The sequence below is a fragment of the Netta rufina genome, assembly GCF_964035555.1.
Source record: "Netta rufina genome assembly, chromosome: 16".
Lineage (NCBI taxonomy): Eukaryota > Metazoa > Chordata > Aves > Anseriformes > Anatidae > Netta > Netta rufina.
The window spans coordinates 11,554,354-11,625,062 of NC_140140.1; the positions used below are offsets into that span (position 1 = coordinate 11,554,354).

Here is a 70,709-nt window from a genome sequence, read left to right on the forward strand (position 1 = left end):
GTAAAGGCATTGTCATGTGTTCAGGCAAGCCGGAGGCTGTCCAACCTAGAGCCCACCATGGATAATCTCTATATGTGTCCATTAATAGGGTGGCCGTCAAGTCCCCAAGCTACCAGTGGTCTTGGCATTTTCTGGATGGACTCAAATCTCTCTACCAGCTTGTTCTCCTGAGTCATCATAACCTCAGACCTGCCTCCCTTTTCCAAGACACACACACAGGCACAAGTCCCCACAGGTTTGTTGTTTTAGGAGCAGATGACATTAAAGCAGTACTGAGTTGTGTAATGTAGCTTTAATAAGCATGTGCTTTCTATTTGTCACTGCTTAAACTGTACTTTTATACACACAGTCTAGGAGTCTTGCTGAAATCTGCAAAACATTAACTGCAGAAAAGATGAAGGGAGTTCAAACACTCCCCAGGCTGGGGAGAGCGTCTGGCAGGGGAGACTGGGCTAGGAAGAAGTCATTTTGATGGAATTAAAGGAAATAGTAATCAGGGTTGTAGTGAGAACTCTCTTCCTCCAGTTAATGTATTTTCCTAAACAAAGAACAGGAAGTCATAACAGAAAGCGCCTCTGTGTTCCTCTGGCACACAGTGACCACGTCCTTAAGCAACCAGCTTAGCACAAATCTTTGACGGGGGGGCAAATGAGAGATACCCCCCATAGGGCACACAGCCCCAGGCATGCTCCCTGCCATCCCTCCTTTTCCCACTCCAGGGATTTTTCCTCTTCCGTGTGCCTCCTTAAATGGATGTCCTGTTGGCGGAATAAGAAGAGAAATGGCAGTTTTTCCTCCTCCTCACCGATGCCTTCCTGGCAGCTCTCTGGCTGGCCGCAGTGGTTCTCAGGGTGCCTGCTCTGCAGCAGCAACCAGTCACTAACCAAGGTCACACACGCTGTCTAAGTGCCAGAAACCAGAAACTTTAAATAAAGTGCTGCTGAAGGAACTGTACAAACATCTTTCTCACAATAATCTGCTTGCTGTCTTTCACGTGGTTGCTAATGAGCTTTACCTCCTGTGGAAATTCAGCGGGCTCTGGCCGTACAATTTTCCAGCATTTGAAAAATATATCAGTTTTGCTGGAAAGGGAGCTGGTGTTTGTTTTTCTGTGGTGAATTTTGTTTTTATTGCTCTAACTGCAGCTTCAGAAAATGAAATAGCTGTCAAAACAAATCAGGAGGAGGAATGCTCCAAACTTACATTTTTGGCACCATTCCGCAACATCAAGCATCCATCGTCTCATTTTTTTAAATGCTGAACATGGCTGAGATGAACCTCAAGATCAAAAATTAGTAGATGTCCCATTAATTATATTTTAGTGTGTAGTAAACCTCCAAAGTGGAACTGTTGCCACACAGATTTTCCTGATGCCAAAGCCTGAGGGCTTCTTCACTTTGGTGTGGCTGCCCCAGCACCTCTGAACACATCCCATCCCCACAACTCAGTAATCACGGAGGAGACCGGAGGAATTTTTTTGCAGACAGGTGCCACTGATCATATTAATCATGTCACTAGTGCCAGTACTAGTCACATTTACCACTGGGAAGGATAACACTAGTTCCCATGGGGCGACACAGGCAAAACATAAAAGCATGAGAAATATATTTGCAGGGTCAGGTCCCAACGAAGGTAATTAAAGCAATTCAGTGCAGTGTACTGAAGGGCTGTGCATTACGTGCTGGTAATAAAAGCAGAGGTGCTAATACACAGTGCAGATTGTCTTTACAAATGAACCTATGTCAGCTTCTAACTAAGCACAAGCAGGTGTATGTGTGTAATTAGATGCTCTGGTACGTGTGTCCTAGGAAAAAGCCTTCTCAGCATAGCCCCATGATTTAGGTGGAAGACTGCACGTATGAAGGCTAGAGCCTGCATCAGACTTGCTGTCTGTGGTAATGCCAAATATTTTCAGCAAAGTAGCTAATTAGCAGAGAAATGTTCAAAATGGAGAGTTATAAACTGAATAGCATCATAGTGCTGTTTGGGTTGAGATAATAATAATGCTGAAAATTGGTCATATTTATGAAAATGCTTATGATGAAAGTAATTTCCAAGCAGGGTCTGCTAATAAAAGTAACAGCAATCAGCAATTAACTACTAGTTGTGCAGAGAGATGTATGCTTTGTCTTATGTGCCACCTGGCAGTGCATACAGATGGTAATGTGCAAATACAGAGTCCTGGGCTGAACAGGTGGCTTCAGAGAAATGTGGATATAAAGTTTTCTAAACAAAAAATAAATAATAGAAAGCCAGACAGGTTACCGCATTTAATATTTTCCATATGCAACTGCAGAATCACAAAATCCAGAGATTAATAAAGGGGAAATTATTCCATGTCAACACTAGTGAAAGTTTGAGAGGCCAAAATACTCTTGAGTCTGAGTTCAGCCATGAGAATATTCCCGCATGATTCTCTGGTAATAAAATAATGGGAAGAATAATGCATTGCTCTACACGGTACTGCATGGGAAGTGGCAAATAAGGACAGTGGCTGCATCTGTGCAGAAATAAACCCCAGGCTGGGCTCAAAGCCAGCTCTGCAGTTCACCTACACTTCTTTGCCGCTGTAGCAACCTGAATCAGCTCTGGGTTGAGCCATCTGGCTCTTCTCTAAGGGGAGAACTTCATGTGCTCTCTGCACTTTTCAGCAGTCCCACAGCATGCATGAGGCCCAGAGCTCCACATCTGTCCATGCTCTGTGCTTCCCCCTGCCCTGCCTGCCTGTGGGATGATGCCACGCAGTCAGCGTTGGTCAGGCAGGACTGCCTGAAATCTTTTCTAGAGGGCCACAACATCAGTGGCATACCAGGGCAGATGGGATTTCTGTGCATTCCAGGCTGAACCCAAACTGCATGCAAGAGCAATAATGATCACAGGGTTCTGGGAATTAGAAGACATCCCAGGCTTCAGGACTAGCCAAGGATGACCAGCTAAATGTTGTGGTAGCCACAGAGACCACCTCTATCCAGATCTATAGGGCAGATCGTGGACTCCAGGTCCTGTCATACAGCAGCACAAAGGAAAGGAGCAGTTGGCATAAGGGGCAGTACATCACAATTCTTGTACACCATGCAGGGAAAAGGCTCAGCTGGGACATGCTGAAGGAGAAGGGCACTGCTGGCCATGCCTCACTTCTGCCTGAGAGCCCACCACCCCCCAGTCACACTACAAGTCAAATAGCCATAATGAAAAAGCAAGGGTAGCTATTACTGCTTCCTCTCCTCTCCATGCTGTGCTGTGCGTATGTTTGGACTGCTAGAATATACACAATCTAAGGAGGAGAAGTATCTTTATTTAGTTTGTGGCATATTTTATCTTTCAAGTTACATTAATGAGGTGTTGTGTGCCTTTAGATAGTGCTTCATTTTAATTTTAAAATGTTAACATGCATGCTTTTGTATATCCTTATATATGCATGGATCTGATATGATTAATTCCTATCTTAACCCTGTGGATTTTAGTAATTGTAGCCATCATAAAATTAGATTTTAAAAAGCCATCATTAAATTTCTAGCATTTGAAATAGTCCTCAGAGAGTCACCCTGTGAATGTGACCAGCTTCAAACCCTTTTTCCCTTTATAAGGAGTGCTGTAAGATCTTTTGTTTTATTCATAAAATGTCACGTTGTCTAATATCACAGCACTACATCACATAACACATCCAGTTCTGTAGTAGTAAATCCCCTTATGTTTCTACATTGTACTCCAATTTGCGATATTAATGCTGTAAGTAACATATAGTGACAACTGAAACTTCCAAAAGAACATACAATTTCCATTCCAGACACCCGCTATCATTTCCAGTAATGGGTATCCAGTCTGAATGTATGTTTCTAGCAGACTATAACAGTATGACTGCTAAAGTACCAGTGGTTCTTGTGAAACCACAAACACGCAGGTAATCTTCTGTGAATAGTAAAACATTCCCAAGAACTTTGACTTTTCCACTTCAGATCTTAATTTCTTGCTATTCCCTAAAAAGGTGTAACAATAACAACAATAATAATCATAACGATACAAGAATAAGTCAACGGCAGAGTAACTGTGAAGTGTCTTCCAGCAATACATCACCACACAAGTACATTTCTGTATGCGGCAGACCTATTCATCCTGCCAATACTGCCTTCAAAGGCCCAAGGATTTGATGACTAAACCATGGATATCATCAGCAGACTACTCTGGTTTTAGTTCTCAAAGATCTCAGAGATTCTCACTTGTCTCTGTGCCACCAGGTCTACAGAAGCTTTGCCACACTTCTGCCATGGGACACTTCTACCACACACACAGAGGAAATCAAGTCCACGCCTTCAGGGTTTCCAATCAGCCTTATCAGAGCCTCCTGTTTACCTCCCCAGAAATAGCCCAGACATCTGCATACACGCTGTTCCTGCTCTGCCTGCAGCTGCATTAATGCCTGAAAACGTAAGAAAAGAAAAATGAGGGGTAGCTTTTGAAAACTTGATCTTTGAAATTTAGAAAAACATTTAGATGAAAACAGCCCCGTCCCCTCCTCCTCACACACCTCAACCACAAGTTTAGATTTGTTCAAGTTGTGACTCTTCCCGAGGCCTTGCTCTTTAGGAAGTTTTATCCTTTCTGTACTAATTGTTTATCCCAGAGGTAAATCCTCCCAGCTGCCCACGAGCAGAGGAGAGGTTCCCAGCGTGCTGCTGTCCCAGGGAGCACCGCAAGCCTCAGGGCAACACTGAAGAGGAAGTACCCACTGCATGTCAGGACCACTTTTCTTTCAGGCACCAATGACTCGAGTGTTTAATTATATTTTCAGATGTGTCAAGGCAGGTGACACCATTGCAGGCAAGGCTCACGGCTCACTGCTGGCACTGCAGCAATGGTACAACCGTGCTGCAGGCTTTGCTTCCATTTCCCTGAAGCTGAACAAAAGTTGGGCTGAAAGAGTTTCCAGCATGATTTAGGGCAGCCCTGGGGCTGCTGCAGCATAGCCCAGCTGCAGCCAGCTGCTGGCCCAGCACTGGGGCTGGCTACACAGGACGTGCTGGTGCCCATGTGTGACGGCAGGGATGGGGAACAGGCAGCAGAAAGCCATCCAGGGCAGCTCTGCTCTGCCCCACAGCTCCTGTGCTGGACAATCCCCAATTGCTCTGTCTTGGTTGCTTTCTGCTGCCTCAGCAGAGAAAGAAAACTACTACCTGGACCAAAGTCCAAGGATTTAGCCCATAAATCTCAGGGCTTTGATTAATTTCTTTCCCTTTTTCCTTTTTTTTTTTTTTTTTTTTTTTTTTCCTTAACAGATGTTAACATTTTCCAAGCAGTTATGTGCTACCTTGGTGAAGTGCAAAGAAAATAGAAACTGTGTCTGAAATTATGCAAAGGATAAAGTAGAATAGCATGCATTAGTTTAATACAGCAATCAAGATTAGATAAGGGGCAAATGCCCAGTGCTGGACCTGAGAAATGAGCAGGAATGCAAATGACATTTTTAGCATGTGTTTCTGATATAAAGTCTCTCACTTGAAGGGGAAATATGTTGTGTGCTAATACTGATATTTTCTTCCCTGATCCGTCAGGTGAAAATATATTGGAAGAGGCAGGATAATACCATTTCCCTTACAGTACAATTTTCTTCCTGCTAGAATTAGATTTATTGTGTCTTCTCAGTCAAAATGGATAGCATCCAGCTTATTCCCATTTACCTCTCTTTGCTTCTGTCATCTGACATCTTTGTATAAACAGACAACGATTTAAGTAAAGTATGCAGAAGAAATGAAAACATTCTGCCTGGTAGAGGATGGTAAGCTTTGAAGCCAGTCATTGTGTATAAAGATATATGAAAATACAGCAAACACCTGAAGCTTGCTTCCTTTCTTTTTTAAGGCAATAGTTCAGGAACACAGTTGCTTTCATCACCCATCATCATGATAATGGTGATGATGGGATGACATATTAGACATGCTTCAGTTATTTACTCAGAAAAGTAAGTTTTAATATGGAATTACTAAATACAGCTTGGGGACTCAGTAAATAAAGGTTTTTCCCATTACAGTTTGTTAGTTGAGATGTGGCAGTGTGTAAGTACAGAAAAATCTGGGGCCTAGTTGAGGCCTAGAATCCCAGCCCCGATTGCTTTCGAACAAGCCGCTTTCACTGGACGTTATGAGCTCGTCAATCAAACTAAGCACATCGGTAATATCCTGCGAACATGGCAGATGTGTGAAAAGGTTCATTTCCACTCCTGAAGGGCTATCCAGAAGTAGTGGAGAGCCTCACACAGACACTATGGATCCAGCAGTCGGGGACGGCTCTGTCCCTCTGACTCACCCTTGGGAGGAGTCTGGCAAGATGAGCTGTCTATTTTAGGGACTCGAGTTAAAGCTAAACAGGAGAGAATACTCCCACACATGCAGCAATTTCTTGTGCAAACAGTGGCGGAACAACTGGACAATTTCTGAAATTATTTCTGTATAGTTTCCAGTTACACCATATACAACCTCAGTTGTTTTGCAAATTCAAATGAGATGTGCAGATAAACACATACACACAGACATCTATCCCAGCTGTCTATGAACTCTGGCAACCCTCTGGCACTGATCTTAGCCCACTCCTCTCTTTAAATTCTCAATTTCACTTCTGTATTATTTTTTCTGCAACAAAAAGAAAAAAAAGAGAGACTGCCATGGCACACAAGGTTCTTTAACCTTGCCTATGTGATGCTCACCTGGTGCTGTTTTTGACACCAAAATCCCAGGACAGCAATATTTGGCCTCTTCTCCCTTCTCGCCAAAGGGAATCACAACACAGTTTTTATAAGGCTGAATGCTCCCACATAGTGAAAAAATCATCGTGCTGTTCTTGTGTGTGTAGGCCTTATGAAAGAAATTCTTTTGTCAGAGAAACACCACAAATTATAGCCTAAGGCATAAAAGAGATCTAGATCCCAACTCAGATTTAGATGTGAACACGCTGTGATCAAAGATCTTGGAACTAAAGATGATTATACCCTACTGCAATGATCACCGCTTCTTTAAATACAAATCAGGTTGGTTGGAAACTTTTCACTTAAAAATTTTCCAAAGCAAAAATGGAAGTTGGATCAAATACAACTTTAGGAAAGCATTTTTTAAAATTACTAAAAATAAATTAGAATTTTTCAGACACAGTTTGGATTTTTGTATTAATTATAGTTTCAGTTGAAACAGAAGTAACATTTTCTTAGCTTTAGATATCCCACCCCCACCTCCAAAAAAAAAAAAAAGTGAAAAAAAAGCAAGTAAGAATTTAAGTAGTTACAAAATTTTATGAGGAAAAAGAAATAGCAAAAAAAAAAAAAAAAAAGATAAAATGTGGAATTGGAGAAAACTAAGCTTCTAAATTCATGAAAATAGGATTCGCTCTTACTTATAAAAGCAAAAATTTCAAATAAATACCAGCCTAGCTTTTAAAAGTGTAGTCCCAAAATATTGTCACCAGTCTGACCGTACCTACAGTCATTGCTAACACTGCCTGGTGGCACACTGAGATGTTAATGTCTCAATACATGAGTTAAATAAATGATTGCTATCACAAACAGTGCACGTCTTAAAAATTAGGTGGATGAACATCAAAATCACTTTTTTTTTTTTTTTTTTTTTTTAAGCACAAAGCTACTGGGAAACTATTTTTGGATTTTCAATATTCCTGTGGTATTAATCCCCTCTCTGCTTCTTCCATTATTACCAAATTAAGTTAATAAGCCTACAGATAGAAAAAAAAAATGTCACAGAGTCAGCTGGTAGCTAATATAATTTCTTTCAATTCTGAGATTAATCAATATATGACCTAATTTTTCTAGCTGTATTTTCTTCCATGGCTAGAAAATATACAGAATTCCAATGTTCGTTTCAGAATCCTTTTAGAAATTGAACAGTAGAGATCACATTTTCCAAACTGCCTAGTCTGTCTCCTCTAATTAATGATGTGGTGCACTGAGATAGATTGCTGCCTACTTTGCGAAGTGTTGCTTGAAGTTTGACTTGTATGACTGCCATTGACTTCCACAGCTGTTGCCATGAAAACTCCAAACCATCATTAAAAAAATAGACGTCCGTACAATAGACTAAAGGCAGAAGTTGCAAATAACATGGTGAGAAATGAATATGCCTTAGTAAGCATGCCATCACTGCCATATACCAAAGATCACTCCTCCAACCTGAGCTCCGTCCAAGAGAAATGGCAGTTACGTGTTCTTGTGCCATTTAATCCTCAGCCCAGTGCTCAGCAGCAGAATTAGCAACGGCACCTTTTGAATCTATTTAGCAGAACTGAGGCCAATGAGTCATTCTGCAGGAGAATTCAAAACCCGATCAGCTGAGAAGAGCTGCTGATCACAATCCCTTCTGTGGACTTCCACTGGCCAAGATCCACCGGCTCGTCCAGGAGTGCCCCGTGGGGCAGCCGGTGGCCCACAGGAGCTGGCAGCGTCTACAAGAACAGCATGCGACTGCAGATTCTTTTGCTCACGGATCTATTTGTAAATGAGTTTTGTTTAAAAATGTCCAGCTGCAGAAACTTGGCAAGAGGGCTGCTCCCCAACACAAGCACTAACTCAGTTGTCACTCTGGATACGGAGCTTTTACACAATGTGACATTCCCACTGATGGATGATGTACCCAAACACGATGTCTATGTAATAAATGCATAGGAGTGAGTAAGCACATTTCATTCCCAAACAAAAATTGTGCCTAGGAGGACAAGAAATCAACAAACACATTAGGGAAGTGAAAGGTCCCCAGAGGGAACTTTTCTCATTAACCCCTTAGGCACTGATAAACTGAAAAGAACAGTCACTTAGTCAATGTATAGAGAGCTGAAGGTCTCCAGTGCCTTCTTTCTTCCCATCCATACCAGCATCTTACAACAGTGTAAGCAGGGATTTCTGATATTGCAAAATGTCATGTGTCTTTTTCCAAGAGTCTTCGAGATCATTACGTGCAGTGGTCAAGACCTGAAAGATTCTGGCCTGTTGGTTACATCTTCTGTTTCTGCCACTGAACCACAGCACACAGCAGGGGTATAGCAGTATTACACCTCCATTAGCACATGCACCGTTTTATTCAGCTGGTGTCTACTACTCTTGTGGAAAAGACCCACAAAAGTCAACTATATTCTCTGCTAGGCAAAACCTTGCCCTTCACACGCACTACACAATCTATGTGATTGTCTGTGTCTTCAGACCCAAACACCCTCAGGGCCTAGGTGTGGAGAATTATCTCTGTCTCTGCCATATTTACTTCATAGCTGTCTACCTTTATCATATCGTATCTCCCTGCAGATCATGAAAAGAAGCCCGCCTTTCCTAAATTTCCAGTAACTGCAGATTTCTTATCCGTTTCTTGCCCTAGTTTCTGCATGCATTTCAATGGCTTCTTAGGGAGGGAGAAGTTCTCTCCTCTCTCTCCACCTTTCTCTTCCTCATCCTGCTGGGAGAGGCAGGAGGGAGCAGTGGACCAACAGGGGAGTGAGCACAGAGCTATTCATGGCACAGAAGCAGCACTTTCTGTGGTGTGCAAAGCCCCAGAAAGCTCTCTCGAGCCATCGGGTGGTCCAAGATCCAAAATCTGAGACACACTGAAAGGGAGGAACAGGCTTTCTTTGTTCTAGTCCAACACCATTTGGTGTTTTCTCTTACAGGCTGTTCTCTCCACCTCACTGCACAGAGAAAACACCCCAGAGTATCCTGTTCAGAGCCACTTCCTTACCCTACATCCCAGTGGATGCAGCTTCTGAAAGGAAGCAGAGTCGGCAAGGATGGAGTGCTTTTGGGAATCATTCCCAGCATATGGAGACTGCATTCTGCAGCAAGCAAGGGCAGTTCCCTCAGCAAGTGGAAAATGGGCTTCACCTCCCTGTGGTCTCCCTGTGGTTTGCTTCCCTTGCGATATTATTTTTGAATAGCAGGCAGGAGCTCTGTGTTTCTTGTTCTGTTTAGTAAATCCAATAACCAAACCTGGTCCACTTCTGGGTGGTCCTCACGAAATACCAGAAAACCACGCCAAGGCCATGTGATATAATAATCATAAGAAATGCAGGGATTGCTTTGACAGATACCTCAAAATCAGTTTTTCAAGAAATGGGATGTTTCAACCCATGTGTCCATTCCATTTGTCATTTTTGCTGTTGTTCCCCTGTTCCTTTTTCTTGTTCAGTGTCTGTTCTTCATTTTGGTAAACCAGAATTAACAGCCAGGAAAATGAAGATCACTGATGCGCTGATGCTTGACTTGCTCTTAGGCTGGGAGACGTTACACCACGCAGAATGCCTTCAGGTTAAAGAACTCAGATCCGAATCGCTAAGCAGACTGGCTGGTTTCATGACCAAGAATAAGAAAGAGAGATGCAAAAAGCCAGCCATTAAAGCCCAAATGTAAGCATGGTTTCCTTTTATTTTCCTGAATACTTTGTGGGTACAGTTAGTACTCAAGGACTAATCCCAGGGCCTGCTCCTTGCCAGGTGGTGCCGCCCTGCCAGCAGACTTCCCCTGCACCGCAGCCACGGGGCCCCGTGCTCGCTGCTTGCCAGCGTGCTCCTGCCGTGGCTTCCAGTAGCCACGTTCCAGCCCCAGCCCTCCTCACCACAGCCAGCCAGCTCCAGCAGCTCCCCTGCCCTCCTGCCTTGCAAAGGTACCAGCCCTCAGGGCTGAGCTGGTGGGGTGAAGGGGACTAAGGGGAGGGAAATAAATAAAAGTCCTGTCTGAAATGAGCAGATGCTGCTCACAAATTAATTCACCCTGTTGATAGGTCCCTTGTGGAAGCAGGGGCATCAGCCAGTTCATCCCGGCACACTGAGGTTATCCCTAGGCATGCTGCAGCCAGAAGGAAAATAAACATTATATCTCACCACCAGCACAGCCCTTCCCAGCCATTAATGAGGTTATACTTAATAAACGCTTTTCCATTCACAACTTTTTACAATGGTATTGAATATACACACAGGCACTTCTGGAGAGGATGGGAACCCAGTCTCTTCAGAAGGAGAAGACAGGCTGGCCAGAGACACTGTAGTAAATTCCTGTTCTGATAGCAGTTAAATTAATAACCATTTAGAGCAGAAAAGCTCTTCTTTCTAAAGGGTCTGATCCAGACCTCTTTAGAGGTCAGATTTTTCTTTTCTCCAGTCGCCTGTGCCTAATTGGGAATTTCTGGTCTTATTTGTCACTACCCTGCTTTAATTAATTGCCATAGGATTAAAAATACTGGTTTAATTCATGCTGACATTAATATTAATCATTCTTGTCTCTTTTCATAAACACAGGCCCTAATTCAAATATCACAATTTTGCACAGCAAACACAGCCAATAGTATGATAAAGGAGAATTTCATGATCAGAAATTGGCTGATGCAGAAACATAACAAGGCGAGCCGACCAAAGCAGAACAGTGTGATTGATTTTCCTCTTCCTTTACTCCCAGCTGCTGTGATTCATGTGAAATCTGTCTTGAGACAATAGAATTCCATGAAAGGACCCTCCAGTGCCGGGAGGGAGTCAGCATCAAAGGGGATACACGTCCTCCCTTTCCTCCTGGCATGGACATACATCTGTTTATAGCACGCTCTGGATGCCGTGTCATTTCCTTACAACTCGCTGGCTAGGCTGCACTTGCGGAGATGCTCAGGATTTAACAAGCACACCCCGACCCTCCCAAAACCTCCATCCCAGTGTGACCTGGCACGTCACGATCCAGCTAGCTTCCCGTTGCCATGTCACTTTCTCACAGAGCTGTCTCTGCTCTCCCAGCACGTAAATAACATGAGAAAGACTGCTCTCTTTGTGTTCAATTAATGAGGGGAACTGGCTTTGTGGTTAACGGACCAGGTGGGGACTCGAGATCTGAGTTCAGTTCCCCACACTGCCACAGGCTTCCTGTGTGAACTTCACTTCCCACACAGCCTTTCAGCATTCACCCAGACAGAAAGGAGAAAAACGGAGCAAATGTGATTTCAAACAGCAACCCAAGGTGCCAGAAGCACCAGTCACCAAAGGACCTGGCTCCCAAGCTGCAGGGTGAGAACACCAGTGACACTGACACATTGCTGCCCTCACGTGTGACCCCCATTGGGGTCACAACCTGACCAGAGCATGGTATCATGCCATCCCTCCTTCCCTCCAACAGGAAAACTCCACCAAAATATTCCTGACTGCGATGATTTAGTGTCTGCTCCTTTGCTTTGCAGCGGACTGAGGCAGCTGGGGTGCAGGGAAGCTGAGGACAAGCTGTGATGGAGGGGGCATCAGCACGAAGACAGAGAGAAGCTTGTGTAACTGCAAAGGCAAAAGGTCAAATCTTTTATTAAAAAAGTCTGTAAACAATTAAAGTAGGCCACGAACACGGGAGGTATGAGTGCAGCCATTAATATTTAGGGGAGTGGAGGAAGGAAGACAGAGAGATGAAAGCTGAACACCTTTTTGAACCTCAGCCAAAGCTACATCAACCATATAACTAGGAGAACATATCCTGCTTGGTGAGACACGTATTCACCCTGTTTCATTACATTCTGTTCTGTCCTCAGTCATGATGGATCCTGCTGAGACTCGTGTTTAACAGCTCCTTCCTGGAGTGGCTCAAGCAACAACAAGAAAAAAAAAATATTGTGAAAGTCACACCCCATTGAAACTGCATCCTAAAGGGACCTGGTGAGTACAGTAATTACCAGAATGACTCTAAGCACGCTTGGCTCAGAGATGGCCATACAAGTTAAAATTAAAAAGGACTCTAAGCAGACTCAAGAAAAGTGGAAATTAGGTACTAAAGAGCAGGCACCAGAGCGATTCATCATTCCTGATAAGGAGCCATTAGGCTGGATTTTGAAGGGACCAGGACCCAGGGAAGCCTGCCTTTCTAAGCTTACAAATACTATGTAATCCCCAACTATTTCAGATAATGGAAAACTGCATTAACCTTGTAATATTTCCCCGGTGGCTCTATCACATTGACCCTCTTACAAGCCTCTCTGCTACTTCGTTTACACCCTCTGGGACTCCTGATCCTGATTTCCATCCTCTGGGGCCAACACAGAACGCCTTGGTACATGAGATCAGAATCCAGCCCCTTATTATTTCAGCCAGAACAAGATTTCTGCCTTGTTTTAGCCATTGGGATAGCCTTGACGTGCTTTGACTTGCCTGCACCAAAAATGTAAACAGCAGCACTAAGTACAACAATTAGCACTGTGTCTCTGCAGATGTTTGTTTCCCTTGAAGGGGCTTGGAATTTGAGTGGGGAAAAGCAGGGTAGGCAGCGAAGAGAGGCTAATGCAGTCCGGGGCAAACTTCCCAACTGCAGTTTTATAAACAGCTCAAGCTGCTCCCCTTTCTATCAGTGATGTCACTCCTAACCCTACAGCGGACTGCGGCAGTGCTATCCATCATCTGCCAGCTGCTATTCTTTCTCCTCTGTGTAGCAGGAGGCACATGGTCTGTGAAGGCGGCGGGAGTCTTGAAGCACTTGAGCCTCCTGTGAATGGAAGCCAATAAGCTTCAGATTCCCTGGATTTTTCATACAAATTATCTCACCCAAGTCTCCAGATAATGCTGCCCAACAGTTGTAGGTTATAATTTCCAAACAGCGAGATAACCTTCATCGTCAAGTAAAGGCAAAAATGCCATTAGCAGATAGAGAGGTGATTTAACTCATTCTAGCCATTTGCTCACAAGTCTGAATTTATGTCATCAGCCGTGATGAAATGAGTGTTTTCTTAGATAGATATGGACAACTAACACAGCACAGAGCTCGGCCATCTTCAAAGGATTCTGAGTTTTAAATTCTCTGGCTAAAGTCAAACATTTGTCTTTCTTATCACTTTCACTCAAAGGACGTGTTTTTGCAATATTACATCAGGTTCATTTGCCAATAGAAGAGGCCAAAAGGTGAGGTCCAAGAGATGAACGCTGCTTCACTTAGATGACAGTAACCCATCAGCTGCACTGGAATTACCCTGGGTTTCCAGTGAGAGACTTGACAGCAGGACCATAACACCCTGCTAGTACATTTCTTGTATCACCATTGCAGCACTCCGTAAATCTGGCACTTTCCAGCTGAGGCATTTCAGAGGAGAGCTCAAGGTTGAGGTAATCAAAGAGGTTACTGAACAATGAACTGCAGTAGGACACTACTTTGCTTCCTCTATCCAAAAATGTGTTAAGTTAGTGTCATTCTAAATACAGGGTTATTCTGTATCTATTTTGTCTGCAAATCATACACCTTTGGAGCAGGAGAGCTGTAGGTTTGGGGAATAGGACATATTCTTTAACAGGTCACCTGCCTTTTTTTCTTTCTCTTCTCAAATGACAACTCTTTGGGTGCCCTTGTATCTTCCTTTAAACTGTTTTGAGCCAGCCCTGCATGATTCCTTTCAGTGCTGCTCTCATTCCTCAACAGGCCATGAAAATCAAAGAAAATTTCATTTGCTTTGCAAGCAGATGCCTTTTGAAAAATCCTCTGTCTGTTTAGCAGCATGGCAGATTCATTCCTCTTGAAGTCAAAAGGTTTTAAGCTCAGTGAGGTCACACAGTCAGAAGTCGGCCAACTGAATACGCACTGAAGAACCTCTGCATAAGTCTGATGTAATTCTACAGGACAGAGAAGTACCTCCAGAGTCATGCAGAATATTAGGGCCTCTCATTATTCAAAGATAGCGATTTCACTGAGGTATGCTGCTAAGATTATACAGAGTGAACATTGCTAGATCAGTTTTGCTTTCCTGCAGCCTCCCCTGGGGCTCACACCAAAACCAAAGTGAGCAAAGAATGATCGTGAGCACCGAGCTGCTTCAGGTGTAGGAGGGGCTGAAGGTGACTGACTGTTTTATGCAGTACATGACTACAAATCCTGAGCTGGTCATTTGCCACTTTTCCACCAAGATAAACAAAACAGAACTCTGTGAATGTAATTTTCCACAATGCCGTGAACTCTGCAGGTGACAGCCTGGGCAAGGGAACAGAGCCAGCTCTGTGCACACACACCGATGTGATTTTAATACACAGTTGTGACAGATGAGGATATTTTTCAAAGCTATCTGTGTACTGAAGCATTTGAAACGTTTCTTGCCTGAGGCTACCTGCCGATACGATAACTACTGCTATTCTCTGCAGCTGCAAACACCTTCAGAATGAAGGCAAAGTTCCAGCTGAGTCTGATGTTCAAACTCCAACTCCACCTCTAAAGCATGCAATGAATTCAATCGACCTGCTCATGCATCTTGTTGAACAAAGATGAGCTGTTTGTTGTGTACACAGTTTCTGGACAGTTGAGTCAAGCTTTTTGTTACACCTAGCCAAAGACTCGCCTAAGCCCAGAGGTTTCACTAGGTTGCCAAGACTAGGTCGTGCCAGTGTGCGAACAGTCTGGATATTAAGGACTGCAACACACTTTGCATCACAAGTAGTCAGCTTTGCCTCAGCAGCTTGTGTGACTTGAGACCTGACTTAAGAGGTATGGGTCAGCTGAGAATACCCAAGCATGGATGTCCAGAAGGTTTAAGCCCAGAAGAAGCTGAAGAAAAGCACCTCTAGCACAGTGCATTTAGCCATCACTAGCACTTACCAAGGACATCATTTGAAACAGAAATAAGAGTAGCTGTAATTGCACTCTCTGCACACCCTGTCTTCAAAGAGCTTCCAAAGGCAGCTTGAATCCTTCACCCCTTTGTTAGCATGCTCTGAGTGACATCAGACGCCAGTTTTGGCACTGGCTGTTATCATCACGTCCCGGTAACTGCAGCCCACAGCTAGCCACATGTTGGAAGCAGCGGTGGAAGGCAGCTGTAACGCGATCTGACACACACCAGGGGAGTTTGCACAGCCCCAGTCGCAACTCCACTGCGCAGCGGATATCAGCCCTACACACTAACTATAGACTTGCTGAAACATTATCATACATGAAGGACTAATTAGGTGTGCTGGGCCATTAGCCATCTCTGAACATTGACTGATGAAAAACATAATTAATGGCAGCTTTCATAAACAGAATCCAGAATGTAGAATTAAATTAAAAGGAAAACAGCTGTTGCTAATGGAAGTAAGGACCATTTCTTGATTAAAATATCTGTCTGTCTTTTCGTGGGAGTTTTTCCAGAATAGTGGGATGGAAGAGTGTAAGGAGATCAGGGAGCAGAGAATCTACAAAGCTTCCTGCTGAAGAAAACACAGCTTTTCTGGCTAATGAGTCACAGTGTTTTCTTTTTGGAGATCTGAGTATGGAAAGGAGCTAGACAATTGCCCTGTTCATCTTACTGTCAGCTTGAATGGCACTATAAACCTTGGAGATCAACCTTGACATAAAAGAATCCAGTTCAGCTTGAACATAGGGTAATATTTCATATTATGTGAACCCCCAGATCTAGGAGGGTCTCAGTTTCAAAAGACACTCAGTAGGGTCCTAAGTACTAGTACAGAGCTCTGAACCCAGAACACAACACCTGCACAAATCTCACTTAAGCACATATATTGATTCAGACACCAAAGTGCAGTAATGGATGCACAGCTGAGAACATCTATCAGATGGAGACTTCCACCCAGAGAGAGCCACTACAGACTCAGTAAAAGTTTTCTGACATAAATGAAAGAGGATGAAGGATGTAAAATGTCAGAATCAAGATTTTTCCTGTCATGAGTCCTTTCCTTCGTGCTGTGATGACTCTGATCCTTCCTGACAAGCAGCACTACAGGAGGAACCAACAGTGCAGATGAGTTAATATCCAGATTTTCATAGCACTGAGCAACATCTAATTCCTACCCTTTCTTGGTTGATGGAAGCCACACACCTGTGGGGTGAAAGTCTCCTTTCAGAGTCTCTGAGGTCAGTTACTTTTATATTTACTTCACTTAGCATAAACAGTTTCAATGCGCTTCCAATGGCCATGGGGAGGGATGTGCCAGTAGATGTGGCCTCCTCCCAGTTCTACCCTGTATGTTTCAATGTGTTATCTCCAAGCCTCATACAATCCTTAGGGTGTCTTTGTATAAAGTCTTAAATCATGGGTTTGATTCCCTGGAGGGCCCTGAGCACTACATGTTACCAATTAATACCGATACTTAGCCATTGAGCAGCAGTTTAGATTTTCATTGCTGTTCTGTACCTGGGGCAGGAGAGCCCCTGCTCTGATGCATCCACACCATCGGTGTTGCATCTGCCTTGTTCAAGCTGATAGATCTTTTCCATCACTCTGATGCCGGAGAGCTAAGCTCTGGAAATCCTGTGCCCCATGTAGCCTGCTGACAAGGAAATACACGCTCCATCCCACCTGTGCCTTGAGGAATGAAGGCATATGAAAGGCCGTGTTCAGGCTGCATTATCAGATTCAAAGTGAAAACTAAAGCGAGAGGAAGGTCTGAAAGATGAGCCAGCCAGGAACGCCTGTTGCTTTCACCTTTGATCCACGTAGTGCTTTGATGTGGTATTTCAACCCTTCAGACAAGGTAACTTATCCCAGTCTGCAGCTCGTGGCACCACCAATGGAGTAAAATGAGGCAGCATGCTGTGCTCCTCGGCTCTCGCTGAGGCACTGCCAGTTAGCGGCATAATTTAGTCCCAGCTCCCTTCCCATCCCCATTTTCTCTGCCTGCAGAGTCAAGAAGGAAATTCCCTCAAATAAATACACAAGTACTTCATGTTCATTTAATAGCATTTCAGGGAAAGGAAGCATGAAACCACACAAGTTATTCATCTCCATAAAACGGTTTTATCGGGGGCCTAGAGCACAATTCCTTAGCCCAAGGAGGTCTGATCTTCGTTGTGAGATGTAAATGCATGAGATTATGTGCAGAATGGGTGCTGCTTAAGAACCCAGATAGATAGAGAGCAGGCATTTGGGAATCATCAGCATAAAATATTTCTTTTTAATGATGTGCACACTGTTGCTCCTTTGAGGGACAACAATACGTGCGCTGAATGCTGCAGCACATTCTTCAAGTGATCCAGAGGCCTTGATCTAGAGGTGAGGTGCAGACTTGAAACGTTATTTGTAGCACTCAGCCAAAAGTTTGCCTCACCCCCCTCTTGGGATCTTTCAACCTCCCTGTGCCATGGTTTTCCCACTTGCAAAATGGAAACGAAGCTCATGTCCATGTGTTCATCTTCTGGGCAATGAGCTGGGTTGGAAATCCTGGCTCCAGATTCCATGGAGGTTGCCCCTCTCTGCAGTCAACAGCAGCATGAAGTTTGTTTTTCTCCCATAAGATTATCCCTGCTTCTTCTTTCACTCCTTTTGGCCATTTACCACCAGCCTATCATTGACAATCCGGTAGCACTGAGAAGTTCAGGAAAAGTTTCATTTCATAACTCAAAAGCACAGCATTCCCAAAGGGCTCCCACTGGTGTATGCTGATTGGGAAGCAACACGGGGACACAGCATTTTCCCCCTTTGTCTTGGGGACCTCCTTTCTCTTGGGGACCCAGGTTATACAGTGTAGGGGCCCTGCAGAGTGGGAAAGGTGCTGTGAGGCTCCATCACGGCAGCCTGAGGTGGTGGCACAGGGGCTGGTCACTGCTTCTCCCATGGAAGCTACTGTCACAGCCCAGCAGCTATCGCAGAAATCACAGCTGGAAGCCACTGTGGCTGTGTTCATTGCAGTAAATTAAATCACCGGCATAAGGTACTGCAGCCAACTGGGAATTACAGAGGTCGAGGAACTGGCAGACATTTGTGCCTCCCTCCGCTTAAACACAGAGGTTTACACCTTCACCACCCCGGGGAGATTTGGCACAGTTCGTCCATCAGCATCCCAAACAGCTCCCTCGTGGTCACAGAGGAAATGTGTGCTGGAGCAGATCGTCGTGCAGGCTGACAGGTTGGCCCAGGCAAACACTCCCCCATGAGACTGACTTTTCCCTCCAAGAGGCTGGCCATATACATGAACCCCAAGCCTTTCCGTACCCCCGCCAGGCTGGTGCCCATCAACCTCGCAAGTGGCCACCACCTGCGTTAGGGGAGCGTTATTTTGTAGCTGTCTTTACAAACCCCATTGAAAAATCTTTCCCAGAGAATAGAAAGAAAGGTATTATTTTAAATAAGTACCTCTTCAAGTGCACACGAAAGAAGCCCTGGAAAAGGAGCAGATCTGGAGCTATTCTTACTTTCTGCCCCCTGTGTGGGCTTTAATTGCACATTATTCATTAATCCGTTGCTCTTCAGAGCAAACAGATCTGTTTCAAGACACTTCTGTTAGACAAATAACCAGAAACCCTTCTAGATGCATGTGTGTATACATACCCACCCCAGGGAACATCACAGGCTTGTCAGAAATTCTCATTTCCCTGTTCAAGTCTTGTGCTAGAACTGACAGAAATTAATATTAATTGTGTGCCTTTGTTGGGCTTTTTTTGAAATTGCTTTTACAAAATCCACATGGGAACCTGAAGAAAATTGCCTAGCTCCTGGATAAATCAGGAACAGAGACACCGTCGTGAGTGGCACTTGAAGGGGGACAGGTGTTTGCATGACTGCTCTGAGCTGCATGGGGCACCAAACCAAGGTGCGGGTCCTGGCATGGTCCCCTCAGGAGGGATATTGCCCATTCACTCAGCAGCCGTTTCAGTGTGCTCTACCCTCGTGTGCTTGCTCCGCTGTCACACAGTGTGCAGGTTGGGTATGTAATTATGGGTCTAAAATCGTTGGCTCTCACTGCACTGATTTGGTCTCACAGTCACGGTATACACAGCATCATTCTGGAGCTGGAGCCATGAAAACAGAAAGAAGCTAAGAGCAGAGCTGCAGGAGAGGGGGAATCCTCTACATCCTGGGCTTCGACCTCGGTAACACAGCTGCTGTCTTGCTTAAAAGGAGAGATATTATCTGGAATCCGAAATGAGAGAAAGGTGGAGAAGCAAAGGCAGGCAGGGGAGTACGGAAAGACATTTGCAGGTCTCTGTAGTGCTTGGACCACACGTTTAGAAGAATCAAACACCAGCTCTGTCCTTGATTCAATAGGAAAGCAGGCAGGCGGCTGGTCCTGCGGTGAGCAGGAAGGGGTACGAGGCACTCGGTGCAGCAGGGAGGCATTTTGAGCTGGATCTGGAGCCAAGACTGACTACTGGCCAAAGTCATCGCCGATACAACACTGCCAAAAGCAGCTCAGCATTCTTCACCTCCCTTGAGCTTCACCAGGGACACAGTTGGCCATGCTGTGCTTAGCCCAGGTTCTCCCGCTGTGACAGGGGCTGATTGCAGCAGACTGAGCAGCCTTGTGGGCACTTGCCAACCTGACATGTCTGAGTTCGTGAACTGCAGATGGTTCTGGCCCATGTGCTTCATTTTCCCATTTCCCTCGACATCCCCAAGCAAAGCAAGTCAAGCGTGCCTTACCACAGAGCCTGGGAGACCACGGGCAGGAAGGGATCAAATTTTCCAGCTTTGCCTCGAGTGTGTCACCACATCAGCAGACAACTCCTGTGCCTAATGCCAGTGTATTGTGTGTCACCTCATATTTCACGCGATACAACGCAGTCCAGTGATGCAAGTCCCCTCTCCTGCTGGCTGACTGGTATTTATGGAGATAGCAGTTACCAGGAAATCAGGATTTAGGGCACGCAAGGGCTGGTGGTGGCGCAGAGCCCTTGCTACTGCTGGGTGGGATTCCTTTACCTCTCCCTGAACTCCTGCCAGGCCACTCAGCACATCTCCAGCCACAAGAAGTTTGCAGCTGCTTTGGTTTTGAAGCACCAGAGGAGGGGGAAAGGCAGGGGAGGCTCTATCAGCTCTTCCCAGGGAATGTGGTTCAGTTCCTCGCACCTCATCTTTGGTCAGGAAACCGAGATGGGGATAGGCAAAGCTGCTGAGCCTACTTAGACTGAATACCTCAAGAAAACACACGGAGCCAAAGTATGTCCCATTAACCTCTCCCAGCCCACCATCGTCCACAGCTAGGCTGCAGTGAAAGTAGGGCAGCACTTGGACCGTTACCTAGGCCCTGCTACCAAACACCGCTCAGTCTGTGATATGCAAGAATAAGCCAGATTCAGGCATCCTAAATCCCACCACAGTCTTCATACTCAGCATTTCCTGCTGGCTGAATGCTTTCAGTGGCCTCTTCTACTGATTTAAAGTGGGGGACAGTAACAAGAAGATAAAGCAGGCAATCCCAAAAAAGGGGTAGCCGTGTCAGGTTAACCCGCCAGCTGAGATGCAACAAGGACAGCAGTGGACAGAGGTGGGGCCGTATAGCCTGAAGATCACAGAGTCTCCTAACCCAGCCTACACATGGCAGCACCAAGGAGGGAGATCAAAATAATCCCCCACCCACACCGAGCACCGCTCTCATCCCTCGCTGCTGGCTGATCTTCACTCAGCAGCGGGGGCGAGTGAGGAGCTCAGGGTGCAACCGATGAGGGGGATGCTCACGACCGCTGCAGACCAGCTGGAGGCCGTGAGCAACAGCTGAAGGGTCCTGGCCTAAAGCCAGGCACTGGGAATCGCCGGGCAGAAGGACATCAGTGGGAGGTAAATAAGCTGAGTCTGGGCTGCCTGAGTCATCCAAGGTCGGACATCCACATCTTCGAAGGGATCAAGCAAGGATAGCTTGGGGAAAAACTGATTGTCCAAGCAGCATCACACTCCTCTGCCTCAGTTTCTTCATGTATAAACTAGGGACAGTAAGGCTTGCTTCCCCGTGAGGCCTTGCTCCATGGAGGGGAAATTCACAGATGCTGGGGTGAAACCATTTCTAGAGACACACTGATTCATTTTTCTGAGCAACGGGAAGAAAAGAGAAACAAACGGAGCAGTTTCTTTTTTGGAGCTGCTGTTCTTCTGTCCTTTTTTATTTTTAATTTTATTTCAGGTGTATGACTTGCCCTTCTTTTTTACTATGATGCTATTTAAGGCAGAAAGGGGATTTCATCATCTCCCTGTAGCCATTCTCAGCTGCAGTTCTTACACCACCACCCCAACCTTGCTCCACTTTGTCTAATAAACTTTTTTTTTTTTGCTTGGTCTAGCTTCCTTCCTTGCACTCTTACATCATTTTGTACTTATCTCAGATTCTAGCATTTCCCATTTCTAAGTACCTCTGAGAATAGCAATAAACACCATGTAAGGCAGTATCTTGGCATAACATGTCAGCTGCAGGCAGCAATCCTAGGGTCAGAAAACCAGTCTGGCTATCTACTTTTCCTTCTTTAAAGGATACCCAATTGCTAGCCACTTGGCACCAGTTCATTAAATAAATAAGTAAATAAATAAATAAATAAATAAATCAGTATTTATAGTTTCTGATTCTGCAGGAAGATCTAGGCAAAAAAAAAAAAAAAAAAAAGTGAAGATTTGTTAACTAGGAAATTGCTCTTACGTGCCCTCTGCTGCTCCCAAATGGCACTGAAATTATCAGGGTCATTCCTTCTTTCCCTCTTGTTCCAGAATGATTTATGGCTAAATGCTCTTCATTACGAAGCAGAGACAGACTACTTCTGTGCAAGATAATACTCATTATGCAGACTTTCTGACTAGATTTTTATTCAGTATTTCACTGATTATTTTTATATTTTAATGTGCAAAAACTATTCATGTCTTTATTAGCCTGACTTATTTCCTACATTTATGAAAAAGATCTTTCTTTGATAACAGTTGTTATTGCTGGAATGAATGTCAGATCATGGTCTACTGTAATACATCTTTCTGAATTGCCTTCCCTAATTTTATTAGCTAAAAAAAACACTGCCTAATTTAAAGAGATAAAACCTCCGGGAAGTGGAACATTGCCACTAATTAGGATAACAAGAACATAGGTATGAGTTGCTGGCAATACTGAAGTCCAAGCTTCTCTTTCTAACACAATCACAGACGTCTTTTTCTGGAACAGTCTCCCTTCTCTCTCTGAAATTCTGCTGCTCTTAGGGAAGATATTGGCATCAATCTCCTTATCAGTGATTCCTTTGGGAAAGGCACTGACCAGGACACCGCAGCTCCAGATTTGGGTCTTGGATTTGCTATAAATGCCCTGTGCAACCTTGAGCAAGCCAGTATTGTTCGTGACTTGTTTTTTCCATCTGTAAAATGGTAGCAGTGATGAATCCTATGTTTTGCTGCCAGCTCTTACATTAAAGCATATGTGCAGGGGAACTGCTCACTGAATCTCTTCATAGGCTGGTTCCTCATCTCCATAATATGAATAATAATACTTCCCTAGTCTCCTTATTTTGATTATTATCTCTTTATGTATGCATGTACTTGAAGCACTATGGGACTCTGCCAAAATGTGGAAATAGTACATTTCCCTCCTCTCTTACTCCAGACTTGGTACTGTCAGACCCCTGAGGCTGGATTTGCAGACTGCCTCAGGTAAACTCCTGCAGCACTCCAGCTTGTCACCTCTGGCACCCTGACCTCTCAAGGAAAGCTGCTATAGGAATAACTAAACCGACTGATTTGCAATAAAGCACGTGAGAGGCACTCACAGAGCATACTGTACCATCTAAATTGCAGGGTAACATCATTGCTACTGTCACAGTTAGCAAACAGCTAGGGGCAGGAACACCTTACATTCACACTGCTATTTCTGCAGACGGACATCCAATCACTATTATGCATCCAGCCCCAAAGCTTTTGCTTAGCTAAACTGTACATCCAGAACAGCTAGGCTTCCCATCTTGATCTAAAATTTTTGAATATATTTCATACAAGAAAGGGACCGGTGATTAACTTTGACATTCGATACATCAGTTTAAACCCAATATCTTCATCTTCTCCTAACTGGAGAGGTAACTAGGATAAGCAAAGATACAAAAGCCTACAATGAGCAATCTTTTATCTTTACTACAGAGGTGACCTGACACTGTGGTGACACAGAAGATTCAATATAGTCCCCAGTTGAGGAAAGGAATTTTGCACAATATTAGATGACAGAGTTGTTCCATTGTGTAAGTACCACAGGCATTATTAACCTGTCACAAGACCAGGGTAGGAGCTCATAGACCGTAACTCTCACATCTGCCTTTGCACAAGGTTGTCTGTCTTATTATGTACGTGACACATCTCTGCCTGCAAGCAGCAGTTTTTGCAGTTGAATTTTGATTTAAAAATTCCTCCCACCCCTCCGAGCAGACACAGTAGTCTTCACTGCCTACCCCAGCTTTAAATAAGACTTGGGTCCACAGAGTTGATTGCATTTCAGTGGGAAGGAGCACTGATACATTTGCACAATCCATTCTACTGTTTTTGTGCATGCAGAAGAGCAGACGAACTCAAGGGAACCTTTCAGTGTAGAGCACTTAGAGACATGAATTTCTTTCTCCTTATAATGTAAACATCCATTACTTGGGTCTCTGTGTAGCCAACAAATTATTTTTTTCTCAGATGTTCTTCTCTAATTCATTATATTCAACATTCTGTTGTTAAATTTGCAGTAAAGTTAGATCAATATGAAAAGACGTTTTCTTCAATGGTATTTCCAGGAAAAGTACATAATGTGAACAGTTTGAACCCAGAGAAAATAACAGTTCTCTGTATTTCCACTGGGTGCATTTAGATTATAGCTCAGCAAAACAAAGAAATTATGGGCAACTATGTCTAATTTTCTTTTAAGAAAGTTCAAATGCCAGGAGCTGGTAAGAAACCAAGGGACTTAATTTCAAAAATAGCTTAGACAATTCTTACTCACATCTCATTGCCTTGTAGCACCACCTACAGAGAGGCTGTCAGAATCACATCTATTGCCAAAATTCAGGAAACTCCCAGTTCACTGGCCAAACAAATCCTGTTCCACTGTTTAAAACACTCTAGAAACTGTGACTTTCACAGCCTTGAAGCCTGAAAATCTTCTGCTACAGGATAAAGGCAATAATGTGGTCCATTTTTCCGGAGGTCCCTCAATTCCCATGCAGAAAAAGTGTCTCTAGCAGTGACAGAGCTAACCCAGTCGCTTTGCTGATTAGTTATTTAGAAACTTTCCTGCAGAACTATTCTAGCAGCCAAGTGTCCCAGCTGCTCAAGGATGGTGGTATTTGCCATGGCAAAATGCATTTAATGGTCCATTAATCCTACTTTTGGCAAAAGCCAATTGTTCGAGCTTCCAAGGACGGCAGTATTTCACCTCCTCCATTTATCTACTCAATTACATAAGATAAAATGTCATGGGGATTGACTTGCATCTGATCACTGAAGCATAAGATTTGTTTGCCCTTGATTCAGCCTGAGTAGCTGGAGTGGGGATACAGAGAGCCTTCTGCTAGGAACTGGACAGAGAGAAAGGAGATTGCAAGCACAGAGTAAAAGCTGGCTTTTGAAATATGGCTCTGATTATCTGCCCATTAAAAAGAAATGCTTAGCTATTCACCTCAAAATAGAATTCTGAAATCTGGAGTGCTGTTGTCTTCCTTCGGAAGCTTGATCCAAATGCCACAGTAGCAACCAGAAAGTTTCCCCCATTTTGGGCCTTGGCTGTGGGAGGCAGTGGCTGCAGGAATGTCTGCATGCACACAGCATCGCTACCTCATTGTTCATTAAGAACAGCAGAAAAGAACATTAAAAAAAGCAGATAAGAGAATCATAGAATCATAGAATCATAGAATATCCTGAGTTGGAAGGGACCCTTAAGGATCATCAAGTCCAACTCTTGACACCGCACAGGTCTACCCAAAAGTTCAGACCATGTGCCTAAGTTCACAGTCCAATCTCTTCTTAAATTCAGACAGGCTCGGTGCAGTGACCACTTCCCTGGGGAGCCTGTTCCAGTGTGCAACCACCCTCTCTGTGAAGAACCCCCTCCTGACGTCCAGCCTAAATTTCCCCTGCCTCAGCTTAACCCCGTTCCCGCGGGTCCTGTCACTAGTGTTAATGGAGAAAAGGTCTCCTGCCTCTCGACACCCCCTTACGAGGAAGTTGTAGACTGTGATGAGGTCTCCCCTCAGCCTCCTCTTCTCCAGGCTGAACAGGCCCAGTGACCTCAGCCGTTCCTCGTACGTCTTCCCCTCCAGGCCTTTCACCATCTTCGTAGCCCTCCTCTGGACACTTTCCAACAGTTTCATGTCCTTTTTATACTGTGGTGCCCAGAACTGCACACAGTACTCGAGGTGAGGCTGCACCAGCGCAGAGTAGAGCGGGACAATCACCTCCCTTGACCTACTAGCGATGCCGTGCTTGATGCACCCCAGGACACGGTTGGCCCTCCTGGCTGCCAGGGCACACTGCTGGCTCATATTCAACTTGCTGTCTACCACGACCCCCAGATCCCTCTCTTCTAGGCTGCTCTCCAGCGTCTCATCGCCCAGTCTGTACATGCAGCCAGGGTTTCCCCGTCCCAGGTGCAGGACCCGGCACTTGCTCTTATTGAACTTCATGCGGTTGGTGATCGCCCAGCTCTCCAACCTGTCCAGATCCCTCTGTAAGGCCTTTACGCCCTCATTTGAGTCCACAACTCCTCCAAGTTTGGTGTCATCAGCAAACTTGCTCAAAATACCCTCTATTCCTACATCCAGATCGTTTATAAAAATATTGAAAAGTACCGGCCCTAAAATGGAGCCTTGAGGGACCCCACTGGTGACCGCCCGCCAGCCTGACGCAGCCCCATTTACCATAACCCTTTGGGCCCTGCCCGTTAGCCAATTGCTCACCCATCGTATGATGTTTTTATTTAGCTGTATGGTGGACATTTTGTCCAGTAGGATCCTATGGGAAACCGTGTCAAAAGCCTTGCTGAAGTCCAAAAAAATCACATCAGCTGGTTTCCCCTGGTCCACCATACGGGTGATCTTATCATAAAAGGAAATCAGGTTAGTAAGAGGTCAAAGGAAAAGCACAGCACTCCAAACAGAAGTAAAATATATGGCAGTGAGGTCTAGCACCAAGAAACAACAACCCAAAATATTAGCAGTATATGCTTAGAAAGATATATGTGGTGTTTTAAGATGAGAAAATATGATCCATTTTATAAATGAATTGAGTGCTACCTCATAACATATTTGTTTGCCCTTGCAATGCACATAAGAAGGCTATGCCAGTCCTCCAAAGGTTAGACATTTTCTTCTAATTTCTAGCCTGCATTTATTTGTTAATAGATAGATTAGATCTACTATCTTTTCTCTGCTATTCTCTGTTTAGAAAACTAATTATGTTACAGAGTCATCAGGTTAGTCTAACACTATCCACCTTCAGTAAATTCATGTTGTATTTCAGGCCATTTCTATCTGTCATCATGCCTTGTATTATTCTTTCCTGCTAAATTTATCCAAAAGTCCTGTATGTTAGTGGGATCAGACTTGAATCATTTTTCCCGTATTAGATTCTGAAACAATTTTTCCTGCTCTCACATTGTGTTCCACTGCTCCTGCAGCAATGTTGTTACACGGCCAGATACATTCTTGACAGGCAAGTTCTGTTAGGTGTCTGGGTCAGAAATTATTGTCCCATTTTCATCTTTATGTTTTGTTCCATTTGGATGTGAAAATTTCTATCTCTGTGCCTTCATTTCCTTTATGTACATTTCCACTATATATTAGGCATTCATTTGTGTCCTGCCTTTCCCCCTGTCATCACCCCTACTTCTTCTCTACTTCATCTCCTGGTCTGTATGCCTGTAGAACATTTTACTATTTGTTTTAATTTCCTTTGCAAGGCCTAACACAGCTTTACTTCTGGCAAATTTCCCTTTATGCCTACACATCCTAACTTCTAAGATGTAGTTTTCTTTGATTAATCTTTTTTTCCATTCCTTCTAGTCCCTTTGCTTATTCCTAATATCCACTTTGAAGTGGTTATTCACTGAGTTAGGTCTGGACTCCTTCCTTACAGAGTTTTATCCCTTTGTGTACTGGTCCCAAACACTTTTTATACCCTTTGCTTCAATTCCCAGCCTTCCCAACATTCAAAACCTTTTACACTGTCAAAAATCAGGAAGTAAAAGACACAAATGGTCAGTGTGCACCAACTTCCAGCACATTAGGAGCATAAGGCATCCCATCAGGTGCAGAGTTGCTAAATTGAGATATTGTTGCTAAATGAGATATTCCAACCAGTTTTCTCTGTGTAGGCATCCAGAACCAAAAGATTGGTGGGAGACCTCTGGCTGCATGCGAAATTCCACTCAACTTATAGCCACAGTAGTGGTGCCAAGAGAAGGTTGGAGGATCATTAGTTGAAACTGTTCTCATAGAATAAAAAATTGTTACAGTAGATTAAAAATTAGCATGAAGAAATGAAGTATATACATATATTTTTAAAGTCTCTGTAAGGCAGCCAAAGTGAAAACACATTTCACCAGACCACGAAAAATGAAATGCATGTGTTGATCCTTGTAAGGCTGGAGCTTATTTCCTTGCTAAATTCCAAGTTTTGGTCTCTCCCACTGAGGCAGAAGGGCTGCTCAAGTAAATTCCCAAAATGTCTTGCAACAGCAAAGGGATACTTCTTTCTATTTCTCATTGTACAAATCTGTCCAAGCGGTTAGATAAAATGGGGTAATGCTTCCAGAAAATGTGGTTGTGATTATACTCACTGTTCCTTCCATATGTGTAAATACTAATTTTTTATTTTTCTGGTGAGAATTTAAGCTGGAGATGCTCCTGGTGACCAGCACACAGCAGCTGCCCTGACAGCCCCAGGGAATGGCTGATGTGATAACCACAGAGATCAGGAAGCCATCAGCACAGGCCTGGCGCCGGCAGCAGCAGGAGCTCGTGTCAGGGGTGAGCAGCTGCTAGGCTGTCCAGCACAGAGGTGTCAAAAAGCAGAGAAAAAAATAATAATAATAATTTCAGCCACAGCTTTATTAAAAAGCCTCTTTTGGAAAGTCAAACCCAATGCTGTCATTTCAAATGGTGTGTTTATTTTGGGAGAATGTACTGATTTTTCAATGGTCTGAGCTGACATAAAAACCTGTGTGAGTTTTTTGTTTGCTTGTTTGTTTTGGGCAATACAGACTTCACTGAAAGCAAAGCACATTTGGGGTGATACTGGGGACTCAGAGGAAAAAAGTGAGGGACGAGAGGCAAATCAAAATGGTCATGCTACAGTGTTATGCTTTGAACCAAAATTGTTCCTGTTAGAGATGCATCAGGCAGTGAGAAGCAGCAAATGTACAAAGTTAACTGGAAACTCTCTGGAAACGTTAGGTCTTTATGCTGAGACATTTTCTGTCACCACCCAGGGAACCTGGTGACAGGTGTGGAAAGACGGATGCTGCCGTTTGAGAGGGCGAGCACCACAAGGCACTAACACCCCTCACCACCCCCACCATAGGTTTTTGGGGTGGCGTCAGCCGTGTGCGAGGGGTCACTTCCCAGCTGTTTGGGCTCATTGAGAGGCTTTCTGCTTTTTCTGCTCCTTTCCCCTGTGTGGGGAGCCGGCAGGGAGCCGGAACCTTGCTGCTGCGGCCTGCGGGCCCGGGCGGAGCGGGGCGGAGGGCGGCGGGCGCTGCACATCGCGGAAGCGGGCCGGGCTCCTGCCGGCGGATCCGGGGGCATGGCCGCGGCCAGCGGCCGGCGGCGCCCGGTGCCGGGGGCCTCTCCCCGGGCCCTCTGAGGGGCTGGGCCGGGGCCGAGGGCCCGGCGGTGAGGCGCCGAGCGGCCCCGGGGCTGGAGGGGAGGATAAGGGAGGGGTGGGGGGGGTGCGCCGGCTCGGGAGGCCACCATGGCCACCCGGCGCCTGACGGACGCGTTCTTGTTGTTGCGGAACAAGGCGGTGCAGAGCCGGCAGCTGCTGGCCGAGCAAGTGAGTAGTTACGGCTCCTCCAGCCCTCTGAGTTCACGTAGCATGGCTGCTGCGGTGAGTCTCCTCCCTTCATCCTACCGTTCCGTGCTGAGCCGAGCCGGGTCCCCGCTCCCCACACCCCCACCGAGCCCCCGGTGCTGCTCCCCTCCCCTCCCTTCCCCTCCCCTGCCCCAAAAGGCGAATAGAAGAGGCCTGGCTCTGGGCTTAATCCAAATACCTTCACGGCGGTGTTGCCATGAGGTTTTTGTCCATTGCTTATTTTTTTTTCCTGCTGTCTCCCCAGTGGGGAAAGAAAACTGACTTGTTTCACAGAGCAGAGCTCTTCTATCCGCTGCAGTGTGGGCACCGTCCAATGCAGTACTGTAGACTGTCCCTCTTGTTGCTTGACTTTTCCCATAGTTTGTTCCGATGTCTGTTGTTTCCCCAAATGCAAGTAATACCCAAAGTCATCTCCTCTGTGACAGGGGGGTGTCAGTAGGTTCTAGTGTGATCCCTCTGAACAGAAACCTCAGAAAGCTGTTTGTTCTGTGGCACTTCATGTGGCTTTGTCTAAGTTTTGAGCTGGTCACACTGGGATGGAAATCTTAAAAGTTAAAGGTTGCTTTGAAAGGTTCAGAATTATTGAAATAATTCTTTACAAAATAAGTACAAAAAGGTGTTTATAAACAAGCAGTTTCCTTAGAGCAATTTGAAGGGTATTTGAACACTGTTGATTGCAGTAATGAAACAGCCTGGCAGCTCAGCTTTACTGGCTTTTAAAGCTGGTTCCTCAAACTTACCATCTGTAATAGCCTCCAGTAAATATCTGTTGGCACTCCCATCTTCCCATTAAAGCATTTTTTTAGTAAAAGCAGTGCTTCATGCTGCAAAACTTATTTCAACTGATGAGTTGCCATTGAACATTTCGTTCATTTTAAATTGTATTACACCTGTTTCTATACAAGCTATACATTCAGTTGCATTTACAGACCAGGAAATATGAGTAGCGATATGTATTACGTGTGCTTCATTGGGCATTGCATTTGGTTCTCAGTAATTTTTCTTGCCAATATCATTTTTTTGATCCTCGAAATTTTTGATTCTACATGGAAAGAGATGCTTGAACTTGCCTACAGGCTGCTGAGCAGCGAAACTACTTTTACTCAACAGCGAGTGCAGGAACACTTAGCACTTGTGTAAGATGTTTATTTACAGTCTTTGTTGATACGAACTGAAGCATTTTCTAGGATGCTCATTCAAATATAACCAAAGTGAAGTGTTTGGAAATTGTTAGGGCCTTGTCAAGCAGATGAGTCAGTGGCTCAGCCATGTTCTGGTGGACAGAAGTTTGTAGCAGCTCCCTGCTACAAGCATGGCAAGAAGTGTAAAGGTGGTACTGTGAGCTCTTCACCTTTGTGTTTCCAAGGTGCTTATCACTGTTAGCTAGTTACTTTTTCTTTTGGGTGTTATTTCCAGAGCAGAGTCCCTGTGTACACGGCAATGTTGCTAATTCTGGCGCATAGTGCTTTGGCTTAGCTTCATTCATTCTCTAGGCTTCTCCTGAAAAGTCCTGTATTATGAGAGCTGTATGTCAGAAACTGCTGTCTGCCCTGGAAGATGCATTCTCATGCTGACAGTCAACAACTCCTTAAACTCAGATAATCAAAATAGCGTTCTTGACAATATGGTAATATTTCAAGATCTTGGTATAGGATAAAAGAGGCCATTGATTGAAGCCGGCTGCTTTATTAAACCTCAAGTACTTTGTCCTTGTTTTAGATCTCAGTGCTCACACACAGCCCCTGTGCTACAAGGACTGATGAGTTACAAAGGTGCAGATGCTAGTCTTTGGGGGTTTTGGGGATGCACATAAAACTAACGGTATCTGAAACTAGAGCATAACTGAAGTTCATACATGAATGAGCAGAAACTGTGTGTGCTTTCGCTTTTCGTCATTTGCTGTCTGTTTTAACCTGTGATAACTGGGATGCTTACCAATAAATGTCCTACTGAAGTCTGTATGTGGATCCTCCAATCAGAGTCAAACCTAAATCAGCAGTGGATGTTAAATACTACAGTCAATTACCCTTGCTGTCATGCTTCAGTATATTGCAGATTTTCAGTTTGAAATTTTAGTACGTAGATACTTCACTGTGCAGCTAGTGTGGAAATCAAGCGGGTTCTTAACCTGATCTCTTACGTTCTCTTTGTTAATCAAGCAGATGAAATACAAAAAGTTTGTACACCAAGCAAAATGCTTACTGAAATATATCATGATACTGAACTTCTATTGAATAGTGTTTTCAGTCAATTTGTTTTGTTCTTTGTAAACAATCATGTTTAATAAATAAAAAGCCTAGGATATCGTCAGTTGAGAAAATACTATATCTGTCCTATGTCTCTTTTTTTTTCTTTTATTTTTTTGCTGTCTCTAACTGGATGGGGCTGATGGGATCCACAAATTGCTTCAGGAGTTGGATGAGGTATTGTTTTTCACATTTTATTTTGTCATGGTGCATCAAGCATACATAACTGAGCTAACATGTCCCTTTCCTTATTCTGCAAGTTCATTAAATCTCTTGATACAGGATGGGGTGTCTTCATATATAGTAGAAGGATGAGGCTGCATAGAGAAGAGGAGCGTTTTGTGAAATAATGTTATAGTATTTATATGTATTATATATATGTATAAACTAGTCTGACTTATTGTATGCATATGGGACACAGTATAGTGAAACTATTGACAATATTTTATGCTATGCATAAATTATGTAAACTTTGGTCAGGAAACAATGCCAGGGATAAAAAAACCAACAGGCTTTCAAGAGAGCATTGTTAAGGAAGGAATAAATGTTGGTTTCTAAAAGGGGTGGGGGACTGCAGAGGTTTCAAGTCTGATACGGGAAAAGTAGAAATCTGAGAGAACTAGGAAGAGTTTTTGTGTGAAATCTTTCCCTGAGAACAAACAGTGAAGTAATTGGGTATGTCTTAAGAGGTGTCATTTATGTTGACACCTTTTTCTGTCTCCGATAAATGAAGACATCTAATCTCTGGAGTTACAAAGCTTGCTTCAACTGACAACATGAAAAAAAAAATCTATACTATCCATTTTCCTGCTTTCCCCTCAGAGGAGGAAGATGACTGAGCAGATATGGCCTCAGCACTAAATGTTGTGGCACCAGAGTTACTCTAAATTAAGACTACTATTAATTGCGATTTTAGGTTTCTTTTACTCTTTTTTTTTTTTTTCTTCACCTTTTCCCCATCCCCAACACTGCTATGAATCAATGGAAAGCGGTGTGAAAGCTGGCTGGCACCTTGTTTTATTTTACTCTCTGACAGTTGCTGGATCTTTCTGAGAATTATTCCACCCGTTTTCCTGCAAGTTTACTTCTTGGACATGTAAAACATCTTTATTTGGAGATTTTCCAAAATGAGATCGTCAGACTTGTCTGGCCCAATATGAACCATGCTAAACCATTGGTAGGGTTCTGTTGGCTGTGAATCACTTCCTAATATGAATGTACCAGTACAAGAATTACTCGAATTCTTACTGCAATAACATCTCTTCTCCTTGAAAATCTGTTAAGAATTTACCCTAACTTTCATATCCTGTAGGAAGTGGGAGAATATAGATCATTAGTATATGGGAGAGCTCATTAGAAAAATTGGAGCATGATTATACTTGCATCGTGTGCAAACATTTTTGAGGTTTTAATGGGAAGGGAAGGCAGACAAGTATTTATTTTTGTCAAGGATTTGCATCTAGTGTGAGTAAAGTTGATTTGCTGTTTCTTTTTAAGGATATTTCTTGTATCTTTTGTAGCTTGCTGATGATCGTATGGCACTGGTATCAGGAATAAGTCTAGATCCTGAGGCAGCAATTGGAGTAACGAAACGCTTACCTCCCAAATGGGTGGATGGAGCAGACGAAGTAAGTTGAATGGCGAATGCAGTCCTGACTTTTTCTCATGTAGGAGTTTGTGTTGTCTGCTGCGTTGCCAATGCTGTAACTTTTATGATAGAAGTGGTTTTAGAAGAAAGATTAAAGCAAGCACTTTTTCTAACTTCTGACACCCCTGTTTAGAGAAAATATCAGGTGAGCTGTGATTTATTGTTTTGAAAGATATATTGCAAGTGAAATAAAGGGAGATTGTCTAGGAGCAGAGATGGCAGAGGACTAGATTTGTATCATCAACAGGAGCCCAGTATTGGCACTGTGTATACCTGGGCCATTAGAGTAGTCGTGCTGTATCTGAGCACTTAGACTTGAGACTTTGGGGAAGTCCTTAAGCTCTCAGCAAAGCAAAGTTCTTCTCAGATACAAACACAGAAAGGAGGGTACAAAAATTTCAGCATATTCTTTAGTCGTTTTTTGAACCCACTGAGGAATCCAGTTACATAGATTTTCACTTTACTATTTGAAAACAAGAAGCGTTAGTATCTTAGCAGGAGAGGTTTTCCTGCGTGTGTAGCACAGGTGAACTGCAAGTTACAGAAATATTTGGACAAATATGAGGGAATGATCTGGAGGCATCCAATTAAGAGCCTTTTCCAGCATTTGGAGTGTGAAGTTCTTCTTGACTTTCAGAAAATCCTTTTAAAATCTCAAACAGGTCAGCTCATCAGTTTGCGTGTTCAGAAAGGTGATCAGTCTCCTTTTTTTTACTAGGACAGTAATCGTCCTTACAGATCTATTGTAGTGTCTAGTTTGAAAGCAAGTAATCTAAGTTAAGCTGTAAAGTTTAGTCTGTAGCATGTTTGACAGAGTTGAAGGTGTAACCTGAATTTTCATTTATGTTTTTGGAAGTTGGTTAAATCTTTCTTACTAAATTATATAATGATAAATATATTAACTCCGCTTTAATGGAGAATATCTGAAAACAGCCGTCTTCTCTTAGATTAACAAGAGGAGGTTTAAAAATAGCAAACTCATACTCTTGTGTTTTCAGTTACTAAGACAGCTTTTTGTGTCTTTTTAATGATCTTTGGTCTGCTTTTTGTTAAAGATTTGTTTCATTATTTTTGTGTAGCATTTGTCTGAACCCTTTCCCTGAAATATTAGTCACTTCCCTTTCCTTATTGTTGGGTTTGCTGTTTTAGATTCAGTATGATATTGCCAGGGTTAAACAGAAGATGAAAGAATTAGCCAGTCTTCATGATAAACATCTAAACAGACCAACACTGGATGACAGCAGTGAAGAAGAACGTGCAATAGAAATAACAACCCAAGAGATCACACAGGTACAGACCGCTTTTGTTTCTGAATCAACAATGACATATCTGTAATGCATATCACAATAAGGCAGCAGTTTCTTTGGGATAAAGCATTTCTTCTCTTGTCACTATTAGAGTGAGCCAGAAGTCCTGGGCTCTTATGCTAGGTACTGCACTTACCATCTCAGTGAACTTTTCAATGAGTCAATTGCTTGTTTGCTTTTCTATCTTGGAATGGGATTGGAAGACTTAATTAAATCATGTTTACAGTTACCTCACAGAAATCCACACATGTATTATATGACTTCCAGTCCAAACAGTTATGATGAAGAAAATGCCTTTGATCAGAAGTGCCTCTGTAACTCTATCCTGCTAGATTTAGGTTGTTAATCTATTTTCTGTATTTCCATGCCTTTTTAAACATTGCACTGGGCAATAAGAAATTCATTTTAAAATTCTAGAGGTCAAAAGTGTTAGTCTTTTGAACTTGGCAATGTGATATTTAAAGCACGTGTGTTGCTGTATCTTTTTTTATACTAATGGAATTGTTTTTTCAGTTATTTCACAGGTGTCAGAGAGCAGTCCAGGTCTTGCAGAGCAAGTCACGTAGTTGTACAGAACAAGAAGCACGTGTTCTCAGGAATGTAGTGTCTTCCCTAGCACAGTCCCTTCAGGACCTATCCACCAACTTCAGGCATGCACAGTCTGACTATCTCAAACGTAAGCATAAGAGATACAGTAATGCATGGGTACTTTCTGTGCAAAGCACTAATTAAGGTGTACTTACTTTCTTGTTGGGGAAGGTACAGAAAAGTTTGGTTAGTGATGGTTAACAGGACCACCAGGATTATATTAGATTGGGAGTTTATGATATATTAAACTTTACAAGATGGTCTGTGATAAATTAAAATTGTGCATCAGTAAACAGATTAAGAATGGAATATCCTATTTAAAGTCTAACATTGTGTTCAATTCTATTTTTGGCAAAGTAAAGTAAGCTGATTTATTAAAAAAAATAATAATAAAAATCTTCTTCAGATGTAATACTTCAATTCCTTCCTGCCCTGGAAGTGTAGGTGGAACTGAGGATCACAATTTAGAAGAGGGATGTTCCTGAGAGAATCTGTTAGAAAACAGCCCAGTGATCACACTTTAAGGCTCTTAGCTTACTCAAAATCTTTTTAACTTCATGGAATGAAACGACTTAAAACTACTGGCTTAATCAGTGTTTTGTAAGTGTGCTAGAATTTGTTATGCTTTGTTAAATAGTCAGCCTATGTGACAATTTGAATTTAGACGTTCCTTGTCATTTATCAGGTAGATTTTAGATAGATCCCATATTTATCATGTTTCCTCCAAAAGCAGTTGGAAAATACTCTCCTTCCTGCACACACTTTTCAAAAGTGCTAGGAAATCTGAATGACATCAGTGTGTGTAAACAATGTGCTGCAACACAGTTTGTCTTTCACAGGCATGAAGAATAGAGAGGAAAGATCCAAACACTTCTTTGACACCTCAGTTCCACTGATGGATGATGGAGAGGATGATACGCTTTATGACAGAGTAAGTTAAGATATTATCATACAAATTCAGTACAAAAAAACTTCTTAATTTACTTTTAGTATGAAAATGTCAAAATGGTACACTCTGAGTACCAAACTACATGGAAATTCTGTTTCTGCAGATTTGTGATGCATTTTCCTAATGAGTATTGCTCTTGATGTTAGACAAGTGTGCCATCAGCCTCAGTGTTGCAGTGTGAGGGAACTCAGTGCAGCTACTGAATGCTCCTTGTATGACTGACAGGGCCTAGAAGGTCTGTAAATACAGTGCAGTCCTTTGTCACCCTACCTTTTTGCCATACACGAGTAATTATTAGAGAATTGTGTCGGTGTGATGCTGAGTTTTGGTGGAAGGTGGCACTCTGTAAAGTGAATTTAAAGCTTAACTGAAGATTTTCAGTATTACAAATTGTTGCAAGTAACAGAGTAAGGATTTGTTTCTGTGCACTTATGTTGAACGGTAGTATCAGGCACCCTCAGTTTTATTTTGTTGTGGAGTTTGAGTATACTGCATTTCTAAGCAATGTTGGAATTTGTTCTGTCATGTCCCATCCAATAGTGCAGCAAAATACTCATATCTGTACTGCGTGCTTTTCAACTGAAAAATTATGGAGAAAGGCAACACTTATCTAGCTAATCTAGTGTATAAGAGGCTTTTCACATGGTCTCTAAATAAGAGTGATGAGGACACAGAAGAGGAGGATAGTGTGCAGTTGTAAATGGCCTTGGGAGACAAACAGCAATATCTTTTATAATGTAAAAGAAAAAAAAAATCAGAATTGCTGCATGTCTTTAAACGTGTTAATGGTCATTGACATTCTGGGACTTCATGTAATGCTGATCAATCAGTAGATGTGCCGTAACTACAGGACACCTACCTGTGTTTTGTAGATCAATAAAATACATTGTTTTAGGACAGATCTTATTTTAAAACAAGTTGTTTGTGTGATTAGGCAGGATGCAAGACTTAAATTTTCTATGCTAAGACTATTAGCAGACCTAAAACGGTTTATGAATACAGTAAGATTTTTCTTGAATAGTTGTCTATCACTGAAATACCAAAAGGAGCGTTGCGTTATTGAGTCATGTAATTGCTGTAATTTTTTCTAGAGTTTTCACTCTAGAACACCTAAAAACCACGAATCTTTTATTTCAACAGGGTTTTACAGATGACCAGCTAGCATTGGTGGAGCAGAACACATTACTGGTGGAAGAGCGGGAAAGAGAAATCCGTCAGATTGTACAGTCAATCTCCGATCTCAATGAAATATTTAGGGACCTGGGAGCAATGATAGTAGAACAGGTACCTCAACACCACAATGTTAGCAAGAGATGGGTGATTCCATGCAGCGTTAAGGTTTCTAGACTCTTCCTTTGTAATATCATGTTTTCATGTACTCCAAACACATTAATTCAGGCGAAGTTTCTTCTGCTTGAAATGTGTAAGAAGTTGAATTAATGAGGAAAAAGTAATAACTCATCTGTTCATTCTACATGTGTTCTATTAGTTACAGAGTTCTGTTAGTTATTTCTTCCAGAAATTCTGCTTAGGTTAAATATGTCACTCAAAAGTACCTGAGCGAGGATTATGGCAAAATGTGATGTGAGATTGTGACAGAGCGGTTCAGTTAGGCATTAAGCAAGGAGGTCCTCTAGAGAAGTCCCAACTAGGTCTTCTAATGAACTATGTAAACTATGAATGTTTCAGGCTGCTTGCTGTGAGCATTATTACCCTGCCGCTCACAATGAGCTCACAATTTTTTTTTTTTCCATGAAGTTTGTTTAGGTTTAACTTGGTGCTCATTCTCTCCCTCCATTTCATTTAGGGAACAGTTCTAGATAGAATTGACTACAACGTTGAACAGTCATGTATCAAAACTGAAGAGGGTTTAAAACAGCTACATAAGGTAAGCTGACAGAATATTTAAGCTGTTTTGCATATCTAATTATCTTTCATTAAATAGCCATTATGTTATTCAGTCACTTTTCATTTATACGTAATCCCTGACAGAGGTGATTGCTGTACAGTACGGTATGCCCTACTGTACTGTAGTAGGAACTTTCCATGTAACTTCTGTTAACATCATGCTTATTAATGTCAAATAGTTTTCTGGGCATCCAGGCAGTGTGCTTTAGTCTTTATGTTGCTGACCTGGTGGAATGTATCTACAACTTCTTCTCACTGCACTGTTCTGAGAGCTTAGCACTTCTGAAAGGGGACTAGATATTGGGTACCTTGCTATTAGGTTTCAGTCACTCAGTTAATGTACTAAAGTTTGAAAATGTTATCTCAATAGCATGAGCAGCAAGAAGAAAAACTGTTTTCTTTTACCATGTGACATTTGTTAGAAGTTAAGTGCAGCCTTTTGCTTTTAAATGTTTACTATGAACATCTGAAAAGTTTCAGTTGGCAGAAGAACACAGATTTCTGTGGTTGTTTTCCTGGCTTTTTTGTTTTGTTCTGATTTTAAGCTAAGTTCTGACTTGTCAGCTCAGTCCAGTCATCCCATTACTGGAAAAATTAGAATGGGAGATTTATGTAAAAACTTCTAAGTAGAACAGTTTGTGTTGGAAATGCGGACATCTTACTGCTACACATTCAACTTTATATTGTGGCAGACTTGTAAAATATACACAGGAAAAACTGTCACTTGAGGAAAAGCAAAATAAATTAGTTCTACGTTTATTCTTTTTATATGTAAAAAGTAAAATGGGGGTTGCTAAAGTAAGGCATTGACGATTGGCAAACAAGGCTTAAAGTAATTGCAAGCAATTTGCACAAACTGAACTGGAAGTAAATGAATCAGGTGAAATCAATGCTATTTCTTATCTGGTGGTAGTTAATGAATTGTCAGCAAACCCGTGCTTGGAATGCTGATGAGACAATGGATTTCTGATGCAATATATATACTGGAGATCAGGTGTTTTCAGTACAGCATAAAAATTCTTTCACCTATCAAGGAAAACATACATGTCTGAATAGTAATATAAAATACAGATACCTTGCTGTTTTTAGTACTGTTGTTAACCCTATTCCGATTTAATAAATGTCAGTTTTCTGTTTTAATTGGCATAATTACTGTAAACTACCTAGATAGCACTTTCATAGAAAAGTGCTTTTCTATTTTTATATTTATATATTTATATTTTCTAGTGCTGAATTAATGAATTAATTTCATTAATTCATTCCAGAAGTCTGGTGTTATGAATCACTAATTACTAATTTCTGCTTCAACTGGAAAACGGGGATCAGTAGTGATACTTTGTCAGGCTTTGTGACACTTAAAGCCCGATTAAGTAAAATAACTGCAGTGATTGTGTATTATATAGTTTCAAGTCAAAAATTCCACCTTATAAGATCTGATGAAAATATTTTTTTTACAAGGGCTATAAAGGAAAAGAATTAATATCTTTTCCCTTTAAAATTATAAAGGTTTATTAATTAAAAAGGAATTAAATGCAAGTTTTGTTTTGTTTAGTTTCTATTAGGAGACTTTCATTTGACTTTTGGAGAGTTTTCTCCACGTTTTAATTCCTCTGGGAAAAAGAGGAAAGGGATGAGAAAAGGTGGTTAGAAGAAAGAAGGAATGAAGCAGAAAACTGAGAACCAAAACAAAATGAAAGCTTTCAGTTCTAATTGAAATTAAATGAAAATGCACAGCTGAATCAGGTACAACCAAAATGCCTATTAAAATGAAGTATTGTGAATTTTAATGTCCTCCAGCTATAATATAGAAATGCTCTGTTGGCAAAATGACTTAAAACATCTTGCCAATTTTTACTGTTCAGACTTTTGCATACCTTGTTGCTTGATTTTTGTTTCCACAGTCCTCATAGCTAAGAGTTCTTGCAAATTATATCATTCTTCTGTATAGCTCACATGTCCTGTGGAGGCATAGGACCTTCTCGAGGACTGCTGAGAAGAATTCACAGTAAGGTTGCATAACCAACATGAGGATGCGTTCTTTATAGTCTCTTATTTAATATGGATAAATGTGACTTCAGTGTATGTTTGTTTTCACTCAAGTCTTTGGACTAGAGTTATTTTGTGGGAGTTGCTTGCAATATACTGTATATGAAAAGTCAAATTACCAAAGAAAATGAGGTACACGTACTTAATTATATTAAACAAGAGTCCATACTTAGAGCTTTGCAGAAATCTAAGTATTAACTCTTTCTTTTCTGTTTCTATAGGCAGAGCAATATCAAAAGAAGAATCGGAAGATGCTTGTTATTTTAATTTTGTTTGTTATAGTAATTGTCCTTATTGTTGTTCTTATTGGTGTAAAGTCACACTAGGTTTCACTTAATTTTCTTATTTTTGGAGTTTATGTGAACTTTTTTCCCCAATGTGAATGGATGGATCTGCACTCCAGAAAGCTGCCTTTGAATGTATAAGCCCTTGTGGTACAAAGTCTGTGCAATGTTTCTGTAGAATTCTTCAGAGTACAAGTTTGGCAACTGGTGAAGTGTTTGTTTAAAAAAAAAAAAAAAAAGTCCGGAAATTTGATGGTTCCAAATGGATAATTTGGTTCTTTGTCCAGGGGTATTTGGAAACACGTTACTTAAATACTTACAAAATTGAAGTTTACCAGTGAGTACAGTAATTCCTTTGTTACTGTGAACAATAATGCATTGTCTTCTGTATTATGTTGCAATTGTTATAGGCTTCAAATTTAAACCGTGTTACCGAGTCATGGGACTAGATAACAGAAATTGATCTAGATGTAAAATATGTTGAGGCACAAAAATGTTTGACTTAATTTCTTTTCTTCCAGACTCAGACTCCAAGGAATTAGGTGAAAAAGAAAGCGTTTAACAACCAGAACCTAATCCAATCCCTCTGATCTTAATTTAGATATTGCATCATCACTAAGAATCAGAAAGCTATATAATCTTGTAAATAATATGATTTAATCACTGGCATAATTTAACACAATTACTTTTTTTTTTTCTGAGCTTGAGTAATCATGGGAATGTTTTCCCTCACTATAGAATGATCATTGTATATACATGTACATTTTTTTTTTAAAGTACAACCATTACACTAAAGATGTGATGAAGTTAAAACTAAAAAGTAGAGATTCTCCATTTGGCTTTCTACACAATCTGGCCTGCTATAGTGGTCTTGGATGTTTCATACTTTAGTTGTTGTGTAAGATGTTTATTTTACAGTGCATCTGTCCAAATGTTAGTTTTTTATATAAAAGTGATTTCACTACAGTATACATTACATCCATTTTCCCCTGACAGAAGATTATTTTTTTCAAATGCCTGCCTAGAAAAGGACGTGTTTATGGTCTTTTATTGACCATGATAGATGTCATACAAGTGACATGTACTAGGCCTTCAGTAGAGAATTTTCCTTTTTTCCACTATTTTTTTTTTTGCAGTGGAAAACTTTTGCTGTAGGCCATAAAAGCAAAATTAGAGAAACATCTAAGTAATAGAGTATTCATGTTTTAATTCAGGCCTGAAGTGGTGTGCAATTGTAAAGGCCTTGCCTTAATATTTTTAATATGGCTTTTCTGTATGTACTTTTCCCCAAAGAGACTGTAACTTATATTTCCTTCATTTCTGACTGATGCCGTGCTCCCCGTAAAGCTGCATAGATGTTCTGCTCAAATCCCCTGAAGTGCAGTTTAATAATATTACGATTTTAATGTTGCACATGTGAGACAGGATTCCTCTACCTGCACTGAACTTGTCTCTGCCATGTACTAAGGAGGACCTAAGATGTGGGTTTACACTGACTCGGTGCAGGAATGAGCCTGAAAGAAAAGACTAGAAAGAAATGAAAGCTGTGGCTTTTGGGCTTATTGTGAAAAGCTTTGTACCACTCCTGTTACCTCTAGACAAAGGGGATGTTGAACTTCCAAAACCGCCAGTTCAAGCCCTTGGTTAAATTCATAAAATAAATCCGTAAAAGAAAGAACGATGCTTTTAGGTGGGCGTGCAGTTCCCCTGTTCTGGTAATAGATCTTTTCAATGATCGTGAGTAAAACTACTGTCTCCCTAGTGTGCTGTCTACATCAGTTGGTGTGAAGCAGCATATTGCTATAATTTAATATACTGTATTTGCAACTTTCTAACATGAGATCGTGTTATTTATTTCTGTCTTGACTGGTGCTTTTGACATTTTATCATGGCTAATGAATTCAGAGAAGTAATAAAACACTTCCAACCTTATTGGTCAATTACTCTTTTTTTTTTAAATAGCATAAACTGAAGCAAATATTTGTGATGTTAATGTCTCATAAATTTTTTTGAAATTAAATAAAAGCAGCAGTGACAAGAAATACCTGTTTTTTTTAAACTTTATGTAGCACTATGTAATTTATATTGTCAAAACAGTGATTTTTTTTTCTCCTGTAGTTGCCATTAAAATGCCAGTGATATTTTAACTCCACTAAGGTAAATGGCTATGTATTTCCTATACAAATTCTGTGAAAGGAAACACACTTTCTTAATATGCACTGCACAAGAGGTTGAACTCTGATGCGAATTGTCCTGTGTAACTTGAGCTAGAATTTGAGGCTGAATATTAAAAAAAAAAAAAAAAAAAAAAAAAAAAAAAAAAAAGGCAAAACAAGCTTCTAGACTTCTGAATCACTTTGGATGTCTAATTTATTACAATTCAGTCTAAACTATTGATTAACTAAACCATAAACCCTTATGCAACGCTTTGGAAGAGTATCTTTCTATGGAGTGTTACAGAAGGGGTAGCCTCAGTGCCCAAAAAAGTCGCTGCACATGAGGAGAATCGTGGCTTCAATAGTGGCTGCTACCTACTCAGGTGTTACAAGAGCAAAAGCTGCCTGAACCAAGTGACTGCTTCTGTCCAGCCCTGTAATCACCTCTGCGTGCATCACAGGGTTCTGCGGACTGTGGCCTCTTCATGGTTGCTGGATTCTTCTCAGCTTGTACTGAGCCTCTGCCTGACTGCTTACCGAACGCCACGGGGAACTGCACGATGTTGCTAGAGCATCTCCCAAGAATCTGTGGTTCCCCACTTGGTCTGAATGACTTATAAAGCTGTTTGCTTGTACAGACTTTCTCCATTAAAATGTATGCAAGCATACAACAAGAAGCTGCTATTCCTTATTAGTAGAAGTTAATTCTAGTGATATCTGAAAACGACAGTATTACAAGCACTGCAACAGTAAATTAATATCTATTGCGAGTGTTCTACAGAAACTCTGAAAAGTAAAATGGAAGAATTTTTCTTTTAAGAAGCATTACATATAAGCTTAATTAAAACAAGGAATCTATTATGCTTTTGCATATTAATTATGGTGGAATATGTAATATTGAGTGGCTGAATTCCATTAATACTTGCAACTTCTAGAGGATTAACAATTGAAGTGGCCATAGAAGATTGGGCCATGCTGCAACTTCCATTGAGGCTCACATGAGTAGAAATGTTTGCAACTACTATTAGTGGAAAATAAGTACAGTTTCTGTATCATAGAACTGACTTTTCCAGTCATTCTGTTGCTTTGATTAGGACACCCCTCTGCTGTTCCTAACTTAATGATGGAAGGTTCTAGATTTAGATGAGCGTTTCCTACTGCTTTGTTTCCTTTGGAAAATACAGATTGGGACAGTACGGTATTATGAATCTTGCAGTAGTAGGAATGGCAGAAGCTGTACTAAATGGTAGAGAGTTTACCTGGTGGAATTTTCTGAATGTCTTGATCAAGAAATAATAATTCTATTATTCTCTTTCATATTTTGCTCACTGTCCGTATGTAATGGAATAATAGTGAATCCCTACACAGCTTATGTTCTTTGGCTCAGTAAAGAGACTCATAAAAGTTGGCTTTCATATCTCTACATGAAGTGTTATCAAGTGTTGGAGTTTGAACTTGTTTATTGGGTTATCCTGTCCAGTCTGTGATGACACGTGATTGACCTCTGCAATAGATTTTGTTAGATCTTTTATTTAAGCTAATTTTAAATGTATTGGGCAATAAAGTTTCCATAATGTCCCTTCTGGGACCAAGTAAGACTTACTCTAAGAAAGCTTTTTTTTTTTTTTTTTTTTTTTTTTTCCTGGAATTCAGCCTAATATGTATTTTCTTCTTAGATGTACTTCCATTATTTGCATCTGCATTTTCTTTTCCACTATAAATGGAAGTGCACTCCCTTTTTGATATTTAGACTTTCCACATAGCTGCAGATTAATGAGTTCTGATTCCCTGCTGACCTGACATTAATAGGAGGTGCTTGACAAATACTAAAATATAAGGATAACAATCCCATTATATTTAAAACACAAATTTGCTATTAAAGTTGGAGCTTGGAAAACTGTTTCCTTTAACTGACTGCCCATATTATAGTTTAGAGTGTATTTTGGCTTTTTCCTCTGTTTCTGTAATGTTTTTAGAAGCACATTTTCTCTGATATTTAGCTTCATGAAGGAAAGAATTTGGCTTTTTCCATTTTTATCCCTGTATGATTCTACACTTTCAAAATGTAGCATTTCCATCCTTAAATGGAGTTATGAGAGGCAAGTAAGAGTTCCAGCTTGATTAAAATTGCATGCATTTTAATTGTACATGGAGGTGGCTGGAATTAGTACAAATACCTTCACTGAAGAGGCAGAAAGACTCGAGGAATGTCACGCTGTGCACTGCAGTGTTGCAGCATCTTTTTTCCATTGTTGTCTATGAACAGTGGAATTGTAGAAAACTAAAATGATCTATGTGTGTTTTCTGAAACTCAGGTCAAATAAAGAAGGCTATTAAGATCACCTGATAACTCGTGTTTCAGAGGGTGGGGATGCACTGGAACAGGTTGCCCAGAGAAGCTGTGGGTGCCCCGTCCCAGGAGGTGTTCAAGAACAGCTGGATGAGGCCCTGGGCAACCTGACCAGTGTGGCATTGCTGCCATGGCAGGGGCTTGGAAGCGGTGGCCTTCAAGGTCTCTTCCAACCCGAGCCGTTCTGTGACCTAGAGTTGCTTCTCGTTACGTGTCAGGTTCCCTTCAGATGCAAGGGGGACACCACTCCTCTGTCTGTGTGTATTATTTAGTGGCTTCCAAATGACAAGTGGAAGAATAAGCTGCAAAATGTGATGGGGTGCTTATTAGTTAACCAACACAAGACAAGCAAACCACGCTTCCCTCAGGTTTTATTTACAGCTTATCACGTTACTTCACGCAGATATTCCACACAAGCTTAAGCAGCCCGTACCCCTACGCGTATTTACACCCCCCCGCCGGCCAGCCCGTGCCCCCCACACCTCCGGCCGAGGCCCCGGGGCCGGCCCGGTGCCACCCTCAGGCCCGGAGCCACATCCGGGCCCCGAACCCGCCTGCGGTGCCCGGCGCGGCCGCCGGAGGCCGCCCGCCCCGCCGCGGTGCCCGCCCCGCCGAGCCGGCGCTGGGCGGCGGGGCGGAGCCGTGCGGACGGGCCGGGCCGTGCCGAGCCGAGCCGCGCTGGGCCGAGCCGGGCCGGGCCAAGCCGAGCCGAGCCGGGCCGCGGGCAGGAAGATGGCGAACGTGCAGCTGGAGTTCCAGGCCAGCGCCGGCGAGGCGGACCCGCAGAGCCGCCCGCTGCTCGTCCTGGGCCAGCTCCACAACCTGCACCGCCTGCCCTGGGCCCAGCTGCGGGGCAAGCTGCAGCCGCGGGTCACCGAGGAGGTGAGGCCGGGCTGGGGGAGCGCGGATCCCCCCTCACACCTCCACCGCCGCCCCTCCATCGCCACCGCCCCGCTGCCGCCGCCGCCTCTCCCGGCTGCCCGCGGGGCGCTTCCCGAGGCCGCCTCTCGTCTCCTCTCCTCTCCCCGGCCCGGCCCGGCCCGGCCTCGTGGTGCTCCCCGTGCCACGGCTGCGGCCGGGCGGCCTCGGGGCGCTCCCCGGGGGGCTGCGGACCCGGCCCGGGGGCTGGGGAGCGCCCGGCTGCGGCTCCGGGGCCTGCGGCGGGTAGGGGCCGGGGCCTGCCGGGCCTTGCTCGGGGGAAACCTGCACTTTCAGCAGCGGGAAGGGGCTTCACCCGGCTGAGCGGTGCCCTAAAAGCCCCCCGAGGCGGCCCTAAAGAAAAAATGAAAAGCGAAACCCGGGGGCCGCTCGGCTCGGTGCTGCGGGGCGTCCCCCAGGCCCTGGGGCAGCCCCGGGTCGTGGCCGGAGCTGAGGGCAGCGCTGCCCCTTGGAGCGTGCGGCTCTTTCTTACCTTTTACCCGCTCTGACGGGTGGAAAGCGGTTTGCATGCCTCCCAGATGACAAGGTGCTGCCTGCCATTACAATAACCATCGAAATACACGCTCTGGGGTGGCAGATGGCAAGCTGGGGACTCAGCCTCGCTGCCTGCAAGGGGTGAAAGATATCGCGTCCCTTTCCTCCTCCCCTGCTTTCAGCTACGGCTGCGGAGTCTGTGGATCTATTTTTATTTAGATGGTGTTGATGGCTTGTGGCAGAACGATAGATGTTTTGCATCGCGGCTCTGAGGTTGCTAGATGCTTGGCAGTTTTATGTGTTGGGCTCTTGAGTCTCTTATGACAATATTTAGCCTTCTTTTTTGCTTTTAATTAAATTGCTGCATGAAAGAATAACGTGGGGCTAGTAAATCAGTCCATGTATTTATCACTAGCAAAATGGTATCAACTTAAAAGCATCCGAAGCAGCCTGTGCATTAATGGCGTGCTTTTGAATTATAATTCATGTGGCTTAAGAGATACTTGAATGGAAAGCACATTTGTGTTTTCTGATTAATAAATGGGTTCATTATATTTCCTGCCTCTTTGCTGTCGTAGAGGTTATTGCATTTAAAAGGGTGTCATAATGTTTTTCCATCTTATTCCAACTATGTTGAGGCATTCTTAAATAAAGGATTTTAGTTGTTGGAAACAAAGTCTGATACAATTCTTTCTTTTTTTAATTCTTCTTTTCTCCTCAGATATGGCAGTCTGCTTTAAGCACTCTGAACCCAAACCCTACCGACAGCTGTCCTCTCTACCTGAATTACGCCACTGTGGCCGCGTTGCCTTCCAGGGTCAGCCGACACAATAGTCCATCTGCAGCTCAGTTCATCACCCGCCTGGTCAGAAATTGTCTTCCAGGAGGTGTCAACAGATGTATTGTTGTAAGTGGCTGTTGGAAAACGCTTCTGGTGAAATGTCTAGTATTTTGTTGACTTTTCAGGATTTTAGCTGTATCCAAGGAGACAAGGGGTGGATGAGTGTTACCACTATAATTATACCAGCATTTATAAATGGTTTTGCTCTGGAGCATAAACAAGACCTAAGTATAATAGCTTATACATGCTCAAACAGTTGGAAGAAATTAAGGATGGATATGTATGGAATGTTTTCAACCAGTAACGTCCATGCAAAGGGAAGCAGTAGTGGATTTTTTCAAAAAAAGTATTTAAGGCTTTAGCACATGGTACATATCATGCTTTAGAAGATTGACATGGACTTCATACAGAGTGCTCTGTCTATATAGGATAGCCAGTTTTGGGTGACTCAAATTAGTCAATAAGTTTTAGAAATCCTAATGTAAACTAGTACTCTAGCACAAATCTTGTGCAGGAAAAGGTGTGCTACTTTGGTCACCTTTGGCATGAGCCGGATGAATTTGGTGGTTTTTCTTTCTATGGCTTCTCCAGATTAATCGAGAGTTCCAGCTTACTACGGAAAGCTCATATAGTCGGCGTCAATAACAAAATCTAATTATACTCTTCTCCTGGAAAACTTATTTGCAAGAGTATTAACTCTACTCATATTTTTTCCCTTGTACTTATATGTGGAGATGTTTAACTGAAACTTCTTTCCATCAGTAATTTCTGTAATGAACGTCAGAAAAATATTTTATATGTTAAAAAGGTTTGGGTTGATATTAAGCACGTTCTCATATCATTACTCTCACTGTTTTATTTGTTTCGAACACATACTGATGGTTCCCTTGCTTTTTTGTCTCAATCCTTGGGCTAACCAGTGTTAATTAGACACCTATAATTAAACCAGTCTAGTTCCCTTAATTCTACACAGTCAGGTCCAGCAATGTTCATTTCCATATGGGAACTGAGCTGAATGAGTTCAGTTTGGTGCTGTTTATACTGCTTCCCCTCCCAAGCAAAGTGCAGTGTATGAGCGTGTCTCCATTCAGACATCAGTTCTTTTCCTCTTTGCCAATGGTAATGAATCCCTTTAAATGCAGTCTTCGTGTCCCTAATGTTACCTAATGTTACCTGACTTGATTCTCTTCTGGCTTTTTTTTTCAGATGGTCTGTGAGCGGTCTGAAGTTTTTGCTTCTGCTTGTGCGTTGGCCAGGGCTTTCCCACTGTTTACGCATCGGTCCAGTGCATCAAGACGCACAGAGAAGAAAACTGTAACGGTCGAGTTTTTCCTGGTTGGACAAAACAATGGACCAATAGAAGTGGCAACTCTTAAAGTAGGCTTTTGTTCCCCCCTTTCCCTTGTGATCATTTGTTTTCATTATTCTCTGAAATCTTTTTTTAAATTTCTTCCGTTTGTTGCATGCACAAATGTGTACCTCAGGCTACATATGGCGTAGGTGTTGTATCTAAAGTAAGAAATGATTCTAGATCAAAGTTCCTTGAAATTGTTCAGTTCAGAGCACAAGTGAGTAGAAATATTGAACATATTCTTGCAGCAAAGACTGAAGATGCTATTTAGAATGTATGTTTCAGGGGTGAAAAACACCAAACAAGTAACACAGATTCCTCTTTTCTCACACTTATCACAGATGCAAATAGTAGGGTTTTAGTGTTTAATACTATTATCTTCGGTGCGTGGGCTGCTCTCTTTTATTTGGGCACAATCTGTCTGTGGTGTGCAGGTGACTATCACACTGATGTCACTGAAGAGTTGTTTATTCTGGGATCACGTGTGGCTTCTGGTATTTGTGTGATGTACCTCTTTGTCTGAGTTTGTATAAAAAACTGTAGCCAGAAGGAAGACCCCTGAAGAAATGCTTCAGCTTGGGGATGAGCTGTACATAACAGTTCAGTGTTTGTCTAAGTTGTCTTTCAGTAGCAGGTAGTCAAAGATTGTTTCCCTTGCACCTGACTGTTTTAAAGACGAAACTACTCGTCAGGTAACCTTTACTATTCTAGGGCATTATCTTCAAGATCCTAACTTAAAAGCTTTTCCAAGTATTGCACTTGAGCGGTTAGGTGACTTCCAGGTCAGTGCTCCAGATCTGTATTTCAGTGCACATTGACACTGTGATCTGATTGAGGAGACTGTTGCTACATCTGAAATTCGCAGAATTGCAGCTTTAGTGATTTTTTCCTTCTATAACTGTTACTGCATACTTTGTTCTTATTCTACTAAATGAGTTGGCTACAGCAAATGATGCCAGACCAGTCTTCAGGAAAATGAAAGAGAGATGTGCTATGAGTACAACAGTTGATCGTTGAATTTTCCCTTACCCTGAAATAATAATAATAAAAAAAATTCTTTATTTAAATATATATATTTTATATATTTCTCCCATTCTTCCCTTTGATGTCAATGCCAAAACAACTGCTGGCTTCCTCCAAGCTAAATTTTCACCCCTTAAATTCAACCAGCACCAGACAGCTTGTGTAGAGCGTGGAAGAGGCATGTGGTAGCATTTTTTAGCTAAACCTCTCCCTAGGCATGTTGCCATATTCTGCACCTACTGCATTGTCCATGGTATTTTATGGTGAGGACTAGAGGGATTGTCACAGTTTTATAGGGCAATTACTTAAGGTTGTTGTTGTCCTGGTTCTCTTGAGTACCCTGGAAGCCAAACCCAGGCACAGCTTATTTCTGTGAGTGTCATGTTGATTCCCTTGGACTTGTCGTTAACGTTAGAGCACCTCCTTTTACCTGCATGACCCTAGTGGTGAATCACTCCCAACTTAGTCTGGCTCCTGAGGAGGTTCTTATCCCTTTAGGGGAAGTAAAGCAATCAAAGTAATTGTAGGGAATCAGGCACCACTCCAAAACAAGCCAAGGTTTATGAGTCTGCTGGGATACAGAATATATAGAGTCCTTAGGCCAGTCTGGCCAAGCCAAACTTCAGATACCTCAGCACAAATAACTAGCCAACACATCAGATTCTTTTGAAACCCATCTTGACTCACCCTTCTGCTGTGTGTGTGGTCTTTGGTGTAGTGTGGCTACTGGAAAACTTGAACAATTCCCTTCCACCTGGTCTTTTTTGCTTCAAGTTGTTGATTCCCAGGAGCTGAAAGTTAAAGCTTAGCCTCTGGTGCCTTCATTGTCCTTTTTCCAGGAGGATGCTTCTTTGAGGGAACAGCCTCAGTGTGCTTGCTGTGGGCCCTTTTGGTTCAGTCCATTCTTGTGTAGGTATGTCTGCTCTCAGTCCAGTTCTGCCACAGGAGCGAGACAGTCGATGCATGTTTCACACAGCTCATGTTTCACCTTCCCCATGTGCCTGCCATATAGAACGTCTTATGGTATTAATCTCTGTTGCACTGAACCATGCTGCCTGCTGTATTAAAACATGTTGTACATTATGTAATTGCTGCAGGTTTCCAGCCCAAGTAGTCTACAAGTTCATTGTGGCTTCCTGGATTTGTTTTATCTTGTCCTTCCAGCCCTCCACCTTGCTTTGCATTCTTGGTCTTGCTTTTAAAGCAGAGAACGCTACTAATTCTGCAGAATCAATTCACTGGAAGGAATCCAGTTGCTTAGAAATCAGAGCATAGGAAAAAATATCTTCTATTTAACACGTATGGAAAATAAGTTAGCTTGGTTGACGTTAGTCAGTACTGCTCAGCTACCTGTGATCAGTTGCAGTTAGGCATTACTGTGCTCCAGGGGAATCCTATATCCAGTGTAGGATGCTTAGGACTAGGTACAACATTATGCAGAAAACCACCTAAACCAAGACCGGTTCTTAAGTGTCTTCGCTTCTTTTTATAGTGCCTGGCAAGTGCTACAGAAGGAGTCAGACTGGCTGCTCGAATCGTGGACACCCCTTGCAATGAGATGAACACGGATAACTTCCTGGAGGTGGGTAATACAGCTGATGAGCAAGAGTTACATGTTGGAAGTCTTGACTACAGCAATAAAGAACTAGTGTGCCTATCTCTGAGCAAAACTGCTGTGTCAGTCTAGGAGATGTATTAAACAACCCGTTCAAGGATGCTCAGGCTATTTCTTTAGCTATTAATATTTAGTACAACTTACCAAAGTTGGAAGGAGATAGTGTAATGCTTGGTGTAAGGAACTGGGAGTCAGAAGAGGTGATGACACGGGCTCCTTTGCCAGTGCTAGTGCTTTCTTAAGCCCTATGGTGGTAAGTTTCTGAAATTATGGGACAGAAGTTGACATGCTTGCAAATCAGGATCTGGAAAGCTGTTGAGGGTGAAAATATTCCTGCCCTATTTCATCATGGTTCAGTAGAGTGAACAGCTGGCTTTTACCTCTGAAGATTTCTCTTCCTGGCAGAGCTTAAAGGTCAGATTTGCATTTCATGCAATACTAAATAGTCAAGGGTGTCAGTGAAATTAGACCATTGGAAACCAGCATCAGTCCCAAAATAGTGAATGTATGTGTGTACATGCAAAATCATGTAAAACCCGCATGTGGGTTTTATGACACAAATGTGTCCTGATGACTGACTGACTGACATTGTCCTTTTTCTTTTAATGATGAAGGAAATCAAAAAAGTTGGCAGGGATCTTGGGATTACTCCTACCATTATTCGAGATGAAGAGCTGAAGGAGAGAGGCTTTGGAGGTATATCTTGTTGAAAATTCCACTTTTTTCCTAGCAGTGAATTGGGATATTGTATTGTCTCCATTGTGATATTTTATTTATGCATTTCTGAAATGGTTTTATAGCCCACAGTATTCCAAGATACAGCCAGTCTTTTTGCAGTCTTTCTTGATTAATTGTGGCTTAACTGTCTTGTTTTCCAGGTATCTATGGGGTTGGCAAGGCAGCTCTGCATCCTCCAGCTCTAGCAGTTCTCAGTCACACTCCAGATGGTGCTACACAGACCATTGCATGGGTGGGCAAAGGTATTGTGTATGATACCGGAGGACTCAGCATTAAGGGAAAGGTACATAAACACTTCTGCTGTCTTTGCTTACCGTGTTGTTTCCTGATGGAAGTAATTCTGTTAATGTCCATAGAAACCAAAGAGTATCTGTTTGAGTAAACACTTGATTTACCATCATCTGTGCAGACACAAAATACCATGAGAAAAGACTATATAGAATTCAAGGAATATTTTACAGAGCTACTGGGTGCAATTTAAGTATTGCACGCTGCTAGCAGAAAGTGAGAAACAAAGATGTTTCATTTCCGATTTTGGAGAAAGATACAAAACCCATTTGAGTCGACTTCAATGCATGTCTTGTAATGAACATTTTTCCTTTTTCTAACAAATTAGCAATAGAGGTTTAGTATTTTCCAGTTCTAAAGCAAGTAGAAGTAGACGTGCATTTGTTCCTTGCATTTGTTATGACACTGTCAAGACCAGAGTTGTAGAAGCATCAGAAACAGTAGTTTTATCAGGCTGTACTTTGAAACTGAAATCAAAAATCTTCTTTTTTTAAAAAATCTCTCTCTGTTTAAATAGACTACTATGCCTGGAATGAAGCGAGACTGTGGTGGAGCAGCTGCTATTTTGGGTGCCTTCAAAGCCACTGTAAAGCAAGTAAGTAAAATGTGTTAATTGATATCATGTAGCCTAGCATTGCCAAGGACCAGGCTGGCTTTTGGATATATTCCCAGATATGGGGGCCAGCCTAATCCTAAAGTTCTGACCTGCCACCGCCTTTAGCGATCTTGGGCCACTCTGCTCTTTATGCTATTTCAGGAAACCATTTCAAATCTTTGCTGGTATCTTGGGAATTGTGAGAAGTTGCTCAAGTGCTGATTTTTTGTTATGAGTCTTTCTAGAGCTTCAGGGTCTGTTCTGAGGATGGAGTTGACTGTAGTTCCTTGAATCAGATTCATACCTCAGTTATCCAGGTATAAAGCTTTATTGTTTAAGCTTTGGGATTTGGGGCAGCTGTTGTCCCTTAGTAAAGAAAGGGATGAGCAACTCAGGGTATGAAGCCTATCCGTATTCCAACTCCTGCGCCAGTTCTAATATTAACCTACTAGGGAAGTGGCAGTTCTAGTCTCATCGGGAGCTGCTTGTTGGGCTCCTGTGGTCAGAAAGTAGTAGGGGAGCTGAGAAGAAGCCAAGCATTGAAATATGAAGAATTTTTTAAAAGTACGTTTTGCTTTCCCAATATGAACTGGGGAGATGAAGTAGCTGCTGCCAATAAAACCCTGCCCTCTCCACAAATTCAGTCACTGAGTCTTGCTGACAGAGCAGCTATTGCCTCCAAGGAGTATCCAAAGTTCAAAGAACTTGTACTGCTGCAGATTAATGCATAGATCTGATGGAAGCTTTGTCCAGGGGATGATCATTGCCAAATTCCCATTTCTCAACAGCTTAGCTCTGTGCCTTGGCCTTAGCAGTATGTTTGATGTGGAAGAATTGTTAACTTCAGTTATCTGCAGAGACTTAAAATTGAAAACACATTTCTGAGCAGCATCATAAGAAAACTGCTAGGTTTTCATAACCAAGTCCTTCAGAAAGTTAGATCACATGTTTGCAGGGAACAAAAGCTAGAACTTCTACAGTGCTTTGGGAGAGGCTGGGAAAACCATGCATGTGGTACGTTCTCTCAGTGATTCAGTCCTTGTTTCAGAAGTATGTGTGCATGTAATTATCTGCACTGACAAGTTGCGTTCACAATCGCAGTAGCTGTGAATGTAAGTCATCAGATATTTCATATACACGAATGAATAAACTGGTGGTAATCTGTTTGGACAAACTGAGCCTGAAGAAGCTGTCATACCTCACAAGAAGTCTGTGCCTTTGTATCTAAAAACAGGAGAATGTTATAGCTGCTTAGTATTACAATCCCATGCAAGAAGACTTGTTAATTAAATCCTTGCAGAAAATGTATTCAGGTAGGCAGTGGAAATAATTTGTCTTTGTTACTGTTTCAAGACCTTTTTTAACACTCTTAAGAATAATATAAATGTGGAAGAGGTTTAAATTAGCTGCACTTTGTCAAAAAGACTGAAGTTTAAACTTCTGTTGGATAGAAAGCTCAGTAGGAAGAGGGGCAAAGGTTATTATCCATCTTCAGAAAATATCATCTGCCTACATGCTGTTCAGCAATTTTACAATGTGATTTTAAAAGCCTTTGGATAGCAAACACAACTGAGTTATTTTTTCCTTCAAATATGCATTTCATCCATTGTGAGCTTTCCAACACAAGGAAGAAAAGAAAACACATTTTCTAAATCCTTCTCACCTCCTGCATGTTAACGTAGGGAGTCCTGCTTTTAAAAAGCTGCAGGATGAGATTCAATAAAAGGCAGCTGATAGTGGAAGTGGGTTTACATTTTTTGACAGTAGATTAACCACATCTCCCAACTGGGGGAGGAAAATTTGGTGCAATTCAGTAAGAGATTCTTAACAGAGTGTTTTTTCATTGCGGACAATTTTGGAAGAGGAAAGGATCATAGATGGAAGGGTATCTTATCTACAGTGCTGTTTTCCCACTGGCTGGGCAAGCAGCTGTAAAGTTATTTTATGGTTTCTAGAGGCTGTGTGTTATTTTTGAAAGTTTTTGATTGATGTACTTGTCCTTTGGACTTTAGAACATGGGCTGATTCAGCAAGTCCACATTACTTTGGCTACAGGACTTTTATTAAGAGATTGACAGTAAAACTGACCCCGTTTTCCATAGGAGTTTGATGTCTTTAGGACTAGCTATCCCAGTTGAGGAGGAACGATGCTTTTATTTGTTTAGTGCTGCTGCCTCCTGTTGTGTTGGTAGGATCTTTCCACGTAATACAGTCACTGTACAAAGAAAATCTTCATGTTTTAAAATATCCATAACTATATAAGTGCGTGATTTTGAACCAAAGTAAACTAGATGGGATCTGGCAGAAAAGAGAAGGTTAAGGGGTAAGAAGAGTTTGAAAATGCTATGTCCTTTGTAGCAGAAATTTTGTATTTATAAAAAAATAAAAAATGGAAAACAACTAATACTAGTCATGAATGATTTTTACTTTCACATGTAAAGAGAGAAGGTAGATACTGGTAGTATATATCTTATGTGCGTTCCAGGCTTGATTCTGGGCAGCAAGCTGCGTTGCTGGCAGTTGATAGATCCACTGAGACGTGGAGGAGTACCACGTTCCAGGGTTGCCATGGTCAAAGTTGCTTTCCAGAACAATTATCAGAGATGGAATCTGTTCATCTGGGGCTGTTTTTTTAGGAAAGTGTAGAGTTCACAAATGGCTGCGTATTAGCATTTATTATTTCCATCCTTTTCCATTAGTACTGTAAGCTCTCCTGTGATGCTGAAGAAGTGATGGGAAGGAGCTCAGTTTCTCAGGTGACCCCAATTGTGTCTTTGCTGTCACTGGAAACTAAATAAAAGCAGTGGAAAAAACAGGGTTTGGAAAATAATCCCAGGCATCCTGACTGGCTGTGTAACGTGCTGTCACAAGCCTTTTTAATTGTCATGCTCAAAGCATCTGTTACTTGGATCTTTCATTCTTTTTCAGAAAATGACTACAAAAGGTGAAGGGTTATAAAGTTCATACATCTCTGTTGTGAGTCTGTGTTGGAGTTGTACTGAAATTAAAGTAGCACATCTTTGGAGGTGTATTCAGCTGATTTTCATTCAGGGGTACTGTAGTTCTGTGACTTAAGGGGTGTTTTTGGTGAGCCCAGCAGTTTTTTGGTGAGTTCAGAAGTCTAAAGCCAGGACTGCATGTTTTCTCCTTGCCTGCTTTCTGTAACTCTTGTCCTCAGCTACAAGATAAGACATTCATCGTAGATTTCCCATGTAATTAGTGGCATTGCTGCCATAAAATCATAATTCCACATTGACTTCAGTCCAAATAAATGAGCTTGGTGTGAATTGAAACCTATTTCTCTCCTATTGTTATTACAGGGTTTTAAAGACAATCTTCATGCTGTTTTTTGTTTGGCTGAGAATGCGGTTGGACCACGTGCAACAAGACCTGATGACATTCATGTTCTTTACTCTGGAAAGTAAGTTTGTGTCTATATCTTTCCTGGAAACACTGAGAGGAAATAATCTTTGGTTCTGTTTGTCTGCGTACTGTATAGATTGTGAACCTCAACAGCTTCCCTAAGGATTGCTAATAGGATTTCAGACAGCCATAGTATGAGTTTTCTGCGTGCATAGAGTGACCTGTGTGGTATGTAAGTGCACATCAAGACACATATCATCTGTCATGAGATGAAGTTTCCTTAAAGCACTTGGGTTCCTGTGTTTGTTCCAGTACGACCAGTTTTCTGTGCCCATCTGTAGTCTGTGCTGTCTCAGTTACAGAGGCAGGTTTGGACTGTCTAAGAATCTCCTGTGGTTTTAAACCAAGTGTGATACTTAGTGGAAAGCAGTAATTAGTAAAATCCCAGCCAGACATGCTGGGCGTTATACAGGCCTGACAGGCAGTGACAGTACTGTGCAGGCAGTATTATTATTACAGTTTTCCAGGTTTGTTCTGTTTGAATGCTTAAAACAGTGGAATATGTAGCAGTACAGTCCTGCAGATTCAAGTAAGAAAGTACATAAGGTTCGAGTCTGCCTTCTAACCAAGTGTTCTAGTCAGGATAGATGTCTTAACCTGTAATCTGAAGTATTGTTGTATTAAATGTCCTCTTTTCTTTCTAGAACTGTGGAAATCAATAACACTGATGCAGAAGGAAGGCTGATACTGGCTGATGGAGTAGCTTACGCATGCAAAGATCTTGGAGCTGATATCATTCTTGATATGGCGACTCTTACTGGAGCTCAGGTACTGATACAGACCTGCTAGTGGACAGGGGTGCATCCTTCTAGTGTCTGTGCATTATATGTACAATTTTAAGAGATTTGGCCGTAGCTGCAATGTCTTTGTCTATGTTTGTAGCACTACCTTTTTTTGTCAAGTACTTTTAAGATGTTTTTTTTTTTTTCTTCTTGGTGGTTCTGTTAGATGGAAAGCAGCTATTAATGCTGAGAGTACAGAACTATTGTGTGCAGCATTGTCAGGCTTAATCCTTCCTGATTTTGTTGTATATCTCATTAGGGAATTGCTACAGGAAAGTATCATGCTGCTGTCCTTACCAATAACGAGGAGTGGGAAAGGGCATGTGTTAAAGCTGGCAGGAACTGTGGAGACCTGGTCCACCCTCTCGTGTATTGCCCTGAGCTCCATTTCAGTGAATTTACCTCTGCTGTAGCTGATATGAAGAACTCTGTTGCAGTAAGATACTTTTTTTTCTTTACATTTTTTTTTATTAGATAAAAATATGCTCCTATGTGTATTCTGGATCACGTGTTCATCTGTTGATAGCTGTCTGAAAGTTCTTCCTGTGGGTTCTAATCTTTTAGAAATGGATTGTATTAGGACCTCAAAGACCATTTAATTGGGGATTTTGCAAGATAAATGCCACTCCACTGATATTCAGCATCAATTTTAAATGGGGTAGCCTGCTGCAAAGTTGTCTATGGACTGCTTGCCTTTTAAACATAACCTTAAGATGAATGCTAAATTCCTGGATGGAGACCTTTTAAGAAATAAAATCAAGCATTCCTCAGATCGTATATAACCACTGGAGACAGTAACTGAGAATGGAAAAAACAGGAAATTGAGGACAGAGACCTCAGGGATTTCTGCAGCTGCTTTTGCAGAATTTGAGAGTTACAGTGTGCAGCAAGTTCCAAAAACACTGCAGAAATGATTTTGGGCAGAAGATGAAAAAAGCAGGACCAGATTGCTACCCAGGAATTAACTCAAAGCATTTACAGTATACATGACTAAAAACTGGGTTTTAGAGCCATCCATTAAGCTTTGAATTAGGAAAGACAGTTGTGCAAATCTATAGTCAAGAAGACAACACTGACGTTTTCTTTTCTTGCAAGACCAACTGTATTTTTACTGTTTCTGCAGGACCGAGACAATAGTCCAAGCTCCTGTGCTGGGCTCTTCATTGCTTCTCACATCGGTTTCGACTGGCCTGGAGTCTGGGTCCATGTAGACATTGCTGCCCCTGTTCATGCGGTATGTTCATAGGACTTCTGACATTTTACTCACCTCCCTCACACAAAACATTTGCTCTTGGGGTTCCTCCTCTGTTGGATGGAACATGTGCAATTTTTTCCCCTAAAAAAACTATCCAATTTACTCCTCATCCCCCAACCCACCTTTGTTTTAAACCCAACTTATTCAGCTCATGCTCCAAATCCATGGTCCTGTTGGATGGAACATGCTCTTGAAGAATGCTAACACAGGTCCATCCTCAAGTCAGTGTGAGCTCTGTTCTTGTGAATCAACTGATGTGTTGGTTTAATCTAACAGTGACAGGTTGCAATAGCAGTAAGGATACAGAAGCGTAAGTCAAGCAGGCTTGACAGTGTTTCTCAAGTATTTGCTATGGCCGTGTGCTGTCAGTGCTTTTGATAGTAGCTAAATTAAACCAGCCCATATTATACAATCTGAAATGTGAATTGTTTTTTGTTTTCCAGGGTGAACGAGCTACTGGTTATGGCGTGGCTTTGTTGCTGTCTCTGTTTGGAGGGGCATCTGAAGACCCTTTGCTAAACATGGTGTCCCCTCTAGGGTGCAATGGAGACTCTCCCCCTGAGGATATGGAGAGGGATTCCAAAAGGCGGCGCCTGATTTAATGCGCCCCCAGCTCTATGTGACGGGGTGCATGTGTTACCTCACTTTGCACTGATTTGTTTTCAAGCAATGAAAATGTCACATGTCAGAAATTGCCATTTTTTTTACTATCATGATAAGATTTATTACTTGTTTCTGATAAAAACAGCCTGATTCATTTTTGTTAGTGTTTTTTTAAATTATTGGTGCAAACAGTTGCTGAACAATATCAGTGGTGCAGACTCCAGGCTCAGCTAACTGTACCAGGAGGAAGGCACATCTTCCTCTGAGCACCTCATGAAACCAAACTAAGTGCATTAATGCATGAGAAGCTCTCTCTATTCTGAAGAAGCAACTGCAGTTCTTGCTTACAAAGCCTTCTGAATTACTTATTTTACATGAGGGTTTATCAGACATTTCTGCAGGCCCCACTACATCTCTGAACACAGGATAAGGAAAACTGTAGTTTTGGCATATTCAAAGACAATTTAACTTAGTAGTAAAGGAGATATAATGAGAAAAGGCCTTTAGTCTTAATACGGTGCTGTTCCCGCATGTGTAATGTATTTCTGACCAGTAAAATCTCTAAGTGATCCAGAGCATATCTCTACATAAATCTTTCATGTTCAAATTACAGAATGTATTCATGGTAAATGAGGAAAAAATTGGGGGGCTGTGATTGAGTAAAATCCGTTTACAAAGCAGAGTGGCTTCTTGCCACTTAATAAATTTATTATTATTAAAGCAGCTTACATATCCCATGTGGTGCTTCATAGTGTTATTTACATTTCTGAGAATACTGAGTGTTCCAAAGATTTGTGTGCAACCTCATTGCTCTGTTCAAATTCCTTTTGCCAGCACTCACACATCTGAAGACAGACCCTAACACAGTAACAGCTTATATTGATTGGTATGGTGCAGTTCTGAAGAACTGCAATGATTCATTTCATTTGTTTGATTCAACAGTAGTCAGGATGCGTAATATTAGTTTCTGTATAAAGTAGTCTCAAGGAGTTTCCAAGTAATAGCTTGGCGTGGACACACACGGGAAATGACTTGCCCCAATTTATATGTCAGCAGCAGAGTTAGGAACAGAGTGACCAACTTGTAATCAGTGTTAGTCCCTGCCTGGTGAATTCAAGCATCAGCCTTTGGAAACAGTTCTTGGCTCAAACAGCATTGATGTTGAAAAAATCCAACACAGCACACACTTTTGGCTGCTTTGAAGATAAAGTCCAGCAGAGTTGTGACAAATTATACCTTTCCCTGTGTCGGAGGTGATCTCTGGGGAGAACTGGTGCTAGATTTTAGATGGAAGTTCTAACAGTGATGTACACATCTGGTTTTGGCTTTGTCTTTTTGATTAAAGACCTCGTGAAAAGCCTGATGCAGAATGTAGAAGTTTTTCATTTTGGTTTCTTGGCTGTATTTGATTTATAGGCAGAATGCAACATTTTTTTCTTCCCCAGAATTTCATTATTTCCTATATGTTCCTATTGCTTTTCTTTATTTCCTTGTCCACTTGATCACAGTTTTAGGAAATGTACATAGAAATAAAAGTTCTATCTTCAGTCATTCTAGATGATCAGTGTAAAGCACTACCTGCTACCAAAATCTGTTTCAGGAAATATGTCAAAGAGTTATTTTCATTTCTGATTCAGTCTGACCACTGAAGCTAACGGCAAAATGTTCTAATTTCAGTTCTCTGAAATCTCCATGCTGTCGAAACACTCTTCAGATTAATTAGTTCTAATTTAGAAATGTATGGTGTTTTGCCAAATGAGGCAGGTTTTTACATACACAGTAGCCTGCAGTTCTGTGGTGTACAAGATTATTATTCACTGAGTGCTGCAAGTCCAGATAAAAGAGAAATGAGATTTTAATAACTTAGGATGTTATTTTTCTTTTTTACTGTTTCTCAAAGCACATCATACCACTGGATTTAACTTGGAAGTCACATAGTAGAAGCCATCTAATAAAATTAATATTGAAAAAATCTAATAGGAAATACTTGAAAAGGAGTAGAAGAGATAAATATTTAGGAAATCAAAAACTGAAAAAAGAGTTTAAATTTGCTTAAGCAGAGTAAAATAACCCAACACCTAATGAAGAGAAAGAGGTTTGATGCTTTTTGAAAAGGAGCTGTTCCAATGATTAAATAAAAATCAAGGTGGTTTTTGTTTTGCTTTATTTTTAATTAGCATCTCTTACTATTTCCCATGCACATTGTTATTTCCTTCTGTTTAGATAAGAAGTCTGTCCGCTACAGCAGATTTAGATACCTAAACCGATTTGTGGTCTCTAGATAAAGTTTCAGATTTCCTTCAGTGTTTCAGATCTCATGCTTGTTAAGCTCACAATCTTTCTTAGCCCCCTAATGGACAGAATTTTAGCTCCACTAAGGCACACTTCTACCAGCTCCTGGATTTTCTTACCTACTTTCACATGAAGGACAATTTTAGCTTCTGCAGCATTTGCCCTGAAGTAGCTTGGTGTGAAGTCTGGAAACTATCTAAGAAAGGGGAGATGTCAAAACTGCCTTAGAAGTAGCAGATAACCAGTGTCAGAAATTATACACAGGATGGTTACCAAGCAGAAATAAGCCTGTATCAAACAGAATTTGCAACTGGAATTTGCAACTGACGCCCATTTCTGCGAATAACTGAGCAGATTAAAAAGCTGTTTGATGTTCTTACTGCAGCTATTACTGTCCTGACCAAGTGCTTTGTGGTTATGAACATATTTAACTGCACAGTCCCCTCCATGTGACAAAGCAGTGCGTTACTTATGGGGAACACTTTCAGACAGCAGAGGTTTACCTCAGTGGATTTAGGTGACCACACCTGAAGTATATTCTGGTACCACTTAAGCATCTTTAAATAGAAGCACGCTCTGCTGGGCTATGTAGCTTAATAAAACTTCGCTAGAGCCTATGTCCTCCATCAAAGATACCAAAGCTCTACAGGGCTCACTGGGTTGTGGAAAATAACCTTAATATCTAAATAAAGAAGTAAAATTTGGGGGCTCCTAAGCTCCAGGTTCCCAGCTGACCTACCTTCTGAGCAACTGCTAGAGACAGAGCAAGGTAGTGCAGAGCCTGACACCAGGCTCCAGAAGCAGCATAAAGCTAAGGAGGTATCTCTCTAGGTTATTCTCTAGTTATTAATGCTTAAATTGCTGCAGATGTGGTGGGCCCAGCACTTTCAGAAGGAGATTGGTAATTAAGCATAAGCTAGTAGACCTGGGGAGTGCAGGTCACACCTTCCTGCTGACCTTAGAAAATGGAGTAGGCCTCTTAAGCCTGCTTGTTCTGTGGCATTAGCTCTCTGCCCATGTGTGTTTTGTAGTGCTTTCCCCCAAAAATGTGGATATTGGCTCCTTCCTGGTCTCACACAGCATTGCAACAGCAGGCTCACTATTTCCTTCTTGTTTTTTCCTCTGGGCAATGCTGCTGTTAGCTGAGGATTTCCTGGTGAAAGCTGACACAGGCATCGGGTGAGTTAGTGAGCTTCTCTGTCACAGCTATCGGGCTCCAGGGGCTGATGAATACTTGTACAACAGATTGGTTCTGCTTTTGGTAGTTTGCTATGAACAAAACTAGCTTATATTGGGAGGACAATAGTAAAGAAGGAGCTGGTGGGATGAACAGAGCTGTCAGAAACCAGGGCCCAATGCGCTTGGGACAGCAGTGACAGGTTGGGGCCTGGTGCTCTGGTGCACCAGAGCAGACAAAAAGCTGGAAAGGCCTGCTCTGCGTTATGCCAGACCCTGGGGTCTCAGCAATAAGCAAGTTAACAGCTGGGCGGAGGATGTGCTGCTTGTTCCAGGCTGTTTGAGTCAAAGGGAGTTTTGCTGGGCAGTGCTGTGTGGTGCTGCCCAGTCACAACAGCTCTTGTAGGAACAGAGCTGCCCACGCTGCATTTTCTGGGATGCAAGTCTGAACCAGCAGAGTTCTTCTGTTTGGTTTTGTGAGCAAGAGGGCTGCCTCCTCACCGGGAGAGGTGCTGAGCTGGTGATCTGTTGGCTTGCTTAGAGCAAAGAGGAGTTGGGTGCTTGAGGGGTTGTCCCAGACCAACGTGCTCAGTCAGGAAAAATCTCTGTAATGTTTTGATTGACCTTCAGCTTGCAAACCTTGCCACAGATTTTTCTGACTAGCTTCATTTTGTATGGAGCAAGTGAAGTCAGCTGCATATACTACCACTTCTTGGCACTGCCAAACGCTGGCTGAATGAGATTAAACGGGACTTGCTACTTCCATGCTTCTCATTTTCCCTTAGCTTTTTTTTCAATCTTCCTCCCTGCCATGGGACTGAACAGCATTCAGCTAATCTGTGATGTGAAAGGACTTCTTCCCTTGTTCAAGTCCCTTGGCTACTGAGTTTTGAAATTGTATCTGTGTCAGCTCATGTCAGAGAAGCCCCTTACCCTGTAACCGCCCATTACAAGGCTGGCAGAGGTGTCCAAGGGCTGGTGGTCACCCCTGGCATTGACTGACAAAGAGGCATAAGGAACAGAGGGGACCATGCAGTGCAAGTCACTATGAAGATAGTGCAGCCCCACACCATATTTCGCAACCATTTTCCTCTTCTGCCCTGAAGGTTAAGAAGACTTCTGCAAAGAAAGAAATCTTTAGCTAATTGGCCACAGCTGTTCCAGAAGTTGTCATGAGAAGGGATTGCACAACAGGAGTCACTCACCTTCTCAGACTCCCTCCAGGCTTTCATAAAGAAAATGTTAGCATATAAATCTTCAGCACAGGCCCAGCTAGAGAGGCTGTGGGCCCTGCCTGTCTGGGGCCAGCTGGTACCTTTTAGGCTGGAGCATCTGCTGGAGGCTGGAGTCCTGGCTGCAGGCCTTTACCTTGGTTTCCTTGATGGGGCTGAGGTGTGTTGTGCTTTTCCTGTAGCTTCTGACCAGAATTCATCTGGGTATCTGAGCTGTGGAGGGTGTTCAGGGGCTGAGGAACCATAGGTGCTACTGCTGGCTTTGGGTACAGTCTGAGACTGGGAGGTATGGAAATCCCATCCTGTTTGTAAAACTTGGGATAAAATAGCTTTGTGAAAAATGATCTTTGCAACATCAAGACAAGAGCCTGGATTCCAGGACTGCACTAGGTGAACCAGGACATCTTTTTTATCTTCTAGTACCGATGCACAAAACTATCATTAATTGTGTTTTCTACACTAGCATCTTGGGACTTGTAGAAGAAAGCCCATAAAAGAAAAACATCCTTTTATACTTACACCACACTGAACCAAAAGCTGCAGAGGCCCATAATAGGCACTTTAACTTATATATATATATATATATTTTTTTTTTTTTTTCCCCACTTGCACATCGACTGAATTAATGTATTTTATTCCTTAGTCCTCGTTGTGGTTTGTGTCCTAGAAATCCTGTTGTCTTGGTGTGTGGTGGCTTCTAGGTGCTGAATGGGCAAGCAACAGTTTTCAAAAGTTGGGGTGTGGGGACTCCTTTTTTTCTCTCTCTCCCCTTTCATATTTTCTTTCAAACACTTCTCCTACACAAAACCCACAGAGAGAGTTCCGGGCAGTGTCTGCCCATATGAAAACAGACATTTTTCCATATCTTTTTATAGATTTGATAATATTTAACTCAGCATGTATTAAGAATGTATGGAGTACATAAAATTCACTATAAATGTCACCAAGTGGGCCAATGGCTTTTTAATATCACTGCCACAAGACTGCATTTTAACCTATTTCCTGCCTGGATTCATTCCAGTGGCAATTCCAGGAGGGGAATATATTTAGTCTGTATTTACTTAGTCTGTTTAACTTTCTGTTAGTGTCTTTGGCTCATCCCGTGGCCATGCTATTTTGGGATGATTTATACAATATTTACATTAAATTCTGCTAATATTTCCTTGCCTCTTGAAGTCGGATTACACTATTTACATCTAAAAGGCCCAGGCTGGAGGAACAAGCAGCTGTTCCAGGCACCAGAGAGAATTTAGCACAGTGGAGGCTGCCAGAAATGAGACCATGTGTCTGAGCTACTTATGGAGGAATTATTTAGAATTGGAGTAGTCTGTGAAGGAAAGAGTAAGGCACGTTAAGTAAGCAAGCGTAGTAGTAAGAAGCATGGTTGATACAGGGACAATAGCATTTAGGCACTTTCTCATTTCCTGCAAAGGATTTCTGCTGTTCTTCCTATAAATTGTAAATGTCCTGAGCTAAACAGCTGTACTGATGGCCCCTTTCGGGTGGAACTGGACCTGCAGTTTATGTACTCTGTAACAGCTGTGACATTCAGCTTTTCTTACACAAGAAACTAGAAAGGGTTGATGCAACAGCAGCCCTTTGTCTGAGCATTGCCTGTGACCCAATTGGGCTGGCCACGCTTGGTCTGATGGTCTGACAAACTGAAATACATGCACTTGACCAAAGCTAAGTGGTCTGGCTTAAGTTCATCCTCCTATATTCTAATTTATAGGATCTGTTGTTCTCCTCTTTCCCCCTGAAAATTATTTTAACAAATTAAAATGTATTTAAAGAGGTTAAATGTGTTATCGTTATAAAAGTTCAGACCAGATTTGAACCCACCAAAACCCAAGATTCAGAGTTGCTTGCCACATGCAAGAGTCAGAAGCCATGCTAAATACTTATTTCATCTGTATTTTTCACAGTAAAAAGCCCAAGAACTTTGGGGTTTACTTCTAGAAAACAGCTTTTAGCTAAGCTTAGGTAAATGCTTCTGCTGGGATTTGTCTTTGCCATAGTTCATACATATGCAGATGATGCCTTTTTCTGGTGGAGCTCAGGCCTTCTTATCAGTATCAAATACAGTTACCACATCCAAGCAGACATATGAACCACAGGCGCAACTGTCTGCAGAAAAAAATTGGAAATAATTAATTGTACATCCTTGCATAGTCATTGCCCAGAACATGCTGTACTTCTCAGTTGTGGATTGCAGTAAAACCTGAAGTTCAGTGTCCATCTACCTCTTTCCAAATATTCCTATCACATGTGTCTGCCAAAAGAATATGCTAAGTCTCTATTGATAACACACACAAAGATCAGTTCTTAGAACAATGGATTCTTTCCCGTTTCTTCATAGGAAGCAATGGATGAACTTTAGGGCACAGGAAGTACCTTAAATGACACTGGACAAAGTAGTACCTTTCAGTCGTGCCTGGTAAGATGAAGAATATCCATATCCTTGACCTTGTTTGCCTTTTTTTTTTTTTTTTTTTTTTAAATTCTAGGACTGTTTTGCAGAGACCCCTTGATTGTTACTGTCGCCCATCTTCCCAGACTGGCGTCCACATCTCTAATTTGAAGCAATCACTTTAGCAACAGTTGTGGAAAGTGATCCAAACCTAAAATCCTCAGAGAGTCTGTAGGATGCAAACTCCTTTTTACATCCCACTGCAAGGCTTGGCCTAGAAAAGTACACCACAGTATGCATACAGCAGTGCTGGCAACATTTAAGATTGAGCTGAGCACTTTTTCCAGAAGTTTATTGCTCCCACTTGGTATTGAGAGCAGTCTGGAAGTGGAGCTGGCCTCCTTGCTCCAGCCCTGGCAACCAAATCCTGAAAGAACCTCTCTCCTGCCATGGTGGTGCCCTGCATCAGCCCTCATCTTGGTGGAATTGGGATGGCTCATTTCCTTGAGGAGTCATGCAGGCCCTCTGATTCATTTCTGTTTCATGTGCCTTACCTCCACGCTGAAAAGATCTGCTCCTGTCCTGTACGGGACTCCCCCACAATTTGCCCAGAAAAGGAAAATACTTTGGGAAAACCTCAAAGCATGTAGTTTGCTTTTCTTGGGAAGTAGTGATGTTGCCACATCTGCATCCCATTTTCATGGTCTTCTCTGGTGCATTCCCTTTTCCTACTATAATAGTTAGTTATCATGATACTCATCTGAGTTGTTTTGTTTCACTGAAATTAAGACTGAATCAAAAAGCAAGGGGAAAAATAAAAAAGAAAGAGTGGCTGTAGATCATAGGAAATTCCCATTGTGTCCCTAGTGGTACAGCAAGGCAGTCAGCTAGAGGGAGTAAAGTATATGGCTTGTTCAGGCTTCTGACCATGGACTCCCTGCTTTTTGTTAACACAGACTGTCTAAAACCCAGCTCTCCTAAAACCCAGCTTCACAAATAAAGTCTTAGCTGAGGCTGTTGAGAGTATATTATGGTCCCCAAGAAACAAAAGATTTTGCTCTCTAGCCTATAGAATAAAATTAACACTTCTGTGCTAATCCCAAAAGTTCAGATCCAAAGGTAATGAAGTTGATCACCTATAAACATCGGAGCACAGGCATCAAACATAACGCAGTGCCTGGGTGAATGGTACCAAAGAAGAACTGCATGACAGGCTGTTAGGCTTGGAGGGTTCTGGGGCTAATTTCCAATGCTTAATGGACCTTTTTTCTTAAGGAACCGTAGATCTGTACATATGCACGTCCTTAATGCTTGCAGCCTATAAAGGCTGAGATTAACATAACCATAAATCTACTGTGGTGGAAGTACATCTTGCTGAGAGATGCCAGAAGTAATATTCAAGTTACACCTTAAACATCTTAACCACCAGCTTTTATACTTTCATTGAATTCTTTCTATCTTGGTTTAAAATAGAACATAGTTCTCTTCGAATGTACAAACATAGCTTTGAGTCCCATTGCCTCCATTCCCTGGGGCTGTCTGACTTCCTCTGAAGGTGCTCAATGGGGGATTATACCACCTGGAAAGATACCAGCTCCCTCACCCAAGTTCCTCTTCCACTGCTCCTTTTTCTTTTGCCTTCTAGTCAGTCCTTTCTTCTTGGAATCAGGAACATAACGCCTTCAAAAGTCCGTAGTCCATGGCATTAAGAGGACTAATTCAGAAAAGGATAATACAATATCTCTTGAGTTATGAAAATCATGAATTGTATGTCAGATGGGGAAAAAAGATGGACAAGGGAATGGCTCTGCACTGGAGATCTATGTAAGAATTTTGTGCTGAATAAATAATGAACCCAACCTCATAGATCTAGATAAACATTTCAGGTTCCTTGAAATAGTGGGAGAACTTATTGAATTTCCCAAAAGGACAAAATTTTTTCCTCCCAAGTCTTTAATTACCATGATATAGGAGCATATTCTATTAAATATGCAGCATTTATACGTATCATATAGCTTGAGAATCTGGGACAGTGGTGCTTAGATGTGGGATTTAGCCTTTTACCAGGCTGCAAGTCAGCTCTTAAATTCACCTTCAAATCAAAGTGTAGCTGCTGAGCAAAACCAAAAAAGTCAACTTTGGATTTATAACCAAAAAAAAAAAAAAAAAAGTAGAACAAAACACATTCAGCAGCACTGGATTTAACTACAAACGTGCATCAGAATTAGAAAAGAAAATCATTTTCTCTCCTAATATAGAGAAGCTTACCTTCAGGATTGTCCTGGGAAAGAACAAGGCAAGCAGCTGGATGAGATCAAAGTGCACATAGCCAGCCTTTTTCTCCATCCCAACAATACTTGGCAGAACGAATGGTTCTTCTGCACTGATGGCACAATACAACTTAGTGGTGCGGGGAAAGGATCCAACCTGGGAAAATATTTGACAGCTGCTATTATCTAGAAAGGGAGGGGGGTGGGGGGGAGAAACCAAATTAGCTGGAAGACACAAACTGTTGGAATATAAGCATTCTCAGAGGAATTTGCAGGTCTTTTAAGTACAGGGGATGGTTCCAATAGACATTCTTAATGGTTTAAAACTTGGGAGGAAAAAGTGCTGCCCTGAAAGCCAGTGAAGCTTTCTGGTGGATAAATATTTTCTCTTTTTACTCCATTTAGTTCTCATTTTCAGTCAATGAATTGTCTGCAGTTCATGAACACTTTTTTTTTTTTTTTTTTTGTAAGACTTGCTAATCCATGCAAACCTTGATCTTAAAGGGTATTTCATTGTATTTTAAATATATCTTGTTTGCAAAGTTGCTCACTTCAATACTAAGGAAAAGCTTTAGCAGTAGTGAGAAAAACATACCTGTGTATAAACAACAGCTGTTGGCCGGTAGGATTTTGTTGGCCTTGGAATGGATAACATGACCCAGAGAAAGAGAGGAAAAAGAAAAGAAAAAAAAAAGGAAAATGGGCAAAACCAAAGTGAGGATTGAAGTAGAAATTATGTTTCAGAATGGAATCAGGAACTCACAAAATAGCAAAGTATTTCTGACCTGGATACCAGAGCATTGTACAAAGCAAAGCCCAGCTTTAAAGCGCATGGTGAACTCCGGTAAAACTTCTCTGACCCTTCCAATTCATTGTCATGAAATATCCCAAACCACAGGAGAAAAAAAGAAAAGAAAAGAAAAGAAATCAGCAAATGAATCAATTTTATTTTCTAGGAAAAAGGGTGTGAGACTGTTAAGAGGAATTTTTAACCCAGACGATCAAATAAATCAGGCTGGGGATGACATAATGGAACATCTTAAGAACTGCAGGTGTGAGGCTGTACCAGCATGTCAACCAAGGCTTCATAAAAGCTTTTGCTGACTCAATCAGTGATAATCATATTCCAGAACCCTAGGACTGATTTATAGGTATTAAATGGATGCAAGTTAAATCATCTGAATTGCACCTGCTCTGTAACCCCTCTTAAATTACAAGGATGAGTTTACACTTACACATCAAGCAGGACACTAAACAGTTGCCAGATTACTTTCTCAAAAGTTTAATGGTCTTTAAAAGGCCATAAACACAGTGCAGGGTGTGAACATGAGCATCAGTTCCTGCAGATGGCATTGCTGATAACGCTGGCTAAGTGTGATCCCAGCAGGCAGACACGTGTTCACAACTGGCACGTGTTCTCTGTGAGTGCAGCAATGCTGTCTCAGGACAACCAATTTACACTGTCCTTTTAGTCCACACGTAATTCAAGTCCAGTTTAAAGCAAGTTAAAACAATTGGAAACTATTAGATGTTATTGTATTTTTAAGTTGGTGGTGGTGGTGTTTGTTTTTCTCTCACTGAGCACAAAGATATTTTAACGGGTGGGTTTGGCTTTAGGCTTTTCTTGCCTGTTCAGAAGTGTTCCCAGGTGGTCATTTAACAGGAAATAATCACACTTGCATTAATTCCTGCACTGCTCATGTCTGTGTGAATCTTTATGCCATCGTTTTGATTCTGATAACATTTATCTTGCACTGAAATCTGAAAACGTTTCTCAACCATACACTCAAAGTATTTGATCTTTCTGTTCTTGAATATTCTGAATTATTCTGTGTTCACTTTGGAGCAGTCTCTGGCTTGCTAAATTAGAGTGCTGCTTGTTTTGAATCTAGAGAGTAAGGTTGGTCTAGAACTTAGAATTTCAACAGAATTTTCAGATACCCATGCTTCTAGGTCTCTCTGAGATATTGTACTGGTTACGTTGCTTTGTATCTCATTTCAACTCCTTTAGTCTTTTCTCCATTTTCTTGTCAGTAGAATAAGAATAATATAATATGTTTTAATCATTAGCACTGTCCATTCACCTGGATGCAATTGTTTCAGAAGACAGCAGGGTGTTGTCTCTGGAAGTCTGCTGGCAATCAGATTCCCCTTTGCTGAAGGAACTGATAGTGACGTACATCCCAAACCAGGAGACCTCTGAGGTCCCATGTGAATTCTCACCTCTAAAACAT

General features: G+C 42.0%; 2 protein-coding genes across 4 annotated transcripts; both read left to right on the top strand.

The window, feature by feature from the left end:
- The first annotated feature begins 29,545 nt into the window (after positions 1 to 29,545).
- Positions 29,546 to 42,595, top strand: STX16 (syntaxin 16). Of its 3 annotated transcripts, none has more exons than XM_084296829.1 (8): positions 29,546 to 29,702; positions 33,454 to 33,561; positions 34,731 to 34,871; positions 35,402 to 35,564; positions 36,316 to 36,407; positions 37,566 to 37,709; positions 38,233 to 38,313; positions 40,601 to 42,595. In XM_084296829.1, exons 1-8 carry the CDS (start codon positions 29,568 to 29,570, stop codon positions 40,703 to 40,705), a joined length of 969 nt encoding a protein of 322 aa, XP_084152955.1. In that variant the 5' UTR covers positions 29,546 to 29,567; the 3' UTR covers positions 40,706 to 42,595. The 3 variants fall into 3 exon arrangements, with proteins under 3 accessions (XP_084152955.1, XP_084152956.1, XP_084152957.1); XM_084296830.1 differs by having other exon boundaries at positions 29,546 to 29,648; XM_084296831.1 differs by lacking the exon at positions 29,546 to 29,702 and adding an exon at positions 32,065 to 32,110.
- Positions 42,596 to 45,782: 3,187 nt separating this feature from the next.
- Positions 45,783 to 59,832, top strand: NPEPL1 (aminopeptidase like 1). The gene is made up of 12 exons (XM_084296560.1): positions 45,783 to 46,051; positions 47,304 to 47,489; positions 48,630 to 48,800; positions 51,290 to 51,379; positions 52,027 to 52,108; positions 52,291 to 52,433; positions 52,956 to 53,033; positions 56,353 to 56,453; positions 57,100 to 57,223; positions 57,497 to 57,673; positions 58,361 to 58,471; positions 58,936 to 59,832. The coding sequence occupies exons 1-12, from the start codon at positions 45,902 to 45,904 to the stop codon at positions 59,092 to 59,094; spliced, it is 1,572 nt and encodes a 523-aa protein (XP_084152686.1). The 5' UTR covers positions 45,783 to 45,901; the 3' UTR covers positions 59,095 to 59,832.
- The last annotated feature ends 10,877 nt before the right edge of the window (positions 59,833 to 70,709 follow it).

Bases quoted from the DNA above. Each gene is read 5' to 3' on its own strand.
- STX16 (XM_084296829.1), top strand. From the start codon at position 29,568: ATGGCCACCCGGCGCCTGACGGACGCGTTCTTGTTGTTGCGGAACAAG. The intron at 35,565-36,315 runs GTAAGCATAAGA...TGTCTTTCACAG, and splicing joins ACAGTCTGACTATCTCAAAC to GCATGAAGAATAGAGAGGAA. The intron at 37,710-38,232 runs GTACCTCAACAC...CATTTCATTTAG, and splicing joins GAGCAATGATAGTAGAACAG to GGAACAGTTCTAGATAGAAT.
- NPEPL1 (XM_084296560.1), top strand. From the start codon at position 45,902: ATGGCGAACGTGCAGCTGGAGTTCCAGGCCAGCGCCGGCGAGGCGGAC. The intron at 52,109-52,290 runs GTATATCTTGTT...CTTGTTTTCCAG, and splicing joins GAAGGAGAGAGGCTTTGGAG to GTATCTATGGGGTTGGCAAG. The intron at 57,224-57,496 runs GTACTGATACAG...ATATCTCATTAG, and splicing joins CGACTCTTACTGGAGCTCAG to GGAATTGCTACAGGAAAGTA.